The sequence below is a fragment of the Lycium barbarum genome, chromosome 4 (assembly GCF_019175385.1).
Source record: "Lycium barbarum isolate Lr01 chromosome 4, ASM1917538v2, whole genome shotgun sequence".
Classification (NCBI taxonomy): Eukaryota; Viridiplantae; Streptophyta; class Magnoliopsida; order Solanales; family Solanaceae; genus Lycium; species Lycium barbarum.
Window position 1 is genome coordinate 115807486 of NC_083340.1, and position 72089 is coordinate 115879574.

Below are 72089 nucleotides of genomic sequence, written 5' to 3' on the forward strand. Positions count from 1 at the left end.
TGCTCTCAAGTCAGCTACTGGCTCCTACGAGTCGGGATCAATATCACCTCCCTGTCTACCTGTGGGTATGAAAACAGCGTCCAAAGAAAACGGACGTCAGTACGAACATTGTACTGAGTATGAGAGGCATAAATAATGAAGATACGTCAATGAGATAAAGAAAGCATCAGTAAGGAGCAACTGTATATGACTGTCACTTATAAAAGAAATAACACATGCTGTCTTACTCATAATCATCATCATTTCATATATGCATAAATGTATAAGCTGCTCGTCCAAACCGGATCGGTGTGATAATCATTAGCCTGGGTCCAGGCCTCCCGCGTCCGGGGTATCATCTCATGCCGCCCACTAGTGGTGTCTGCCCATGTCACCTGGACATGGTGTATACATATAGCTGCCCGCCTTAGCGGTGTCTGCCCGACCATATAGGCGTGGTGTAATATCATCAACATGTACTCATCATAATGCATGCATAGAGACTCAAGATAGCTATACTTTATCGAGGTGACTTAAGGTCGTGAACCCCCGATTCCTTTATGGAACATTTATAAACATTCTGCCTCACCTTGAAGGAAATAGTAAATAAGGTGAGTGTATACAACAAACGACATCATTAACTTTATAGAAACATCATGTCATAAACTCTAGAATCTTTAGACTCAAGCTCATCATCATCATTATTGGGCTCATAACGTATCTCTTATCTCATATAGCTATTCATGAACATAAACTTATAGCTTTCCGGAATGTATGAGAATCATAAAGAGGAAAGAAAAGTCATGCTATAGGATTCATGCCATAGAAAGAAAGGACTAGCCGCACATACCTTTTACGCTTAACTAATCTATCGCTTGATCGTTCTCCTTCGATGCTCGCGTTTCTACCTTCAAGAGGATTCGCATTAACATTAGTTAATCGGCTAAAAGAACGTTTTGCTATTTCTAGGGAAAATTGGGCAGCATTTCCTTTGTTTCTACTACTTTTCCCACATTCTATATCAACTCCCAAACTTTCATAACAATATTCACAATATCGCAAACAATAATCATCAATCATCTACATTTCCCACAATTCACCATATTCCTTCAATTTCTCCACAATTATGGTTATAGCTCACTATCGCGTTTTCTCATATATAATACTTATTCCGAGGTCTAAATGTCATTAATAACATATTTACAATCACAGCATATCGATAATCATGACTCAATCCAAACCTCTACCCAACAATGTCACTATTCCCATATTTATGACCCATTTTTCTATATCTTTCTACAATCCACGGGTTTTTTAACTTTCAACACCTTAAACAATCAAGAATGATCATAAAACTCACCTTATATGATGGATAAACTACACTTGAGTGGAACTTCTCTTCTTGCACCAAAACCCTAACTCACTTCCCTTGAGTTTTATTAGTGAAGATGAACTTTTACTAGGTCTCATACACTTGATTTCACGAATTGGGTGTAGTTGATCATGGTTTTCCCTTAGTTTCTTGTGGATGAATAATGAAGAAAGTTCTAGAGGCTTCTTGGTGTGTGGAGAAGTGCAAATAAAATGAATAAAATGAGAGAAGGGTCCTCATATAAAATCTTGAAATCAGTCCCGACCGAGATATACGGTACGATCGACGAAGCGTCGATCGGATCGACGGGGCGTCGATCTGATCGTTGAAGTCGTTAAATTTCCAGTGAGCAACCTTTCGTTTCCTTTCATTCTACGGTGAGAAGGACGGTCCGTCGAACTGACCGACGGAGCGTCGATCTGATCTGTCGAATGGTCTTCGCGCTAACTCAATTCTACGTCACAATCGACGAATCATCAGCCCGTCCGACGGTACAAAGAACGACCGTCGAACCCCCCTTTCGCAGAACTGCAGTGAAGTTTCATTTGACGAACTTTTCTCCCTTGCCTCTAACTTCTTTGGAATCTTAATTAGAATCATTTAGCATCCCTTCTTACTTGTAGGGACATCATGTACACCTTAACTTACGTTAGTCCCTTCACCGCTCAGCAAACCAAAGTTCCGATGTGTAACAGTATGTGTAAAACATGGAGTAACCTACAACGCAATGAATCATCCTCATCTCATTGCTAACCTGGACGACGTCAATGTCAGCACCCAAATTATAGTCGTCTCGAACCTTAGGGATAGTGGCGGCGTCGACAAAAGATTCAAAGTTCTCGATGGACTCGAGAAATTTGGAAGCCCTACAATCATCTTGATACTTTAAGCTAGTAGGAAGAATGTTAGCAGCAAGAAACTCGAGTTCTTCTTTGGAACTAGAAGCAGCCATTGGGGATTGTGGTGAAGAAGGAGATGACGATGCGGGATTAGCAGGAGATTAAGTTAGCAGGGGAATAGAAGACATTGTTGAAAAGGGTTTGGATGAAAGAGATTTCAAAAGCTCTGACGTAGGGTCTTTCTGTAGGGTTTTTGCTGTATAAGGAAAATAAGTGCACGGCTAAATATGAATGAAGCACTTACCTTTTATACACAAAAGGTTGGAAGTCCTGATGTCAAACGGTTTCCAAGGCTGATCGTTACATTGGTGTAATAATGAGCAATTAACATCGTCAAGAATGCAGAACTAAAGAATGTCTTTTCAGGCGGCGGAGCTGGACCTTCGGTATTGCTACCATGGATCGGTTTCGTTTTTGGTTCAAATCCATTCCCCGGAGTCAATGCTTTCCACCGGTAAATGGAGGGACTATCTGCATATGGTATAAATCGGGGTAAAATGTTTGGGTTCATCGATGGAAGATCGGAGCAAGATATGAGAGTTGGCTTTGAGATGTAACGCCGGTTCAGGTTCAACCAGTCGGATATAATAAAGCCTGAGGGGTTATAAATCAGAGCGACGCTAGTTAACAATGCAAGAAATCCGACCTGTAACGGATTTCTCGCCGCCCGATGCGTCGGCCATCACATTATCAACCGTTGAGGTGCCCGAGATCGCCGGGATCACTATCTCCTTAACAGATTTAGTTACCATTTATAACTCTAACTCTTGTGCTATATATAGAGGGGAATCCTCTCATTAGGGCATCTAATTCTCATTACTCTTACATTCTTACTTTGTAACCACTCAAGTGCTTAAGTTATTGATAAGTTTTGGCTCGGGCGTCAAGCCCATTGCTCCGAACTAGACCAATTCATGGTGTCCGTCAATTGACGATTAAGGCTATTCCTTTTTTTGTTCATTACATATCCTTGGTTGTCATTACATATTGCATTATTTGATTAACAGGTTGCACCACATATCCTTTAACCGCTTATAAATTCAATTGTTACCTTTTTAAGGGGTAAACAACTATCCCTGAATATAGATCCATCTCTCTCCCTTTTTAATGTCGACTACTCATCTTCTCAATTTCTCCGATGATGTAATGGGGGCTTAATAAGACGAGCATAGACTTTTTCAAAATTTTGAGTCAGAAATATCTAATAAAAGTAATTTATCATGCATTCACGTACCCCATCAAAATATGTCATAATCCGAATAAACCTACTACTCCCTCCACCCATAATAAGGGTCACTTTAGCCAAAAAAACAAATTGTCTCGTAATAAGTGTCACCTAAGAAAATCAAGACATAAATTAGCTAATTTTTTCCAACTCTACCCTTAGCCAAAAACTGGCAAGTTTCTGTTTTCAAGAAACATTTACATTGGGCCAGAAGAAAATATCTAAATGAAGATTGAAAAAGCCACATAGTAACTTGGTATTGTTGGATTGTCAATAAAAGGATTACTACTAGTGCATGCTCTAATCAAGAGGGAAAAGTCATTTATTTTTATTATATAGGGGTAGTTTAGTAAACTTTATATTGCATTATTAGTTTCTTAATATCTACTCCCTCCATCCCATAATAAGTGTCACCTTAGCCAAAAAAAATTGTCCCATAATAAGTATCACCTTAGGAAACAAAGATATAAATTGGCTAGTTTTTTTTCAATTTTAGCCTTAGACAAAAAGACATGTTAAAGTAGCATCTAAATGATAATTGAAAAAGCCACATGATAACTTGGTATTGTTGGATTCCCAATGTCAAAAGGTTCACTACTTGTGCATGCTCTAATCAAGAGGAAAAGTAATTTATTTTTATTAAATAGGAGTAATTTGGTAAATATCACATTGCATTATTGGTTTCTTAATATGCGTGTTTTTGGCTAAGGTGACACTTATTATTGGACGGAAGGAGTATGTTTTTTACTAAGGTGGGACAGAGGGAGTAGCAAATTTTGAAAAAGCCAAGAAAGTATAAGCAAATTGGTAATGATGAGATGCTCCACTCGATAAAAGTATGAAAATGCAAGTTTTGACTTGTCATTGCAGCGTCACTATTGGATTAAGAAATTAACTCAGCCTTATAGCAGCTAAGCCTATCAACATCATCATGGATACCTCGTAGTCAGCATTGTCCCTCAACCATGAAGCACGCAGCATTCTCTCACTTCCTCTGATTCAGCATGCCTCTCAATGCTTTGCCAATCATATACACACATAAATATCTCTTGTTGGCCATATGATATGATTTTTGCTTGGGGCTTTAGGCATATCTCTTAAAAAATCCACTCACCATAAAAAGTAAAGGTGCTTTCACTAAATAATTTTTAATATAATTTATTGGTTATGTGAAAATTTACTTATTTAAATAAATTTGAAAGAAAAGTTTTAATACCTTCTTGATTATGTCAAATATCATTTATTCTGAACTAAATGTAAAAGCTAAAAACACCATATAGTATGAATCGGAGAAAATATACACCTATAGTTGATATTGCCGCACTAGAATATTTCTCCACGAGCTCATTACAAATCAAGGCAAATTTCCTTTTGTTATTTCCATACTTTTCAAAATCCTTAAAACATCCACAAAACAAATCCTTAAACTCGTAACACTTACTACATAAGTAAACTCACTTATAACTATATAATTGTAGCTTGGTAAGCACTGTCATTTATTGTCTTTTCATGATTGTAGAGGCGCATACTCAACTTCAAAATTAATTGTAGACATAGTTGCCACATAAACTTGTGGGAGATTCTTCCACACCATATGCAACATTACTAGCCATTACTGACTGAACTACAGAACATGTTGTTCTTTGTCCCGTGCGAAGTTTGCTAGTTTGGCTACAAGAACCAGTTCTTATGGATAGTAAACAACAACATCATTAGATCCGGCAAGTAACTAAAGGGAATTCCAGGAAGGCTAAGGTATTGAGCATATTGACTGAAGCCATCTATTTTGTCTGGACTGAGAAGAATGCTCGAGTATTTGAGAAAGTTGAAAGAGAATTTACTGCATTGGCTAGAGATATAGCATGTGTACCTGCAGAACTTAGTTTTTAATGAGGATACCTTCCATGGGAGGTAAGCCTCTTTATTTTAGCAGGTTGTGTTAGATTTGCTTTGTGCTTATGTTATTTGGTTGAGAAACAGCAAGCTGTGATGTAGCTATGTTGTGATTTGTAAAGCTCATTTTGGTGATTAATAAAATTCAGTTAGTTACCAAAAAAAAAAAGAAGGGAAAACATCCTAATATGCCCCACTCCCCTTTATAAGTAATGATGTCTAAAACATATTCATAACCAAGACTCTCCGAGATACTGCTCCTTGACTCACAGGACTCTAAAACATAAGCTCTGATACCAAGCTTGTCATAACCCAAAGCCGACAGGAACCCAAAGAGAGACTACCCGATAGGCGAATGCTTAACTGATTAAACCATTTTAAGAAAACATGTAAATCATAAAAAGATCTGAAATGTCTAATTATCTCTAATACGACCTCCAATAGCCTCACTCTACACAAAATATCAATTAACGATGTCAATTATACAAGTGGGGATCATTTTCATATTTTTAGGTCAAATCCAATGCAAAATCAATCAAAAAGTCAACCCTCGAAATAATTTATAGAACCGAATTATCCATCACCTCACGATTTTATGTCTATAATTAAGTTCCAATCTTGATTTCATATACTAGGTCAAATCCCTAATTTTCTATTGTAGGAATTAGGCCCAAAATCTCCAATTTAATCACTTGATTCTATGATTAAAATCCAGCCAAAATTTAATATAATCATCCAAGTGTGTCACAGAATTAGTTACCACAATGATTCAGATTGAAATCAACACTTACGAGTCCTCTTTGCCAAAAATGGTGAAAGCTAGATCCATTTTTGTCACTATTCAAATTTATACCCAAATATGTCCTTCATCGTGATCGTGATACCAAGCCTTGTGACTGAGGAGCACAACTTATTCTGGCCATCACGGTTGCAGAAATCGTCTCTCATTTGCAAATAGCATTGGCCCGAGGTTAACTATTCGGTTACCCTTCCCAACCATAATCCTTCTTTCGCGTTGGCGCGGTGAGTCAATAATGTTGACTTTCGCATTCGTAGTTGATAGATCGCGATCGTGGAGAATATTTCTCCTTGATCAGTCGACCCATGTGATTATCTCTGTGTCTTGTCTTGCGATCACGATGCACCAGAGACTAGTAAAAATTTACAATCTTACGTTTGATTCCAAGTATGTTTTAATACCCCCAAGCTCTTGGGTTTCAACCCCAATCATACCAACAAGTCTCAAATGGTTATTCAAACTTATCCAAAGGTTTAAAACACAATTCTAATCACATGTGCGAAATTTTAGGGTCTGGTTATTATATTTTTTTTATTGTTCTCTTTCTAGGAAATAACGGACCAACTAGAACTTAAGACAAGACATTGGTTAAAATTAGTTCAAAGACCCTCAATTGCCACACGCATTCCGAAGGTACCAAAAAAAAAAAAAAAAAAAAAAAAACGAGACGAACGGAAACAAAAAGGGAAAACAAGCGGGAAGCAAAACTGGGAACTATTCTTTCGCCTTTTATTTGAAGAAAATACCATGCGCTCACCACAATTTATGGCTTTGTCCAATTATAAGCATGTCATACCCCCCAATTAACAGAAAAAAAGAAAGAAAGAAAAGGGGTTGTATACGTAGTAGTAGAGGAATTGAAACACACACTATCATCATCATCATCTTCTAAAACAAGGAACATTTAAGGTTTCTTCCATCACTTCGTAAAAATGGTGAGTTCTGATTGTTTCCTTCCAGGTTCTTGTTTCATTACACAACCTTTTCAGTTTATGATAGTTTGACAATTAGAGGTTGTGTTTGAAAAATATTTTCCTTAGAATTCTCTTGAAAAATAATTGGTTTCTTTACTTATTTTCTAGTGTTGGGTAAGTAAGTGAAAGAATATTATCTCAAAAGTATTTAAATATAGTCTAGCAAAACACTATGGGATTAGGATGAGGAGGGGTGTTGGGAAGGTCAAGGGGTGGGGGTTGGGGATTAGGGGTGTTGGGTGGGTGGTGGGGATTGGGAGTGTTGGGTGGGTGGGGAGGAGACAATGAACTTGGAATATCAACTTGTTTTCCTAGAGAAAATGTTTTTCAAAAAATTTGACCAACCGAACATTGGAAAATTGGAAACATTTTCTGGAAAATATTTGCCTCCATACTGAACACACCTCTAGTAGTATGCTAATTCCAAGTTTCTGATTGATTCTACATGCCAATTTTTTTTTTTTAAATAGTTTCCAGCTAATTGTAGTTTGCTTACTTTTTCATTGCAGAACAAGCTGGGGTTTGCGCGCAAGGAGAAAGTTCAGCAATTCATGTCTGTAACTGGGGCAAGGTACTTTTGTTGTGTAACACTAAATCTCACTGAATTTCGATTTCGTTCTTGTTTTATATGTGTCAGTTCCACGGGCTTTTGTATGCTTTCCTTTGGGTATACTGTGAGGGTTGATTTCTCAGATGATCACTTAACTAAATAGTTATTATCTCAGAAAGTCACATTTCTTCTTGATTCCAATTGACTTTCTGAGATAATTACTATTAGTTGAGTGACTGTCTGAGAAATCAACTCTATACTGTGAGGATACCAAGATGGTAAAATCATGAACAAGTAATTAAATAGGCGAATTCAGGATTTAAACTTGATGGGTTCAACTTTTAAAGTTCTTAGCACTTGCTCATAGTATCTTTGAAATTATGGGTTCAGAATCTAATATTTGTAAAATATTTATGGTTTTTCACATATATAGAAGTATCTATCTTCCATGTCAATAATATCAGGTTCGGTTGAACCGAGCCAAATCGTACACCGCCAAACGTCTAAATTTCTCCTAAATGTCACTTAATCTGAAAACTCTTAGTATGTAAATCTTAATAAACTCATTTAGGCACAAAAAAAGGAAAGGAGTACCTTGTGTTGAATAAGACCTCATCCCAAAAAAAAAAAATCATAATTAGAGTTCTGGGGATTGTAGTATCTTGGATGCAAATTTTCATATCAAGTTATCAGTTTTTTGTTAGTGAGAGTTAAATTTAATTTGGATACGTTCAATTTCCCATATTTTGTCTTTGATAATCGAGAAATTCCTGAGGGACGATGGTGCTCTGTTTGAGACTTGGTAGATAATCGACGCACCCCTATACCTTGTCTTCTCCACTTAATTACCAGGCTTTTGTCTACATTAGAGTTTGAACCTGTGACGTGTATCCAATCCACACATCATGTGCGACACTCTTACCGCTAAAAAAAAAGCCTTGGAGGCAACATTGCATTTCCTATATTCTGAAAACATTGAACTGTATTAGATTGAATCTCCTGTTGTTCCATTAAGGTTATTGTGTTTAGGTGGTCGTTTTTCGATTTCTAGTGGACTGAAAATTAAATTTGCTGATGTAAGCATGCTTTGTTACTTTATGGTTATGTCCGAGTTTTCTTTGTATCTCCCCCTGCCGGGAGCTATGGTCATAACCAATGATTGTATAGTAGATAATGTAATGAGTTAGTTGAAGATATTGCATTTGGAATTAAAGAAATATAGTGTGAGACGTTCTTGCTACTTCTTTGGGAAAATGCTAACCCCATTTGTTGATGTGTAGGCATCCATTTAATCATTTAATCGCATAATGGGAGTCATTTAGTTTCTTAGAGTTATCATAATTGATTCTGGTGTGAGGTTGTGTTGAGAAATGCATTACTTGTCTGTACCAGTTTTAGTGTTTGTAGACCTAAAACTCAACAAGTCAACATGGTACTTTATACTCCCTCTGCCCCATATGCGATACACTTTGGAGTTTCACAAGCTAATTAACAGTGTATGCTTCTCTAATGTCTCTATACCATATATTGTTATGAGAGATGCATGCACCAGGAGAGTAACAGAAAAATGTTTTGGTTATTTAGGAAGAGTTGCATAAAAGAATATGGATGCCATGGTTCCTTTCCTAACTTTCTTCCACCTATTGATGACCTCTCTGTTGTTGAAGATAGTGGATCTTTTTCTTTATACAGTAACTTGAGTAATATGGCGATGTGAACTTTAAATCTGATATACATAACACCATCAACTCCAAAAATGATGGAGAGGAAAACATATGTTGTAGCCAGAGAATGGTCTGTTGAACTAATCAAGCTACACGACGATTTGCCTGTTTTTGGTACGAGTTTATTGAGAGAAGAAGAAACCTTTTCAGTAGAATCATGGATTAACCTCATCAAAGCAGCAGATACAAGATTCTGTATTAGTGGGAAGGACATTTGTTAGGGTTGTTTTCTTGTGAAGAGTTGTTTTGTCCTCTCTTCAATAGCGCCAGTAATTGGAGTTGATAGCGGCTTCTTGACTTTTCATGCTTTAGGGGAAGTTTGTAGTCAACTTTTTAATTCGAATTAGCAAAAACAATGTCTCTATTCTTCGTAAGAGATTGTAGAGTCTCTTTCATGGATAACGACCAAAAATTTGATGTCAGCTCCGAGTCCAGTGAGGATTTTGACTAAAATCACGTTGGTACTCTGTTTATAACTTTTCCGTTATGCAATAGAAGGGGGGTCTTGCGCTTGAATTGAAGTAGTGTCTTTAGAATATGAGTAGTGCTCCTAAATGGCGCGTTCGTGGAGGCAAACTGAAGGAAGAGCAAAAGGAAATTTGGGTGCTTGTGGGGCGAGGCCCACTGCATGGGTTATCCAATTCGTCACTCAGTTGATAGAGGACAGAAAGGGTGGAAGTATTATCAAATAAGTCGGTTATAAATGGTCCTGTTAAAATGCATTTCCACCTTCTAAAATGGATTGCGCTTTTGAGGCATGAATATCTTTAAAGTACTATTCCATGTCTCAGAGGTCTTCGAGCCTTGGAATTTTGAATCCCGTTCAATTGTTGTGGTTCCTTGACTCAAGTCTGGAGTCGCCAGGTGAGACATATACTGAGCTACTGAGAAACAACAGGAGATTCAATCTAATACAGTTCAATTCTCGTTCTCAACCCGTGATGAGTATGAGCTTGAAACTTCTTTCGTAACTCCCAGAACTTCGTAGTAGGTTCTCCAGTTGATGGTACTATCTAAACGAGACTGTCGTGTCGTCCAGGGCACTTGACTACGAAAATCGATCCGTTAAATCAATGCATTCTGGTCAACTGACCAACCATTGAGAATGGAACAAATAGGGGAGAGTGAATTCTTCTCTCCTGTCTTTCATGGAGTAGTTGATCTGATGTCACGTGCGGGCGGAAAAAATTACCTATAGATGAGGTAGGCGAGGGTAGCTTGCCGGGAAAAGGCGTGTATGGTAGTGTTTTGGATGATTCTTCTTTAGACATTGGAGCTTTGATAGTGGCAAGTTCACCACATAGAGATTGAACTTGGGGGAGAGAATCAGCAACAGGAAGGCTATTTGGAGAGATGAGCTGTATGATCACGCATACTAAGGATTCTCGCATACGCAGTACTGCAAAGCATCCCAGGCACCCTTGGTAGTAACTGGATCGGCAACAGTAACAACAAGTGTTAGATCAACTGACACTAAGATAGTATTTTGGATTACCTGACCTTGGCGATACCATGTAACGAACTTAGGATTTTTGATATCTTGACTGTTTTGAGACACTATGCGAGTAGGGGCAGGTGAGGGTCATCAAGATGGCCATAAAGGTTGTGACCACACATAAGCATGGTAACTTGAGCTTACCAAGGGTAGAACTGTGGCTGCTAGCTAATTTGATGGCACCTGGGTTAGAACTAAATTAAACGGCAGTTGTGTTGTGGCATCATAATTGAGGACGGAGATGTTTGAAGACATTCAATGGAAAGGGTGGGAGGACTGTCAGAGAAAAAAAAGCTGGACTCGTGAGAGTTAAAATGGCTCTTGATACCATATGAAGTATATGACTCATGACAGAATGGTTGGAGAGAGTTTATCTTTATTGACTCTATGCTGAGTATGTAAAGAATTTATACTACACAGAATTTAAGCTGGACTCCATTTCTGTGCTTTTTTTTTTCTTTTTTTTTTAGGAAAAAACAACAACACAGAAACGGATAAGAACTATCCAAACAAGACTAAATAGAAGGAGAAAGTTACAACAAAATCCTAAAAACTAGGAACAAAAATGTAAAACTCTAAATTATAGGAATAGGATAATTAATAAGGCAATCATTTGCTATCACTGTTTAAATTTGATGCTACCTTTCAGTGCCTAGGGTGTTCATTTACTGCATAAATCCATCATAAGAATAAATTGGGTAAAACATAATATTAAACAATGTCACTTGTCTAGATGCGAGAGGCGAGACTGAGATGGTTCAGACATGTCTAGCAGAGAGACGCAGATGCCCCGGTGAGGAGATGTGAGAGTTGTCAATGGAGGGCTGGAGGAGGGGTAGAGGTAGGTCGAAGAAGTATTGGGGAGAGGTGATCAGGCAGGACATGGCAAGTCTTCAGCTTACAGAGAACATGACCCTAGATAGCAGGGTGTGGAGATCGAGGATCAGGATAGAAGGCTAGTGGTAGGACTAGTAGTAATTTCCTTCCCAGTAGGTTAAGTATTATTTTCGTCATTCTACTTAGTATTCTTAGTTTTTCCCTATAGTTTCTTGTCCTTGATTTTCTGCTACTATCTGTTATTTCTTGTACTTCGAGTATTTTATTTATCTATTCTTTTTTTCAGATTGTTTATCATGGTCTTCGATCTTGCTCTATTTCATTTTCATACTGCTTTGAATTACTTATCCTTATCTGACCTTTTTTTTGTCATGCTTTCTTCTTGAGCCGAGGGTCTTTTGGAAACAGCCTCTCTACATTGTAGGGGTAAGGTCTGCGTACACTTTACCCTCCCCAGACCCTACATTGTGGAATTTCACTGGTACGTTGTAATGTCACTTGTCTCTTTGAACATATAAGCATTGATTACAATTATATGGACATCAATATAGAGCCGAATGTTGAAATTCAGCAGCCTTTAGCACATCTTAAATATAAGGCAAAATGAGCATCTATTTACCGGTTTTTTTTTTTTTATGCTATTATTTTCTCTGACATGTCTAAGTATCACAGTGATTCATATTTCCTGGTTATTAAACATAAGTTTAGGTTGTTGTTGGTTCTTTATTAGGTGGAACCATGACTTTTGATATATGTCACAAGGGGATTCAAAGTAGCCCAACTGGGCAGCTACCTGAACTTCCAGTTTGCTCATAGGGATTCGATTCCCCACCTTGTAATCCTCTCCCCCTATGTATAATACATTTTTTTTTTTTTTGTGTATGTGTGTGTGTATACATGCATACATACTCCCTCCGTCCCAAAGTAAGTGTCACCTTAGCAAAAAGAATTGTCCCAAAATAAGTGTCACCTTAGAAATTCAAGACAAAAATGGCATGTGTTTCCAACTATGCCCTCCTTTAGCATTAAAGAACTAGTCCTCTTTAATATTGCTCAATTGTCGAAAAACATCTACTAATAAATAGGGGTAGTTTAGTAAACCCCACATTGTATCTATTGATTTCTTACTAGGCGTGATTTTTGCTAAGGTGACACTTATTTTGGGACGGAGGTACACACACACACACACACATATATACACACACTTCACAGTCGGTTAAGATCCTGACTCCCAATGATTACTTCACAGTCGGTTAAGATCCTGAATTGGGATAAAGCGGAAACATTTTAAATTCAAGTTTCAGAGAAATTACCAACATGGTGTTCATTGACCTGGAAAAGGCATACGATAAAGTCCTAGGGAGGTCCTTTGGAGTCTAAAGGTGTACCTATGGCTTACATTAGGGCAATTAAGGCCATGTACGATGAAGCCAAGACCCGGGTTAGAACAGTGGGGGTTGACTCTGAACACTTCCCGCCATGATAGGGTAGCACCAAGGATCAGCCTTTAGCCCGTTCCTATTTGCCTTAGTGATGGATAAATTGACACGGCATATTCAAGGGGATGTGCCATGGTGGATGCTATTCGTAGATGACACAATACTGATTAACGAGTCGTACAATGGAGTTAACGCTAGACTGGAAGTTTAGTGGCGGACCCCCAAGTCTAAGGGTTTCAGGTTAAGCAGGACTAAAACAGAGTATCTAGAGTGCAAGTTCAGTGACATGACGCATGAGGCGGAGGTGGAAGTGAAGATCAATGCACAAGTCCTACCCAAGAAAGATAGTTTCAAGTATCTTGGGTCCATAATCCAAGGAGACGAGGAGATTGATGATGATGTCGCACATCGTATTGGAGAGGGGTTGGTGAAATAGAGGATCGCATTCGGGGTACTGTGCTATAAGAATGTTTCGCCGAGGCTTAAAGGTAAATTTTACAGATTGGTGGTTAGATCGACTTTATTGTATGGAGCGGCGTGTTGTCCAATCAAGAATGCCTACGTTCAGAAGATGAGTGTAGCGGAGATAAGGATGCCCAGATGGATGTGTGGGTTTATTAGGAGGGATATGATTAAGAACGAAGTTATACGGGGCAAGGTGGAAGTGGCACTCGTGGTGGACAAGATGAGGGAAGCGATATTGATATGGTTCGAGCATGTGAAGAGGAGGTGTGTGGATGCTTCAGTAAGCAGGTGTGAGATGTTAGCTATGACATGAGTTAGGAGAGGTAGAGGTACGCCAAAGAAGAACAGGGGAGGTGATTAGACAAGACATGGCACATCTTCAGCTTACTGAGGACATGATCCTAGGTAGGAAGGCGTAGAGGTCGAGGATTAGGATAGAAAGTTTATAGGTAACAGAGTATTCTCCTTAGTAGTAGTAGTTAGTAATGCCGTAGATTATTTTCTTCAAGCTGTATTACTATCTGTTGCTTTATTTGCCACAAATGTACGGATAAGGCCTGCGTACATGCTACCCTCCCTAGACCCCACTTGTGGGACTATACTGGGTATGTTGTTGTTGTTTTCATATTCTACAAAACTTTTTCTAACTCGCGAGGGCGGCTCAGTTGGTTGAGCATGGGGCTTTCATAATGCAGGTCTCAGGTTCGAAACCCCTTGCCTACGAAAGTAGGGGATTTGCCTTCTGGGTCGAGCTCGTCGCACATGGCTTGCCTAGTGCAGGTCACCTCTCCTGTGTGGTTTGAGGGCTATTGCACAGGAGCGGGGTTTACCCTGTGCGCACCTAAAGGGTAGCGGCTGCGGGTTCCCTTTTCATTAAAAAAAAAAAAAAAAGAAAAAAAAAAGCTTTTTCTGTGAAGTAAATTGCTTTAGACCCTCTGTGCCTACAATTGGATGAGAAGTCACTTATTGTTTTGTCGCAGGATCCTCTAAGAGGACATTAATGTTTACTTGAGTGTTTTAAAATGTCTGCTCAAAAATTCTGTGGATTAGTTTGAGAGGCCTTATTTTCATAGCTTACCTCCCTTGATCCTTATATTTTATACACAGTGAGAAAGTCGCTATTCAGACTCTGAAGACCAACGATTGGCATCTTGAAGGAGCATTAGAAGCATTCTACAGCCAGGACCATATTAAGGCAGCTACAGAGAAAAACCGATGGGAGGGGCTTTTCAAGAAATACAAAGGTTAGGACTGTCTCCTAAAACTTTGCAAACTAAATACTACTTATATTTTTGACAGTTAACTTATTTACTCCTTGCTTATAATGCTTTTCTATATATAATAGTCTATATATGCTCTGACAACCAACAAAAGCGTCTGACTGAACTTGGTTTACTTTCTCTTTTATTCTTCGATATTTTATTTGGGTTTATCCTCGGAATCAGCCAATGGCACCAGTGAGAATGATGCTTATTTCTTGATCCTGAAAGAAGCTGAGATGAAAAAGAATAAAGAATAAACATACTTAGCACCCTCCTAACGGAAGCTTCTGTAGATGGGTTTCTTCAAATTGAAGCTCCCAGTAACACAACCTAAGTTGGAGTGATCATATTAAAATTTAAAGCATTCGAGGCCAATTGGGTTTACCATGAATTACTGCTTGCCTATTTTCTTGGTTCTGTTAGACTTGAACATCAGCAAAGATTGACTAGTTATATGTGGAGCACTGTCTGTTTGAGTCTACAATGCTTTGACCTGAACTTGCAGAAGACTAATTAAAAGTTGGTGTCACAATGTCAAGTTACATTGTTCTGTACAATCTAGCTTTATCCAGACTTAAAGGCATGTTGCAACTTGTGAAGCCGCCATGCAATGCACTATTAACTTTGTTATTTAATTTATCAATGAAATTTTGATGGGATATCAACTCCTTCACACTCACTAAAGGTTAGATGTCTTCTATGGTTATCTAATTGGCATAACTAAGCACCTTTAATTGCCCTATCAACTTTTTGGACTTTGTCAGCTCCTTAACCTTAGACTAGTTTCTTTTGTTTCTAGGGCTGAATCTGTCTTTAGGTACTCTTCTTTTCTACTACTTGCATCTTCTTAAACTGTTACCTTCTCAAAAAAAAACTACTTGCATCTTCTTAATGCCTCAATGAAATTCCCTCACATCATTAAGAAAAGGTGATCAATGAAATTTTACTGGAACTTAATTCTGCTTAGTGTATATATCTTTTTGAGGACATAAGTTTGAAATATTCACTAATTTCATCCATGTTTTAGGGTAAGTGATCCAATGGCTAATTATAGAGCTTTATCAACTTTTACTAAAATTTGTGACCTGACTCTGAACTGATTTAAAATTTTCACATTGTAGTAGGGTTATCTTTTCCCGTTCACCTGGTTTGCCTTTAGAGTGGTCCTACCATTAGTACTTTTTGAAAGAAAATCTATCATTAGTAAAATAGTTAGATGCCAAGTACATTCTTTTTTTCCCTTATAACAAATTTTCCCCGTAGAAGTCACTAAAACGGTGAACTCTCCATCAGATGTTCCTTCATCCTTTTGAAACCTTGCCCATGCAACCATCCCAACAATTACCAACTCCTCGGATCTCTCATATCTATTGGGCAGCCCCCTTCTCAGGTTAATTCCTTTCCTCCAAGAATGGGAGAGGAGTTGGTTCTGGAAGAAGGAATAGTGTGCTTATTTTGTATTCTTTTCCAAATCAATGGAGGAGATCTTTTATCATCATAAATACTGATTAACTAATTAGCCAATTACCTTTAGCAGACAATTGGAAACACATGTGGTAGATGAGGGACCTCATTTGCTTGATATTACGGTAAACAGTTGTGAAGGGGAAAAGCTCAGAGTTGTTACCCTTTTAGTAAAAGCTAAAGTAGCTCTTCGCATTCAAAGGCATCTTTATTGAGATGACACTATCGAGCATCTACTTTCTTAGCAAACTTGCATTATCTTATTAGATCTCTTTTATATGGCAGTATCTATATGTGTGTGTGTGTAAACCAATATAATTTTCTTTTCCATTTTGCAGAGCCGAATGTTGACATGATTATGGCTGATGGTATCAGCAACCTCTGCAATGATCTTCAGGTGCTTTACCTAATTGACTGCTCTGATGAGTCAAGCATTACTACGTTCCATGATTAGAATTTCAAGAGTGGTGTTGTTAGGTGTTGTGTATCATACACTCTGTTTTATAGTTTGTCCTTCCAATCTTGATTTAAAAATCAGTAGTATCACATACTGTTGTATATTGTATACTTCATTTTGTCTTCTTCCTAGCTTCCTGATAATTTCATGGTGTTCATGCCTGAGTAACGTAAAATCTTTTGTTTTCTTGTCAGGTTGATCCAGGAGATATAGTTATGGTATGTGCAATTACTCTCTCGTCTACTTTTCTATTTATCCCTCTACCTCTTTCAGAGACTTTTTGAAGGTGGGGGGAAAAGGAGCAGGATTGATGCAAAAAGGATTCAATTGATTGTATTTGTCTTGGGAAAAGTAATTTAAAACAAACGTCCATTTAACTTTTACAATTAATCTGGATAGCCTTTCCTGAGCTCTGAGTAATTACAGACAAAATGAAACCTATGTCACGGTAAAATGTAAGCCATACCAATGAAGTGGATGTAAACCTTGGAGACCAGGGTTCAAATCCCAACAGTGATAGAAAACACTAGGTAATTTTTTCTCATCTACCTAAGCCTTGGTTGGCAGAATTACCCGGTGTCTGTGCTGGTGGGAGGTAGCAAGTACCTGGTGGAATAGTCGAGGTGTACCCACGTAATAAGTTTTTAATATTCAACAAGTTGGCCCAGACAACACTCAACAAAAACAATTGAGCCATACAACCTGGTTGATTTTTTGCTTGCAAAAAAATGAGTTTTCACTTGAAAGATAATTATTTCAAGGGTTAATGTCAGAGACCTCCCTCAAGGCTTGGCTTCGTAACACTAACCTCCCTCGTGGTTTGCGGTATTACGCTTACCTCCTTTGTTTTGATTGTTTTCAATTCTTTTAACCTATTTATCATTATGAATATAAGAAATTCTAATCTAACTAAATAGCTCTTTCTAATATGCTCTTTTGTTTAATCAATTTGGTAATCATCTCTTTTTTAAAAAAAAAATCTTTAAAATAAAAGCTCGTCTTTAACAACAGTAAATAATGAAAAACTAGAAATTTAATCTCGCAGTCTCTATGATCTTTCACTCCAGCAATGCCATATTACAGGAGAACCTTGATAGAACCATTTACACGAATAAAATAATAATGAAAAAACTGAGAATAAAAACCCCGCAATTCTCCTTACTAGATCTGCATAAAAAATCATTCTTTGAGTGAGACCCCTTTGATCAGCCACTTGAAGATCCAAAAACCTTTCCTTTATTTACATTTTCACACAAAGAATAGTGGACTCTTCAGAGCAACATTTTAACAGAAAATAGATATTCTGACCATCTTCCTTATTCTCTTTGTTTTTAAGCTTTAGATTCTTGATCTTTCTTTTCATCTTTCTTACCAGACTTCCTCTGAATGATTTTCGACATGTTTTAGTTGTTTCAAGCTTAAGTTTTTTAAAACAATATGTACAAAATTAATTAACTTAAAGATATATTAGAAAGGGCAACAAAGTTGCATCATTTTTTTTAACATTAATAATAATTAGGTTGAAAGAATTGTTACAAAAAAACAAACAAGGAACGTAAGCTTAATATCGCAAACCATAAAGGAGGTTAGTGTTACCAAGCTAAATCTGGAGAGAGGTCTCTGAAATTAACCCTGTTTCTAATTTTTGTTTTCTTCATACTTGATAGCCTACAAGTTCAACCTGTAAGTGTTGGAAGGTCTCAGCTGAACAACAGACTCTTTAGCCTAAACCTAGATTGTTACAGAAGCTTGTAACTCTGAGAATTGCTTTTGATTATAAGTTGATCATTTCTCAGCATCTACTTTGCATGTGTTGTCAATTCATGGATTCCTGTAATGTTTTTGCTAGAATTCTCCCTCGAAATAATATAGGACTTGTTACGTTTCCGTGATCTTTGATTCACTTAAAATTGCATTCAATTGCAGTTGGTACTTTCATGGAAAATGAAGGCTGAAAACATGTGTGAATTCTCCAAGCAGGAGTTCATTGGTGGAGTACAGTCTCTTGAGTAAGCCTAGATTAAGGCCTTTTCCCCTCTATAGTTGAATTTCTTTACTGTGGCAACTAGAATTTTAGATGTCTAATGTCAAAGTCATGAAGCTGTATCCTGAATGGCAGAATAGATTCATTGGAGAAGTTCAAGAAAAAAATCCCAGTTTTGCGATCTCAGCTGAAAGATGAAGGTATGTTCTGGAATTCCCCGTTGTTGGTCAAAGAAGTTCCATCGTTATTCAATCATTTCATTTTTGAAATTTGAACATTGATATCACATCTTTCTTTAACTGTTAATTTTACCTTACTGCATGAAGAAACTCCTTACCTATACTTTCATTTTACCGTGTTCCAGATACTTTCCGTGACATTTACAACTTTACTTTTGAGTGGGCAAAGGAGAAGGTGGGTACTTAATTACTGATCCCTCAATACTCTCTTTCTTTCAATAATTCTAAGGCTGCCTTCAGTTTGCATTTTTTATTTATTTAATTTATTCTAAAGGACTGCTTTTTATTTTACGCTTTAATGCTTCTTCATTTGTTTGGATCTTGTCTTGCATGTATTCATTTGACTTGTCAGATACTTGCATGTTGAGAATCCGTCTAAGAAGCAACAAGTCACCAAAAAGGATTCTCCTTCTGCGCCAACAACCCCCCCCCCCCCCCCCCCCACACACACACACACACAAACACACAACCACCACCAGATAAGCCACTGATGTATTCCAAAGCTATCCCGTGTTTACTATTTAGTCTATCAGGATAGATCATACATCAGAAACTACTTAGCTTGTACCAAGAACCTTAAAAACTGGGTTTTCGATGCAGGTTCATTGGTAGAAGACAATCTAAAGCCAAATGAACCACCTTTCATTGGGATGTTGCAGTAAATTATTGAAGTTCAATAGTTTTGAACAGCAAAGGAGACTTTTAATTAATCACAACAAGTTATTAGTTATAAGCACCTATATTCAAAAGAAAAAAGAGGACAAGGTTTCTATTGTGTGGACAGTACCTCAGAAACTGTCTGCAGCAGCTCACTACAAAGTAACACGAGACACAGCAAGGGAGAAATGTTTGATTTTTGGGTTTAATCTTAAAGTGAGGAAACCAAGATACTGTAAAAATAGTTTCTTACTCAGGCAGTAACCTCTAGAATTCACAAAAGACCTCAAAAAAGGGGTGGAATTCATTAGACAGCGGCAGCCAGTTGTCTTTGTCTATGTTATCTGAAGTTAGAAAGTGGAGCCCTGGATGTATTATCCAGGACTGCCTTTGTGGTGTTCGTGCAGGAGAAGTTGGAGGTGTCGGAGGTTTAGACAATGCAGTGACGCTTTGTTAAAGCTCATTTTAGTACTCTTTAGTAATTACATTGTGGAGGAGTTTATGCTACTACATTTCTTTTTTTTCATTATTTGTTGGGATTTGAGAATTGCAAAGAGGTGAGTACATCCCAATGAGATCTGCAGGTAGTCTAGAAGGGTTAGTGTTGCATGTTAACGAATATTTTCTCTTTCCCACTAAGCGATTTATATGAATCATTAATTTTCCTTTCATGGAGTTTCTCCCTTATTCATATAATTCCGTATTTCAAAAAAAAAGTTTTAATTTTAAGTAAAATAACTGGCCCAAGTGCTATTTTTACCCAAGGCTTTGCTACTTCAGGTATTTTAACTGAAATACACCAATCTGGAATATTAGTACCTGCTCTTCAATCCGAGTGGTTAATAATGCACGTAAGTATGATGATATTGGGCTATGCAGCCCTTTTATGTGGATCGTTATTATCAGTAGCAGTGTAGCACTTCTAGTGAAACAATGGTAAAGGGGAAAAAAAGGAAGGAACAGTGCTTTAGGCTGTTCGAATTGGGAAAAAAGAGAATACCTATATTTTGGACAAAGAATTACTTAGAAGAAAAGCAGATGAACTACCATAGCGGTTGAGGCACTGGAGTAACAACCAGGAGATCCCATGTTCGAGGTCCAATTAGAACACCTAAAACACTTTTCTCCTCCACCCCCCCCCCCCCCCCCCCCCCCAAAACCATACCATTGTTGAAGTCCTGTATATCAAATAACACTTGGTGTGAGCCCATTACCTTGGTAACTTGTGTTTGTGCGCTGTATAAGCTTCTCGGTACATTACTTGAGGTGCACACACTTTGGAAACTGAAGGGAAAAATCTTGTATCAACCCCTTGGACATTTTTAACCAGTTTGGAGAGAAAAGAGTAGTAGGAACTTTTGAAGATATTGAAAATCCGCTGTTCAAGGTTATTAGTTGGTGTTTTATTTATATTTTGGTGTTACAGGAGTATGCTAGTTTGCATCTATAGTTTGGCTTGATTTTATGGGATGATTGTCTTATATATTACTAAATGATACGTGTATATTTGCACTACTACTGCTTCATGTGATATCAATAGATTACCTTCAAACCATCAAAAGAAAAAGTTTCCTGTCTTACCAGAATGAAGAGAATTCTACAGTATTGAGTGAACACTAATGAGCAGCAAATCCTTATGTTCTTTTTGCCACTTTGTTGGCTTGTATTAGTTCTGCATGTTTTACTTACATTTTGCTGTTAGTTGCTTCTTGAAACCTGGAAGAGCTAAAGAGTATGGCTTGGATAGTAATACATTTTTACCCTTATGCTTGGATATTAAATAACATTCTAGGATGATAAATGCATGCATGTAGTTTCAGCTGTATATGTCTATCTTACATCATTATATTAGGTAATGATTGTTTGTATATAGATCTCTAGTAAACATGCTCATGAAGATTTCCATATGTTTATCATTACACATGGGTGCAAAATGGATACTCTCTCTGAGCTTCCTCTACTGCACTACAGATAACGATATCCACTTAATTTTCAGGGTCAGAAATCTTTGGCCTTGGAAACAGGAATTGCATTGTGGCAGTTGCTGTTTGCAGAATTGGAGTGGCCATTGATTGATCAATGGTGTCAGTTTATCCAGGTAATTGAACGGAAAATCCTTGGGTAGCCGCAGCTGAAGAAGTTTGTTAGATTTGAAATTTGGTTTATCTGCTTAATGAAGATCACAACGTGTTGTCATAAAAAATATAAATAAAAGATCACAACTCGCCGTATTTTGCTGGATGATCATTGGTTTCTGTTTACTTGATGTAATCTCATGCTAGACAATGCTCAACCCCTTTTGATTTGTATCTATTTTAATGTGCACATGATTCTGGATTCACTCGGTTCTTATTTCCACATAACAATTAATGTGTTATTACAAGTGCTTTTGTGGTGGTTGAGGATGCTATAACTCACCCCTGTACTTTCTTTCTTCTTGTGGTATACTTCTGCTGCCACCTGATTCAGGAACGGCATAACAAGCCTATCTCGCGTGATGTTTGGTGTCAGCTACTGGAATTTGCAAAGGTAAATTATGACTCGTCACTTTAGCGTATTAGTTTCTGAACACACTCTCTATACCCTTGACTTGCATTTTATTTTTTGACTTTCTGTGCTTAGTCTACAATCTAAAATCATGTCAAAAGATTCCTGGAGTTTTTGTAGTGATAAAGAATAGTAAAAAGTTGCCTGAATGTTTGCACATCATTATATATTACTTTCAGATTATATTTCAAAAGTAGTACATACTTGCATCTATGACCTCTTACGCAGACTGTGGACTCTACATTATCAAACTATGATGCTGAAGGAGCCTGGCCTTGTCTTCTTGATGAATTTGTTGAATTCTTGATTGAAACTGGGGCTTGCACGAAAAAGTCGGATGAGTGATTGGAGCCAAAGATACACATGGAGTGCTGCAGTCACTTTCTATGATATGCAATGTTCTTTTTTTACTTTTAGCTTAGTATGAGTGGTAAAAAAATTCCAACTTTCAAGAACACCTTGTACAAAATAAGTGAGGCAAAAAACCACTTGGAGTTGTAGATGAGTCTTGCGTGTTCGTTTAGTCCTCACTGTTGATTTCGAAGGATGAACGTTAGCATTTGTTGTTTGGATTTCTTCCATTAATTAACGAGTCATTCTTTGGACCTAAACGTGTGAACTCAAAAGAGCAAAAAAATAGGGAAAGTACACTAACTTCTAACAGTTGATCTGACAATGGAAAAGAACTTAGATATTCAGTTTCATCTTTCAGCATTGTCTTCTGTGGTTGATGCAACCCGGGTCTGATGGTTCTCTGGCATTTCTCAGAGCTGAGTGTGTTTAAATTGAAAAAGACAATGGGAAATTTCACTTGGATGTCGTGTTTGACTTCCAAAGGCTAGTAAAATATTGAAATAATAATATTCCTGTATTTTGGGTTTGGGAGGAGGTGAGAAATTGGTCTTTTGACTAACTAGCCATAATTAAATACAATCTAATTAGTATAATTTCTTGATTTTACATTAAAATTCACCTATCTAAATATGGTTAAATTTGGAAGAGAACAATCAATTCCTTCTTGATTATTAAGTGGATACTTATTTTGAACCAAAATAAAAAAGCTAACTGAACACTTAATATGAACCGGAGGGAGTATTATTTTTATTCGGATGTCACCGAAGGGACAGCAATAGAATACTATTGCCTGTGGTTTCGTTGTAGTCCTATTGGCTTAAAGTAGCAGAATATAGTGAAGGTAAGTATTTTCAATTGTGTAGTTAGTAAAGATCCAAAAATTGAGGTGCAAAAGCTCCACGAGTGAGGTAAAAATGCTTGGCCAGTATACAAGAAATTTTGGTTAGAAGAGGGTGATTATATAAATAGCAGAGAAAGACTGAAAAGAAAGCGATTAATGTAGTTGATGAATGAGTAAACGATTTATTCAGTCCAGAGAAGTTAAAACAATAGTTAGCAGACACAAATTTAGCCATATAACGATGCATGGAAAAAACCATCCTTTATAAGAAACCACCGTCTGTTTTCTTTTCGTTTTTTCCTGTTCATCAATTTCAGGTAAATACCCAAATGCTTGCAGTAAGTAGGCACAAATACAACAACCCAGTGAAATCCCACATCGTGGGGTCTGGGAAGGGTAGAGTGTACGCAGACCTTACTCCTACCAAGGTAGGACGGCTGTTTCCGAAAGACCCTCGGCTCAATAAAAGCATAAAAAGAAGTCAAATAAAGTTAAGAGAATCAAAGCGATATGAAATGAAATAATGCAAGCGACACAAATAACACAGGATAATCAAAGCACAGGAAATAACAGATAATAGCAGAAATCTGAGCAAAAGAAATTATATTGCGATAATGCGACTACTAATAAGAACGGAAAACGAGACTATCTACTAGTCTTCTACCCTAATTTGGGTCCTCCAAACCCTTCTATCTAAGGTCATGTCCTCGGTAAGCTGTAGTTGCGTCATGTCGTGTCTAATTACCTCTCTCCAATACTTGGTCTACCCCTACCTCGTCTGAAACCATCCATGGCCAACCTCTCACACCTCCGCACTGGGGCATCTGTGTCTCTCCTCTTCACATGCCCAAACCATCTCAATCTCGCTTCTCGCATCTTATCTTCCACCGAGGCCACCCCCACCTTATCCCGAATATGCTCATTCCTAATCCTGTCATTCCTGGTGTAGCCACACATCCATCTTAACATTCTCATCTCGGCAACTTTCATCTTTTGAACATGAGAGATCTTAACCGGCCAACACTCCGCCCCATACAACATAGTCGGTCTAACCACCACTTTGTAGAACTTGCCCTTAAGTTTTGGTGGCACCTTCTTGTCACATAGCACTCCGGAAACAAGTCTCCATTTCATCCACCCTGCCCCAATACGATGTGTGACATCATCGTCAATCTCCCCGCAGCTTTGCAGAATATACCCAAGGTACTTGAAACTACTTTTCTTCTGGATGACCTGGATACCAAATCTCACTTCCAAGCCAGCCTCCTGAGGTGCTTCACTGAACTTACACTCCAAGTACTCTGTCTTGGTCCTACTCAACTTAAACCCTCTAGACTCCAGAGTATGTCTCCAACTCTCCAGCTTAGCGTTAACTCCGCTACGAGTCTCGTCGATCAGGGCTATGTCGTCCGCGAACAACATACACCATGGCACCTCACCTTGAATTTGCCGTGTCAATTCATCCATCACCAAGGCAAATAAAAACGGACTAAGAGTTAATCCTTGATGCAATCCCATCACAACTGGAAAGTGCTCTGAGTCTCCTCCTACTGTTCTTACCCTGGTTTTGGCTCCCTCATACATGTCCTTGATCACCCTAATGTACGCCACAGGTACACTTTTAGCCTCCAAGCATTTCCATAGGATCTGTCTTGGAACTTTGTCATAAGCCTTTTCTAGGTCGATGAATACCATGTGTAAGTCCTTCTTCCTCTCCCTATACTGCTCCACCAACCTTCTCACAAGATGGATGGCTTCTATAGTTGAGCGTCCCGGCATGAATCCGAACTGGTTCTCTGAAATAGACACACCTCTCCTCACCCTCATCTCCACCACCCTTTCCCACACTTTCATAGTATGGCTTAGCAGCTTGATACCTCTATAGTTGTTGCAACTCTAGATATCTCCCTTATTCTTGTATAGAGGGATCATTACACTCGCCCTCTATTCTTCGGGCATCAATGCCATCTTAAAGATGACATTAAACAACCTAGTCAGCCACTCCAAACCTGCCGGGCCCACGCTCTTCCAGAATTCCCCAGGAATCTCGTCAGGTCCGGTCGCTCTTCCCCTGCGCATCCTACGAACAGCACCCTTAACCTCGTCAACCTTAATACTCCTGCAATACCCAAAATCGTGACGCCTTCCTGTATGTTCTAATTCTCCCAGCACAATGTCTCTGTCCCCTTCTTCATTCAAGAGTTTGCAGAAGTATGACTGCCATCTCCGTCTAATGAGAGTCTCCTCTACCAATACTTTATCATGCTCGTCCTTGATGCACTTTACTTGATCCACATCACGTGCCTTTCTCTCCCTCACCTTGACTAGCCTGAACAATTTCTGGTCCCCTTCTTTCTGTTCTAGTTCAGCATACATGCGTTCAAAAGCTGTCGTTTTTGCCGTCGAAACCGCCAACTTCGCCTCTTTCCTCGCCATCTTATAAAGTTCTGTATTCGTCCACTTCTCCACCTCATCCTTGCTTTCTATCAACTTCGCATACGCCACCTTCTTTGCTTCCACCTTCCCTTGAACTTCTCCATTTCACCACCAGTCCCCTCGATGCTGACCACGACTACCTGTCGAGACCCCCAACACTTCCCTTGCTACCACCCTAATGCAACTAGCCGTCTTATCCCACATACTGGTCGCATCCCCACTACTATCCCAGGCCCCCATATCCTTCAATTTCTCTCCCATCTCCAGGGCACTGATCGTGGTCAAATTCCCCCATCTGATCCTAGGTCGGTCCTCCACGACCCTCTTCTTCCTCGTCATCTTGATCGCTAAATCCATCACCAAGAGCTTATGTCGGGTTGTAAGATATTCGCTCGGAATGACCTTACAATCTTTGCACAGACCTTTATCCTCCTTCCTAAGGAATAAAAAGTCTATCTGAGTCTTAGCCACCGAACTACGGAAGGTTACCAAGTGTTCCTCCTTCTTTGGGAAACTCGAATTGGCTATCACCAACCCAGAAGCTCTTGCAAAATCCAAAAGTGAGACTCCTCCTCCATTCCTGTCCCCGAAGCCAAAGCCTCCATGCACATCATCATAACCTCCCGAAATAGGCCCGATGTGTCCATTGAAATCACCTCCCAGAAATAGCTTCTCAGTAGGCGGTATGCCTCTCACTAATTCGTCCAAATCCTCCCAAAAGCGCCTCTTCTCCTCGTCGCCTAAACCCGTTTGCGGCGCATATGCACTAATAATGTTCACAGTGAGTCCTTCAACGACCACCTTAATTGACATCATCCTATCAGTGGCTCTCCTAACCTCTACCACCTGATCCCTTAATTCACCATCTACTAAAATGCCCACCCCATTTCTATACTTCGACCTACCAGAGAACCACAGCTTATACCCGTCTACCTCCTTAGCTTTAGGACCTACCCATTTGGTCTCTTGGATACAAGCTATATTAATCTTCCTCTTCTTAAGAATCTTAACTAGCTCTATGGACTTCCTCGTTAACGTCCCAATGTTCCAAGATCCTACTCTCAATCTAGACGCTCCTCTAACCCACTTACCCCTCCTAACCCTCGCCCCCGTCCCCGAACGAGAACATGACCCTAGTCTACCATCACTAAGCAAAGCCACGAAAATGAGTATGAACTAATAAATTATTCAAAAGTCTAAAGTTAGCAAAATGTAACTACAAGTGTATGGACAAATAATGGATGTGGCTACCGGAGGTACCAACTCCAGTTGAACTGAACCTGGTCGCCGCCGGAAAACACTGTTCACACTATTCACTGTTGAGTTGCTGTTTACTGCCGAAATTCTGCTCACAGAGACCTGAAACGGGAGAAGAGAGAGAGAGGGGGGGGGGGGGGAAGAAAAAAAAAAGAACAACAAAAGAAAAGGAAAAAAGGAGAGGGAGAGAGAGAGGGCTGGCCGGAAAATGGTGCCGGAAAAAGTCTTCGGCGATGACGCAGCTGCGTTTTGGCAGCGGCAGAAGCAGCTAAAAAAAGGAAAAAAGGAGAAGAGAAGAAGAACAGGAGAAGAAGAAAAGGAAAGAGAAAAAAGTAGATCTGGCCGGAAAAGTGGCCGGCGTTACCTGGTCGCCGGAGTTACCTGAACAGTGATGCGGTCTGGTCGCCTGACGGGGTGGCGGGTGGGGTGGAGAGTTGGAGGGCAGAGGAGAGAGAAAACAAGCTAGAATTATTATCAGTTTGTATAGTAAGTAGGCACAAATATTGTAAATATTTGTCAACACCCTCACATCATTACAACTCTTGCTGAACATTCTTGTACAAAGTTTCTCTATATAGAGCATGAAATAAATCAAGAAAAACGAAAAGAGAACAAAGAAAGGAAAGAAAAAAGATCGCGCCCAAAAAGAAAAATTGAATGCCTGAGATGAGAAAAGAAACAATTGCAGGGGCCTACGCAACCTAACTATCTATTAGCAGCCTTTCTGTTGGTATGCATTAAGAAACTTCGCAAAGGTATTGGTGAGATTTGATGTGAAAAAGGACATTATCTCTGCACCTCAACTTTCTTTACTTGGCGACTTCCGATGCTTTCTTTTTAAACCAGCAAAGAGCAAAATGAAGGATTCGATTGGATCGAGGGATTCAGATGCTAGTCTGACCACAAAATTCATACAGCCACCATTGATTTTAACATCTGTGCAGGGGCGCGGGATAAATGTCAAGCGGTTGATGACTCAAACGGTCATTATGAGGCAATGGTCCTTCCTGCAAATTTAACACATTTTATAGGCACAGTATAACTGGAGAAATCAAAACTACATAACTTGATGAAAATCCGCATGATAGCATGAGATTGCAAGCTAAAATATTCACAAGGAAGAAGGTAGGCCCTCACTGAATTATTAAGCAAAAGCACAACATAGTAACGGCACATAAGGCTTGGTAGAGTCTATTTTGAGAACCCAATTCCCCGTCATGGAAAGCAGAAAAGATGCTTTAAACAAAATAACAGCAGACTTGAAATCAGGGTGCATTGTACACATTCTATATGATACCTATCTTCATGTTTCTAAGGCAGTCAAAATATTAGTCTTATTGCTGTTAAGGAGAACGGCATTGATATAAAGACTTCACATAATAACTGGGAAGTAAATATGAAGATTGAGAATCTGCAAATGTTATATTACCTCCTCCATGTTTATTTGGAGAGGCTTCACAAAATCTTCGAACAGGGCAGGGCGTAACCCTCTCATTTTGTCCTCTACTTCCTGAAGAAGAATAAGCAGTGGGTATCAACAGAAACAAGGATGCAAACAAAAGACGCGGACAAAACAAACTGAGAGTACACTTCAAGATTTTGATGAAAAATATAGGATTTCTCATCTAAAGAAACGTACAAGTTTATGTCTAAAGGCACCTACAAGTTTGACCAGTTTTAGCATGCAAGACAAGAAGCTCTATCTCAAAATATATCGCATGGACAATTCGACAAAAAGGCACTAACATAAAAATTAAAGAAACTATATGAACCATTCAGACAGTACTCCCAAATAATGCAGCCAGAGGGTAAGAATTAAATGTCCAATATTCTCCTTGGAAAAACTACCAGTTTCCTGAATGAGTCAATCCAACTAGGAATCTTGGAAATGTGGAAAAAAATGAGAAGGTGCTTTTGAAATAGTTTATTGTGGCTTAACTATTTGAAATTAGTACATAAATAGGGTGTTTATCCACTTCTGCAGAAGTACTAAGTGCTAATTAAAGGAAGTCTGCAAGTCATTTTAAATGTCCCGTCCAAATTTCAAATTTATTATCCATCTTGACCACTGTCTGACAGAGCTCGAGGAGCAACGCCGGGAAAAATTAAATTAGCATGTGTGGTTAAAGTCTCTACCACAGTAAGCTCATTTTGTCTCATAACGTCCTCTTCTTTCTACCTAGAAGATCCTCTTTAGTACTATTAATAATCTTCTACCACTTGACCTCTCCTACTTTTAGCAAGATATAAAGGAACTATCTCTTTTGTCATTCCAAGTATATCTTTCCGAACCAAATAAGTTCACGATCCCTTGAAAGTTGGTTTTGCAGTGGCCATGTAGTGTATACATATATCTCTTATTTTGTCAGGCATATTAGGCATTAAATAGATTCTTCATTCAGCTAGTTCAATTATAACCAACCTTGCTATCTCATATACTGTTCTAATTACAGTCTTTCCAAGAATTTCTATGTGAGATTTCCTTTGTCAAAATGAAGTTTGATAGTTTATAATAGGATTTTTTTTTCTAAGCCTGAAAGAACGATACAAAGTTGAGCAAATTGTTCTTAAGACCAGCAATAATCCACAAATTGTCTCCCCAAATTACCACGGGTGAGAGAGTCGACTAAGACTTTATCATGAGGTGACGTGAAATACATTTTCTTCTACTTCTAAATGCACTTCGAAATCCCATCAAATTTTCGTGTCTCAAGTAGGAAATCAATTTAATTGCCAAATATTTCCATCCTCTAATCTAATATTTCAATTTTGAAAGCCACTATCACATCATAAACCACTCGAACCACAACGAAAGCTATGGTTAGAGATTTCAGCATCAAAATATACCTTCTAGTTGTTGGACTACTCATACTAGTACAAAGATTATTTAGGCAGAATACATAGACAGCCTCCTGAACGTGCCAAATATTTTTATTTACACACCTCAACTAAGTGTGTAACCTATTGTGCAAAATATGTCCAGTGAACACAACATTAACAGTCGCACAAAAAAAAAAAAAAAACTTAACTGATATTCAGTCTCAGTGACCCCCCCCCCCCCCCCCCAACACCCCGCCAAAAAAAAAAAGGACAAAAAGACAGACATTCTTCTCCTTCCCAAAAGAAAAAAACAAGAGAATAAGCTAAATCTCCCAATCCCACCCCAAATCGTTCTTTCCCTTCCCCTAATCATTCTTCACCCACCATTTGGCCAACACCATGCATACTCGTTTTGCCATTATTCCACCACCGAGGAACCTCATCCCCACAGCACCAATAGAAATGGACAAGCTCACAGATTCCTCCATAAATCACCATTACATATACACAGAGATTCCCTCATTGTTGCTTCGTCCTCTTTAATCTCATAGAGCAAGCAGTGTTTCAAAAAGCGTTTTCGGGTTGAGCCCAGGGGCGGGGCGCACCAAAAATGCCTCGAGGCGAAGGTGGGAGGTGAAAGTCTCAAAAGGCATATGCCCAACAATTCAGGGCATACACCTTGGTGTGTGGGGCGAGTGTTTTTTTTTTTTTTTTGGTTGGTTGGGACGTAAGCCTAGAAAACTTCTTCAAATTAAAACGAAATTTGTTAAATAAGTCCTCAATATAATGCCCCAATTCTCAAAAGTCAACTTGTAATTACTCAAATGTTTTACAAAAGGAACAGAAATATTAAATATAAAAGTCATGAACTTTTTTATTGCTAGATGCCTAATTTATGTCTTTCCTAGTTCTTTATCTTTTCTTCTACTATCTCAAAAAAAGTAACGAACAATCACTTGTGCTTGTAAGTAGTGTATAATAGATGGTTCTGATTAGTTATTTGTGAGGATGGATCACATCTATATATATTTTTCACTTATTTATAGTTTTATTCAATTTTTACTTATTTAAAAATATTTATTGTAATTATATTATTTTATGAAATACTAAAAATTAAATACCCGTGAGGCTTACACCCCGTGCCTTGGGGCTTAAGCCTCGCTGAGGCATACGTAAAACGCCTCACCTTATGCCCCCGCCTTTTAAAACACTGGCTGCAAGTCATTTCAACAAGAGGAACATTGTGTTTAGATTTACTGAGAGAATGAAAATTTCGCCAAAAACAATGCCAGAGAATTCCGTCATCAATTCTTGTGCACCACCACCATCTCATATCGCTTTCGGACTACTATCTTGAGTTACGAATGATGACGTCCTTATGAAGTTTCTCAAAAACTCATTTAAAGTCCCAGACAATCCTTTTTTTTATCAAGTAAATGTGTTTCACTTCACAAACAAGGCCATAAAACAGTCGCATACAAGTGGTATACCAAAAGGTCAAGCATCTACAAACTCCACCAATCGTCTATACAATAGGGAACTTTCTGAGTACACCAAAAGCAAATAAGGGAACGAAAGCTACTCCTTAACTGGGGAAGCTCGATTCTACTCCACTCATAGATATTCACAGAGAACACACCATTATTTCCCAATCTCCACCACCATGCATCAGGCTTATCAACCAAGTTGATAAGTCTAGCAATCTTTGGAGCTGAACTATGTAATAAGTAGCAATCTTTGGAGCTCAACTACTTCCCAATTGTTAAACTCCTTTCTAAAGCTCAAATCCCAAAGTCTCTCCACCTTGTGTGCCCCTAATTTGTTGGACTGCCAACTCTCTCTGGCAAGAAATTTTGTACACTCTGTAATTCATTTTCAATGTAAAGTCCCGCACCATCTATGACCCTAAATATTAATCCTAACCCGTCTCTGACATTGAATGAGATGTTTCCCCAAAACACATCCCATCCCTTCAATATATTCCTACACAAACCACACCCAAAACGCAAAGTGATGTCTCTAGTTCTCCACCCACCTCCCATACTCCCAAGAAAAGATCCACTCACAATCATGAAAGCTTAATTTTTAGTCATTGCGTCCTTAAACAATGGCTCGAACTCAAATATTCTAGATTTAGTCAAGAGAATTGGGTGCTTTAAGGTGGTTAACCATGTAATTTCAAGGGATCTCATCAAGATAGTTTTTTCCTTTAGAGACAAATTTTTTGGGATTTCACGGGAAGAAACGGCAATATTTATAAGGTAGTCAGAAAAGTCATATGGATTTAAAAGGGAAAAAGGCTTTTCTTCTATTGAAAAACAACTCGACAAGGAATGGCCAAAAACGGTGCACTTGATAGGGAATGAAGATGGTGGGAGAGAGACAAAGATGTTGGTCGTTATTTTAGCCATGTCAGGAGAAATTGCAATCTCACGTGCTTTAGCTTAGGTGAGGATCACTTGTAGTACCCAGTGTTTTAAAAGGCGGGGCCGTAAGGCGGGGCGTTTTACATACGCCTCGACGAGGCGTAAGCCTCGAGGCACGAGGCGTAAGCCCATGGGTATTTAATTTGTAGTATTTCTTAAAATAATATAATTACAATAAATATTTTTAAATAGGTAAAATTACATAAAACAATAAAAGAAAACTGTAAATAAAAATTACATAAAACAATAAATGAAAACTCTGTGTGTGTGTGTGTGTGTGAGAGAGAGAGAGAGAGAGAGAGCGCGCGCGCTTGATCCTCACAAAAAAAATGATCAAAACCCATTATACACCGCTTATAACTTATAATTATATATAACATAATTTTACAAGTATAAACAATACAATGAAATAAAAGCTATTATGAAATGCAAAACAATTCTAACATTTTAACTTTCAAACACGGAAAAAAACACAGTTTCTTAAAACACTAGTACTATCATACTATTCATTTTATCTCCCTATAAGCAAATAATCAATAAAATTTATCAATATTACAATTAAAACATAACTTCTTCATGAACAAAAACTAAAATTATATGATAATTCTGATACATAGGACTTATGACCAATGACAAGTGAAAATGTACAATTCCGCTATGTGCTTTTTTAAAAAAAAATAAGTGATATTCACCCTCACGACGTTCTCAAATAGTAAATATCCAATACTACGACTTGTTATTTGAGTTACACCCAATCTTCTATTTCTATAGATGAAAAACTATTAAGTATCATTATTTTGTTAAACAATTATGAGGGTGAATGATTTTAATTAAGGAATTTAAAATATAATTTGTGTAAGAACTGTTAGGCGAGCCCTGGGCGTTGGGCGTTAGGCGTGTTTAAGGCATACGGTTGGGCGCTTAGGGCGTAAGCCTCATAGGAACTAAGCCCCGCACGTTAGCCCCTGGGCGTTTTGCCACTGCCCTGCCCCGAGGCGAGCCCCGAGGCGAGTCCTGACACTGCCTTTTAAAGCAATGGTAGTACCCCCTCAACATGTTGTGTCTAATAAGCACATAGGTGAAGTGTTCCATAATGACAAGGGAACCTACAGCCGCTACCCTTTGGGTGCACACAGGGTAAACTCCACTCCTGTACAATAGCTCGCAAACCACACAGGAGGGAAAACCCGCACTAGGCAAGCCCGGTGCGATTACCTCGATCCAAAAGGCAAATCACCTGCTGTCGTAGGCAAAGGGTTTCGAACCTGAGACCTCCATTACGAAAGCCCCATGCTCAACCAACTAAGCAACCCTTGCGGGTATAGATCACTCTTAGTTAAGGTGATCAAATGAAATTTTTTGGCAAGTTCATGGGCATGCCTGTGTATTCTGCCTATAATTTACTATGAGCTTTCAATGCAATTGTACAAGTCATTTCTAACCAATACTTCTCATACTTGGATACACGACCATACTTTTGATTTCCATGCTATGAGCATCTTATAGTGCTCCAATGATCTATTAATTTTCACAAAGTACTCTCATTCTGGGCATGTCATACCATCTTATAAATAACTACACCTCAATCCCAAGCAAGTTGGGTCAGGTATATGAATGCTAACTGACCATGCCGCTTCATTTAATCTCATCATAGATCCAAGTTGTGCAAATCATCATAAAAATAAAAGTACTTGAAGTCATTTCTACTGGCATATAAATGTACTAACATGACTAAAACCTAGTCCCGACTAATTAGGTGTCATTTACATAGATCGTTTTCTTAAATTGTACCCTATGTTCCACTAGATCTGTGTGGATTCCAAGAGATTGTAGGTCTTTCAAGACAACTTCATTCCATATGATTTTAGGTCGACGTCATTCTTCTTAACACCTTTCTTTTTTTAGAGAATGGTATATTATATTCATCAACACAAAGTTTGTGATGGTAGCTGCATCTACAAATTACATCACCAACTTGTACATTTTACAGGACTTCCAGAAATGGTAAAATAGCTTCAATATCTTCTACGCACATTTCTTTACACCAAAAAAATAGAAATTTAAAATACAGTGCATCTTAACTTTGTGGATGGAGTTACACTTGTCTTTAAAACATTTATTATTTCTTTCCTTCTAGATAGTCCACCAAATATAAGTTGGGACAGCTTTTACCTTTATAACACCTTTATTCACCATGGTCTTGCACCTATAAACTAGTGCAATGGAAGGTCAACACGGGACATGACCAAACCATCTCGAGCGAACCTTTTTTCACCACTTGCACTGTTGCACCTTTTGCTGAATGTGACGATTTCTATTTTATTTTATTTTTTTCAAATCTTATATGACTGCACATCCATCTTGCAACACGCATCTTGTGCATATGTTAGACTTTAGCGGCCCAACACTCACTCTTATACAACATTGTTAGTCTTATAACTGTTCTATAGAACTACCTTTCACTTTTGTAGGTATCCTTTTGTCGCATAACACCCCAGTAGCACTTCTCCATTTCATTTTTTATCCTAGTTGTTGTGATTTCATGTCCAATCTGCTTACTGGCTCACATAAAATTTGTAACACCATTTCAATATTCTCTTTGCTTATTTTGAGAACTATTCCTGAAATGATACTTTAAAGCTCGGGTATATCAATAATTTCAGTAACTGTTTAAAGAAAACCCTCAAATATTCACAAAATAAGATGACATGTAACAACTCATACAATTGAATTGGTGGTGAAACGGGTACAGAACAAGCAATAGTTACTCTGTATGATGCATAATAATGAATAGTAGGCAAAACAAGCGCACTTGGTATGAAGAACATTGATTGTTGTGAGGAGATTAAAAGTTGATTTGCAAAAAGCGGGTGAATATATATGTTTCCATTTCTAATCAGATATATCCGTAACAAAGTAGAGAATACAAATGCAGGTTTATCATACCAATCCAGTTATTCTCGAGTTTTCCAGAAGCTCATTGGAAATCAAATCCAGTATATGCCTGTTGGCCATCAATCCCCTCATTGCAAGTTCTTCTGTCTCATTGATATACTGTAATATAAATTAAGTTAGATTATCTTTTATATTGCAAAAGAGTAGAACAAGAACTGCTTGTAACAGATGGATAACTCAAAAGTTGCATCGTGGAACTAAACAAGCTAGCAATCTTCCTTCTGAATTTGTGGTGTTCTCCAGTATTCAAATCTTTTGTGGAAGTTAAAAGTACTTTGATGATAACAGAGTGAAACTAAAGTCGGACCTACAGCCTTGGATTGCAGGATACAAATCAGCCTTAAAGCAAAAACAAACCCAAAAGTAAAGAAGGAAAAGGGAATCAGATTAAATTATGTAAAAGAAGTACCACATTTATTAACCACTTGAGATAACCTTTCCACAAGTTGTTACCAAAGAACATAGGAAGGAGGCTCATGGCACTTAAAATTTTTAGAACTTGCATGTATTATCAAGAAGCTTTGATTGATTCTTGTTTGTCTTTTTTTTTTTTTTTTTTTTTTTTTTTTTTGACTTCGCAGATTGGCTTGGAGAGTTAACTGGCCCAGACACCACAGTTATTATAAAAAAATAAAAAAATAAAAAGGTATGGAGAGGCTAGAGTGGTGGCTGGTTACATAGACCTAGACAATTTTAAAGTGCTGATGCATTTAACAAGTGGAACATGTAGTATAACCACAAGCAAATATTCATTTTTATTATCACGTAAGCGCAAGCAAATATTCATGTATTGAAAGATTAGAAATGTGGAAATATAATCGCTTCTCCTGTCCGGAATAACCAAATATAACCACAAGGGAAAGGATAATTTGAGTTACCCTTGTCAATTCACGAGTAAATAGCTCAGAAACTTCAACTGTCATCTCAGCAGGAAATATATGAGGATCATCCCACTGAATCATCACAAGGACGTGAACAAGTTAGTGAATCCAGAATATGCTGTGAAAAATAAAATCAAGCATTAAACCAAGTCAATCATGTTCCACAAAGGAATTACCTTATATTTTATAATCTCACCATCAGGACTGTCAGGCTGATCACCCAATCCTATTCTTTTTGTCAAAGCAGTAAGGCCCAACCTAGAGTTTCTAGGACTTATCACCATTTCCCGAGCAATCTGGCATTGACGTAGTAAAAGTTTGAGTTGACAGCAATCACATACTCAAAGATTGTCCCCTTTTAACCTCCCCCACGACTAATGCTAGCAAAAGCAAAATTAGCAAATCTAGCATATATAAAAGCAGAGTAGCTTGAATGCAAGTACTGACACACGTACACACACAAAGAAAAAAAAGATATACGCACATATTTGTACTAACACAGAGATATCCAGGTAAGTGTATATATGTATGTAAAAGGCCAGCAAAGATTTTGTTAATAATCTCCTCCGTTTACAGATGTTGTAATTGCCCAAGACCATATAAAGAGACCAAGTCCCCCATCCTACCACCCAACACCCCCTGATGCCTAGACCTGCCAACTGGAGGGTGAACAATATGATATAGGGGCTCAACATCGGGTAAAACAAGAATTGTGATGTGTCTAGCTCTGATACCATGATAAGAAATGTAACTTGGGCCTAAGTCAATCCAAAAGCTAGTTCAAGAGGTGAGGATTGCCCAAGACCAGTTCCCCACCCACAATAGATGTGGGACTCAACAACATTTGTGTCACAATAAAACTCTACTACTCTACGACCCTATAGTTATTGTTCCCACCACAACCAAAAAGAAGAAAAGACAGTAAAATCAAGAGTACTTGCTCCATCATTGCTTGAATGTTGCAACATTTGAAGAAATTTGGTCTACCTTTGTGATCTTTTCTAGATCATCAATTCCTCCATCAGTAATGTCATCACCAAATACAATACGTTCGGCACACCGTCCGCCATGAGCTACTACCATTTGCATTTTCATGTAGCCAAAGGTTGTATAACCTTGATCAACCACGTCTTCTCTGGGGTAGAAAACTGATACCGCTGTTTCCTGCTCAGCCAAATGAGAAACAGTTGAGTCAACAAAAGCCGGATTAAATATAATATAATCCATGTTCACGTAAAATATAAAACCTTTCCACCAGGTAGAAGCTGAGAAAAAGCATGCCAATCAAACTGAGGGAACAAGTGCGCCAAGACAATGTGACCAGCTTCATGTACTGCCAACAATCGTCTTTTTTCACGGGATACCTATTACAAGATTTTAAATCAATCATAACTACAAACTGATACATCTTTTTGTTTTAGGAGAAACAGGGGAAGATTGCATACACTTTGCTCACACTTCTGCTGCTCTTCCTCTGTCAAGAGCACACCCATACCCTCAAGCAATTGCTTGTCCAAAACATCAACGATATCCTGCTGGAGGATCTTAGAATGTCCTTTCCTTACCTGCATGAAAAATGCGAATACTTAGCTAACACTCTCAAGAAAATGGAAAACAAGAAAACATGATTGTCCTTGAGGAAAACATTTTCCCACATACCAATGACACCCTATTGCAACTTGGATTGACCGAGCCTTAATCCTATAATAGTGTTTCCTAATGATGACAACAGTTAGCATTTTTTTTTTTGAGACTTACAACAGTTAGCATATATCATGCAATTTTTTTTAGTTTTAATTAGTTTAATCTGTTGTCAAAGTTTGGAGACTTCGGTGTGTACTGTTTGACATTGATATGTGATGGAGGAGTTAAGGTGGAGACCAGGCCATGCATGCACTTAAGTTATAAGGGTGCCTGAAAAGATGTTTTAATCAATTTTGTGGTTTGTGTTTTTCCCTGTTATAGATAAATTGATCATTAAGAAAGGTGATTCCTAAAAGCACCTGTTTGCTTGTTTACTGTCACCTGTGGTGACAGCTCTTGTACTTGACTTGTGATTTTCGTTGATTTTCCAGGAATCTGCTCCACCACTTTCAGTCAGAGCCACCTAAGTTTGCCATATTTACTCTTTTCTTAAAATATTATATGCTATCCTATGCACCATCTAATTTTTCTTTTTCCATAAAAATCATACAGTAAAGTCCATAACTACAGCAAAAAGCTAATTACATGGAGCCCGTTTGGATTGGCTTATAAGTTGCTTATAAGCTGTTTTCAGTTTTTTTGAGTGTTTGGCTGACCAGCTTAAAGTCATTTTGTGCTTAAAATAAGCTCAAAAAAATAATTGGGCCCATTTAACTTAGCTAATCTAAAGCAGCTTATAAGCTGAAAACAGCTTATAAGCCAAAAAAAAAAAGTTAGACTACCCCAACTTATTTTTTTTAGCTTATAAGCTGTTTGCAGCTTATAGGCATAAGCCCATCCAAACAGGCTCATGATCTCAAATATGCCATCTAATATACATTTTTACAAACAAACAAAAAAAAATGTATGTTGTGTTCTACAAGTCTCCATGTGAATAATGTGATTTTAGGTCAATTGCCAATAACTTACCAATCGTTTAAGAAAACAGAACTTGCTGAGGAAACAACATGTCAATTGATAGAAGCTCCAATAGTGATTACAGATGTTATATATCAATGGGAAATACAAAGAACAAACTTACAGACATTATTGCAGCTTCATTGACTAGATTTCTTATGTCTGCCCCAGAATATCCAACTGTACGAAAGACAAGCTGCAAAAGTGCAAGGAAAAACAATTCAACAACCAAATTCCTAAACCTGAGACTTAGATTAGGTGTTCCAACGGAGGGTTTCATCAGCATACAATTTAAAGTCATAAACCAAAAAAAACATCATTGTCTTCCCACAACTAGGTACAAGAAAAGGAACAACTGGTTTTTGGCCTGTGCAATAATAGGGTTGCTTCTAAGCCCTCGAAAAGAAGCTGCCGTATATAACGTGAAAGTAATTTTATGTTCAAGCAAATCAAGTGGAAGAGGATATTCCAAGCTAGCAATGAGAACTAATGAAGCAAGCAATTTACTTTCTCAAAGGCAACATCCTCTGAAAGCTGCTTCCCAGCACTGTGCACTCCAAAAATTTGCACTCGTTGCTTTGCATCTGGTAAACCAATATACACACGTCTGTCAATACGTCCAGTGCGGACAAATTCTAAGTCCAGTTCATCTGGCCGATTGGTTGCACAGATGAATATGACAGCTTGTCTTAGTGAAAACCTATCAACACCAGTTTTTTCTTTCCTGCACAAACAAATCCTATATTATCTTGTCTGCACAATGAAACAAGAATATTGGAGGGAAAAAGTGGCTTTGCCTTCAGTACTTCTCTATAATATAAGCGTAATCTGTTTTGGTATGTATATTACTGTAACCTTCTAGCTCTGGCAATGCACTTGATAAACAACATAAACCAAAGTTACATCACAGTAGTTTTGATGTTTGTAGTATGAGAAAATATTGCTAACTCGTAACAGAAGATGCAAGCAGCACATGTGCCATATCTTTCTGTTCTTTTAAACAACACTTAAAGGACATCATAAAGTGATGGCAGCATATTAATTAAACTGTTAGGTGCTTCAAGTTAGTCAACTGCCAAAAGACATTTCATCTCATATTTGTTCATAGTTTGACAAAAGAGAAAAGACTCCAAGTTCACTAGATTTTTCATTTATTAAATTAAAAAATGCATAATTCAACAGCAAAATATTTCACTGCCAAGAGATTGTAGACAGGGTAGGGAAGAAAGGAAAATGTTCTTGGAAAAGTCATATCAAGCAGACTCATCAAAAGCAGAATAAGATTCTAGAATCAGATCTCATCAAAAGCAGCAGCACTATAGTGCTCTCCGATATGAAATTTTCTTTGCAAAGAAGAGAATTATATCCATGCAGTGAAACTAAGATACTCACTCCCCATCAAGCTGAGCAATCAGAGCCTCAAATGTTGCCTTCCTGCGGGGATCCTTTTTTGCATGCCTTCCAGCAATAGCATCAACCTCATCTATAAATACAAAAGCTGGAGCCTACAAAGAGGACAACTGAACGTAAATTTTATCCCCTTGAATTAGCACAAGTCCATTGTTGAATATCAAGTAAATATGGGTCTAGATTCATACACATCTTGTTTCATTGTACTTAAAAAAAAGGCAGCCCGGTCATGAAGCATCCTGCATTCACGGGGGGTCGGGATAAGGGCCGCACCCAAGGAAAATCATTTAAAATATTTTATAAGATACCTTAGAATATCTTATATTTAATTTCTGATATTTATTTACCTTATTAGCATATAGATTGATTACCTATCTTACTATACATAACCTAAAACTCCTATATAAGGACCACCTCTTGTACCTTGTTAATCAAGTCAATGAGAAGCTTCTTTTCATTTTCACATGGTATCAGAACCTCTACGATCTTAATAGACGCAAATAGCTTCCACTAACGCAAGCGGTACCAGCCAGTATATGCGACCCGCCAGGCTTATGTTTTCGTATTTTGTGCTATCTTTCGGGGCTCGACGCTGCTCCTCTCTCCGATAACTGGTGCCCCTACTCTCCAGGTGTCTGTTCAGGCAGCGCTCTCACTCTCTATCGTTCAAGCACTGTTTATCTTTCCGATGAGCAGCACTGCTACTCTTTTATGCAGTCACCGTCGTCCTTTAAACCTTAACACTCTGGGCACTGTTCCGGCAATTCAACTTGCACTGATAAGGTTATGGAAATTCGCAAAATCATTATCTCTTTTTGGAGATTGAGAACAAATTTCTTTTCATGTGTAGTGCAAGAAGCATCCCACTTGTGAGAATAGATTGTGGTTGTTGTAATTTGTGTAGTGCAAGAAGCACTTTCTTTCGATATGCAGTTCCCAATGACCTTCCGAAGGAAAGAATTTCATCACAATTCTCTTTTTGGTGACTCTACATTATTCCAGCGAGATTTCGGCATAAACCTTCTATATTCTCGAAACAAGCAAACTCAAGTAGGTTTCCCCACTTTGAATTTGAGGGGGCATGTTAAAATATCAAGGAAATGTGTTTAGATGCACACACATCTAGATTCATTGTACTTGAATATTGAAATGTTTTTCCTTACTTTCTTTTCTGTCTTGTTTTGGAGGTGGCCAGCATACCCCCTTTAATGCTGAGGAATACAACAGTACCAGTTTCAAAAAAAAAAAAAAAATCTTAGGATATCATGTATTTAATTACAGAATATTTACTTTATTAGCATAGGAATTGGTTATCTACCATACTGTGCGTAGCCTAATACTCCTATAAAAGGAGCATCTCTTGGACATTGTTAATCAAGTCAATGACAAATTTCAGGGAAGTCGTTGGTACAGCACAATAAGATGGTTTTTGCACTACACTGGAAAGGAATCTATTCACAATCACCAAGCAGAGATGTGATGTTGCAAATCTCCAAAACATTACTAACTTAATTTGAATTGGCATGACAATGACAAGAAATCCAAGGATTATAGAAGAGCGTCGGTTGCATAAATATTAACCATCGTCGGAGAGTTGAATAGTGCTTGAATGATCATAGAGAGAGGACCAGCGTTTGAACGGTCTGGAGATAGGGGCAACCAGTTGCCACATAAATCACATCATTGACAATTCTCAAGAGAAGTGGCAGTACCTATTGGGCTATTACTTGTAGGTAAATAACATCAGAAAATGATATTTCATTAACACACAGCAATAGTGCATGATTTTGTTGATGATGGAGATTTTATCATCAGAATCAAAAGCCAGCAACATAGTATGCTAAAAATTCTGTTACATACTTCATCCACAGTAGTTACTCGGCATGCTCAAGACCTGGTAGTTCGTGTTTGGTTCAAAAAAGTGAAGCCAAGAGGTTAACATGCATTGAAAGGAGACTGACAGCTTTAAAGTAAACTATGCTTGACTGCATCATAAAGGCACACTTGATAAAAGGAGCTTTTTAGTTAGACCAAACATTCTGTTATTTTAGAAGATTCCTTGAAGATTACCCCTCCTCCCTCTATAACTTGTTTTTGACCGGTGATCTGGTGGCTGCTTTCGGTGCAGGAATTATAAGAGGCAAATTTGTTACTATGAGGAACATTCTTATCCATATATGTCAATATTGAAACTACAAGAAGTAGACTCACATTTCTCCTAGCAACAGAAAACATTTCATTGATTCGTGCAGCACCACTTTTTTCACTATCAGTAAACTCTGCACCAGAAGCAAATACAAAAGGCATCCCACTTTCCTTTGCAAGTGTCCGAGCGAACAGTGTTTTGCCTGTTCCAGGGGGACCAGACAGAAGGACACCCTACAGTGCATAAAATGAATCTAACTGAACAAGATTTTCATAATATACAGTTTTAGACTTTAGTAAGTCTTGAAAGGATAGTATGAGTTTACCCGCACAAATTTGACATCTTTCTCATAATATTGCATTGGATTTCCCATATAAATCATCAATTCATCCAAAAGATCCCAAACATCTCCTCCCAATACTATTTCTTTATACATCGATTTCGTCTCACCAGCTTCTCCAACTGGCTAAGTAGGCAAGGGAATAGGAGTTAAAAGGTGACTGGTAGATTGAAAATATTCAGAAAAAACAAAGGAGGCAGGTATTAGATCTACTTGAGATGAGAAGTTACCAAAATAAAATTTTCAGCATAAGCCATATCGAAAAGTTGATTATATTTCTTATAGAGGAGGCGCTTTGTTGTGATGTGCAGAAGCATCATAGATTCTCTTATAAACCACAATATCAGTATCCCAGGCAATAAAGCAAAAAGAACTTTGAAAAAGTAATGAATCTGCCGCTTCTGAAGTAGATCTACTTCAGCTCCAGAACTTGATATCATCTCCAATAAGAATGGATCTAGTGGAATATCAACCTGAAAGGAGGAGAATACATTAACCAGTATAAAGGTCAGGTTCAGGAACAGTAATGACTTTATTCGGGAAAGAGGATACATCTTACGCACAATATATTCAAGTGGTAATCCTTCTTTCATTGTGACAAACACTCTCTTCAGGTCCTCTGTGAAGACTATAGCAGACACCTGGTGAACATCAAGTCAGTAAATCTAGTAGAAAGTGAATCCATATCTGAGTAAAGATAATATAATAGTTTGATCCACATGAACAAGAGAATTTTAGTCTCCAGCTAGAGTTCAAGCAAAGGCAATTGTTTTGTTTGAGAAATCTAATTTTTGCTATTTGCCCTTATAACATCATTCAAAAGAAATGAAGAATGGGGTGGCATCATGTCATCCATGCTACAACTTGAACTCTTGAAGTACAATCCCCAAAATGTACCATGTATGCATTATACTTTAGACTTAGAAGCATCTACATTTAAGTCCACTTGGAAGCATTAAAACAAAAAGGGACCAACCATATCTGAGTATGATGACACACAGAAGACAGAAAGCGGAACATTTACCTCAGAAGAATCAAGTTTTTGAAGAAAATAGGTATAGGGAAGTTTAGGGCGATATCTCCACCATCTTTTGGAGATCCACAATGCCCTGGTTCCTTGGGTTTCTCTTGTCTTCTCGACCACATCTTTGCGAAGGCTGTTCTCAACTTCCTTCATGTCAAATTCAACCACATACTTAGCATTTACTGAATCTAATTGTTCTGCCATCTTCTCCTTCCTAATAATTTTGTGCCATGCTTGAAGCCTTTCACGCCATGTTCCTCCCATATCCAGATTTTCAGCTGCAAAAAAAAAAGGTGGGGGAAGAAATGCTTAAATCGAAAACTAAGATAATTTGGATTCACTGGGCGACTTAAAAAACAAAATCACTATAATTGGTCATTGAAGCCTCAGAATTAGGGCTTCCTGGGAACCTCAAGAATTTAATCAGATCAGTTCTAGCTTAATTGGTTCTCCTTAATACCTTTAAGCTAAAGTTCTGAGCTTAACTCGATTTACTACATCTCTGCCTGGAAAACTTATATACAAGTAGAGTGGTATCATGCAAAACATATAAAGAAACTTTTGGCACAATGTTATTTATGCATTTTACTACGAAGCATTAAATACGTTTTTAACCCGATATTAAATTAAATACGTATTTAAAAAAACTATGTTATATTAAAATTATTAGATTGACGTACAACTTTCTTTCTTCTTTTTTTTTTTTTTTTTGATAAGGTAAGATTTTATTAAAAGAGTACCAAGCTGGTACAAAAGAAAACAGGATTCATACAAAGACCAACCAGACAGGCTATTACTCTTTCCCTCCTAACAAATCCAGAAAATCCATGTTCTTTCTTCTAGTATTACTCTTTGTTTTTATTTATATTATCTCTTTTCTCTTTGGTTACTTTAGTTTATTATTTAAGTTTATAGAAATTTCTGTAAAGATATAGTAGATTTTTTTAAGTATGTTAAAGTTTCATAAATTATTAAATCTATTAAAATAAAAAAATTAAAGTTTGAAAATGTTTTGTTTTATTAGTGTAAATTTATTGAACTATTTATGTAATAGTTAATATAGAAGTTTAAAATTTCTAATTCGTGTTTTCTTAAACGGCGACCTCAAACAGTGTTCTTTTGTTTAACTGCTTTAAAGAAACAGAAAAAACATCCTCAAAATGATGCATGGTGTCGCCTTTACTTGTATTCTGACTCTGCAGTAGTTTTTCAACCAGCTTATGAGAAATCCTGGGTCTGCCACTGACCTCACTTTTTTTCGAATACTGTCAAAAAATACAATCCCCCACACCCCAAAAAAAAAAAAAAATCCACCAGTTTAAAAGTTTCACTATTATTTGGGGGAGCTGGTAAATTGAAAAAATGAGATTGTAGAGGGCAGCTAATTCATTTTGAAACAAAATCAAATTCAAAGATAAACATACTACTATACAATTCTGCTGCATCCTTTTTTTTTTAAAGATTGTGAAAAAGAAAAGATGCAGGAGAGATAATTAAGTACTTAAAACATTATGCAAGGTTAATAACAAAACTCACCTGAAATTCCAAGATTCTCTTTCAGAGTCTCTTTATCCTCTACTCTCAATCTAGCATCATGGTCTATCACCTCTCTCATACTATCACTGCCAGAGTCATCTTCCCAAGCATCTTCACCAACATAGGAACTGTCATGAACAAGAGTTCCATCCGCTGCTTCAATGAATTTCTTTAACTTTAGACCTTTGGGGGTAGTTTTCCTCCACAAACCTTTCTTGAATCTATAAGAATAAAGGTCCAAGAAAGGAGTTGAGATTACAAAATATCATAGAGCACCAATTGGAACAAGCAACAAGACATACTTGCATAAAGTAATACAGGTAAATGTGTCCTATTACATAAACTGCACTGATAAGATTTTATGGTAGTGGCCAGATCAAATTACAATCTAGATTGTTGGGTTTTGACCCCGTTTTTACAGAACTTCAATGGTCAAGTAGAAGTCTAATTAAATCTTGTAAACTATCAGAAAATCATTTGTCTCCATTGTGGGATTCGTCACGTGCTTCAGAAAAGGATTGTCTTTTGAAAAGGCTGCTGCTCCTCTTTAATTTCACCAATCCATCACAAGATATACAAGCTTTGGAGAAAAGGTCGGAAGTACATTGGATTGTGGATTCATCTCAAGTTTGAATTTCTTCCTCCTTTTCTTATAATTATTCATGTATTTGACTAGCATTTGGTTTGTAGCGTTTATTTCAATGAGTCGCTAGCTGTTTTCTTCTAGTATTGTCATGAACTTATGTGGATAATATGAGCTCAATTATACTTCTTGATTCATTTGCAATTGTGTATTCAATTATTTTCTTAATCATGTGCTCAATTCTGCTTATTAGTTGTTCAGCCAAAATTAATGGCATTTAGGAACCTTGTTGAATTGAAAAGGGGAAATTAAGGTTGTACAGAGGTTAGGAAATCTAGAATCTTGTTAGTTGTTATTTCTAGTGAGAGATTTTATGAATTTGGTGGACAAGCTAAAAGGCACCGTAGACATTCTTTTGTGGTTTAAGCTTAATCCAACCTGATTGAGTGATTACACATAGACATATGTTTCAGTTACTTGGTTAGGATAGACCTATAGACTGATCGAAAGATGGCATAGGTAATCTAATCTGATGATCAATAATGCTACCCAATAGTGATAGGCTTGGCAATACGGTAGCTTAAGGAGTCCATATGGGTGATTGGCCAGCCTAGACCTTACTAATTGTTAACTTTGTGCCTGATCATTTTCCTTGCTTTCATTTCAATTGCTTACTAGTAGAGTTGTAGTTGTTATTTTTTATCTTGATAAGTAATTGCTTACTTCTAGTGGTAGTTTGTAGTTAATAATCATTTTTCAAATCATATCCTCATGCTTGTGTAAAATTAGTCTAGTTTAATAGTTTCAAGTAACTCCAACCCATACGAATGATGTCTGCTTCACAATACTCATTTATTTGTTCTAGATCGTATTACATTTTTTATAAGGTTTCTAGATCATTTTACATTAATAGTATTACTGCAACAAACAATTACTACAGTTATCAATGGTGCTTCAGGACTTTTTCTCTTAACAAAGGGGTCTAAAGCAAGGGAATCCTTTGTTTCCTTTCTTGTTTATAATTGTCATGGAAGAACTATGTTGATGTTAAAAAGAGCAAAGTCATTGGAATGGCAAGTGAGGAATAGCCTAATGAAGAGGATCCTCCACTGAAAACCAAGAAGTACGGGTTCAGGTCACCATAGACTCCTGGACAGGGGGTGGAAGAGGAGGAGCTAGCGCAGTGCATATTTCCCACAATCCTGCAGTATGCTGATTGTCTTTGAAGCCATTTCTGGGCTCCACAAAAATCTGGCCAAGAGTTCACTTTTTCTTTTAAATGAAGTTTTCAGTGTAGAGGTGGCTGCAATCCTAGGCTGCAGTATTAAATATCTGACAACAAATTACTTGGGTATGCCTCTTGGAGCATATTCGGAATGGGATGTTTGAGAAAGTATAAAGGAACCTATCATGCAGATACTGTCTTTGGGAGGTAGACTTATCTTCATAAAAAGTGTTTGGATGCTTTACAAACTTATGTGATGCTAGTTCCCCACATGCCCTAGAAAGTAGAAAAGCCCTGGACAGTCGGAGAAAGCAATTCTTTTTTGGAAAGATGTAAGATAAGAAATCCTTCATCTGGTAAAATCGAATACAGTCACACTTAGCAAACAAGATGATAGTTTGGGCATAAGAAATCTAACATTGCACAACCAAAGTACTTTACAGGTGGCTGTCAAGATTCAGTGGGGAAGAGGGAGTCCACTGCAGGGAGGTGGTGATAGTAAAACAAGGACAGGAAGGTCCATGGTGCACAAAATGGTTTCAAGCTATTATGGACTGGGTGTTTGGAAGCACATCAAAAACCAATAGGAGGCCTTTAAAATAAGTATTAAATTCAATATGGGTGACGGGTAGAAGAATAAATTTTTGACAGGATACCTTAAAGGATTTGTTCCCATATCTCTCTGCACAGCTGCAAGTATAGCAGAGAGCGAAACAGACTATTGCTGTGACATTTGCTTTAGAAGACCGTAATCATTCGGAAACTGAGATGGTCAGCCAGCTACCAGAAGGTCTGGGAATTAATGAGTAGCCATCCATATTGTGGATGGGAGAACAGATACAGTGAATTCACTGGTCTCAATGTTACAAAGCTTTAGTGGCTTGTCTGCCACAAAGCACTGATGGCTTGTCAAGATAGTCCGGATAACTGGATGTCCATGCCTTTATGCATATATGGAATATATGCTCTAGAGGAACAGAAGATGCTTTGAGGGGAAGGAAGAGAATGCTTCAATTGTAAAAAAGAAAATAGATGTATTCAATGTTCAAATATGTGGTGCAATGCTATTTTTTTCTACTGGATTGATGTAATGCTGGAGTTTTTGGCATCCTTAAAGCTTTAAAGGATTCATACCTAGCAAGGTCCTCTTATTATGCCCCAGTACTGGCTTGGTCTATTAATAAATAACAATTATTCATGCAAAAACAAAAAGTAGGGATAACTGGTTCTGAAGAAGATTTGGGAAATCAAAAGCTTTATATATGGTTGCTTGATTTATTGGGAGGCTGCCCATGAAGCTGTTTAACACAGTTTAACGTGCAGAAAAGAGAATTTAAGTTGTGTAGCACATGCTTTATGTGTGAAAAGGAACTAGAAGATAGAAGGCATTTTTCCATCCACTGTTCAGTAGCCTCACAAAAATATATTATAAGTATTCAGTAGCTTCACAATTGGGGAAGGGGTCATGCTTGCTTCTATAAGGACTTAGAAAGGAGCAAAGACACTATCCCAGCTCGTCTTATGTGGATGTTATGTAAAGAAGAAATGGTAGGTGTAATAAAAGAAAAGCTGAAACCATCATAGATTGAGGTATAAATATTTAACCCTACTAGTTTTTTGGGGTAAATTGAAGGATGCTTACGAAATGACCTGATAATTTCCAAAGTCTCTGCAGGCAAAATCTGTTTCCTGTACTATATTCTTATGTTTCTCAAACACTTCCTTGGAACTGGTTTATTCTTTTATTCGTTTTAATTAATAAAAGCTTTATTATCAAAAGAAACTCTTGAGCCGAGGGTCTTGCGGAAACAACCTCCCTATCTTCCGAGATAGGAGTAAGGTCTGCATACACTTTACCCTCCCCAGACCCCACATTGTGGGATTTCACTGGGTATGTTGTTGTTGTTGTTGTTATTATCAAAAGAAAAGGTACAAAATTCAAGATGCACCTCAGACTGATCATAAAATGACATCCGATCAATTTATCTATAGGAAGATGAATCAACTAATAGAGCAACCAAATATTCACCAAGAACACAGTTAGTTCATTGGTAAAGTACTTAATGGGTGATCTGTTTTTTACCTTTTGACATTAACAGGAGTAGGTTCAGGAATCAATGCCTCCATGTATGCCTCGGTAAGTTCTTTTCTTTCCCTATTAATCATAGGACCTCGAATTGCCATATAGATTTTTTGACAAGAAAATACCGTCACTATAACATAGAGAATGAAGACACCAACTCTTTTGGAATCCCATTTCTTGGTGTCCTGAAGGATGGGAAAAAAAATAGCATAAGGCATAATGATAAGCACAAAGTTTTGCAAATAATTCAAACACTTGGGGTGTGTTTGGTATGACGGAAAATGTTTTCCTATTTTTCCTTGTTTGGTTGCACCAAGTATCTTGAAAAACGTTTTCCTCAAAATAGGAGAAAATGTTTTCCTTAAAATTTGAAGTATAACATTTTCTAGATCAATAAAAACACTCCAACTCATCCCCGCACCTCACTACCTGCCTACCCCTCCATACCCCACCTACCCCCACCATCAGAAGTTGCACTCCTAATTCAAAAACCTCATAGTGTTTTGCTTTGAGTATATGCAAATGCTCTTAAAATGACACTTTTGAACTTGCCAAACGCAAGAAAATAAGTAAAAAACCCACTAATTTTCCAAGAAAACATCTTCCTACATACCAGACACACCCTTGGACCCAAAAACAAGTGTGGAGAAATGTCAAAATTCACTTTCCAACACTCAGAATTTGTTCCGAGCTAAGAACTCAACAAGTAGGAAAAACAAGTTTCATAAGTGACATTCCAAGTTCATTGTCTCCTCCCCACCCACCCAACACCCCCAACCCCCACCCTTTGACCATCCTACCCCCGACCCCACACCCTACCCCCACCCCCGAACTCCACCCTATCCCACCCCGTATTATTTTGCTAGATTACGTATAAATGTTTTTTGGGATAATATTTTTTTGCTTACATACCAAACACAAGAAAATAAGAAAAGAAAGCATTTTCCTTCATACCAAACACACTCAAAAGTTTTGCAAATAATTCTAAATGCGAAAGTTCACCTTCCAAGACTCGAATTTGTTCCAATTCAAGAACTCAGGAAACAACTCAAACTGAAAACGTTGAAGCTCAATTTGTCCTCTCCCTGAAAATTCTTTCACTTTATTTTTAGCATCCTCAAAATCAAAACCCGTTTCTTTCTTTACAGAATCGCCCAATTGATTCAAAAAACGTTGCGAACCACGACGAATGGATTGTGATACCTGCAGCCAAGAAAAGCCTCCTTCAGGACTGTTATTATTAGTGTTGGAAGAAGAAGAAGAAGCCAGATATGTAGCTCTTTTTTTACGGCATTTGGATGATGGGAATGTGAGAAAAAGGGGTTTTGGAGATACTAAATGGATTGAATTCAAAGGGTGAGGAGTGGTGGTTAAATGCATTGAGAAGATAATGTCTGCTCTCTTCACTCGTCGGAGAAACTGAAATTGTCTCCGTGAGGGGTTTTGGGGGGGTTTATCTATCTGCAGTCCTTTGGTTTAAGTAGGCCTTTGGACACAAACCATACTATTTTTCACTTTATTTGAAATTTTTAGAGTTGAAGGTGAAATTGTGTTCCATTATACTCCCTTGTCCCAGTTTATATTAAACTCTCCTTTTTAGTCGGTCATGAGTTTCGGATTCAAATTTTTGCTAAGTCAAAAATTTTAAAAAAATTTGTAAGGCAGAGTTTGAATTTCGCTCTGTCCCATCCGGCAGACTTTGTATATATATTTTACTTTTCAAGGCAAACTTTTAGTAATGCCTTAAGGAAAAGTTTGGCCTTAAGGGCAGACTTTTAGTTAAGCCTTAACTAAAAGTGTGCCCCATAAGACATAACAAAAAGTATGCCCCATAAGGCGGAATTTTTCCTCAAGGCATAACTAAAAGTTTGTTTTATAAGGCAAAGTCTATGCTTTAAGGAAAAATTTTGTCTCATGGGGCATACTTTTGGTTATGCCTTAACTAAAAGTCCGTCCCATGAGGCATAACTAAACTATGCCTTAAGAAAAAGTTTTGTCTTATGAGGCAAACTTTTAGTTATGCCGGATCCGGCATAACTTTAGTTTTTCCTTAAGGATTGTATGCCGGATCCGGCATACACTCCCCCCAGCCCTGCCTTGCGAATTTATTTTTTTATTTTATGCCTGAGCGGGGGTTCGAACCCAGAACCTCAGGGATTCGCCCATCTTTCCAAGTGAAGGGCAAAACTTAAAGACCACAAATATGAGGGGTAAAATTTAAAGACCACAAATATGAGGAGCAAAATTTAAAGACCACCCCGAAAGAAGGGCAATCAGCGCAAAAAAATGTTTTTAGTCAGTCTAAAAAAGAATGACACATTTTTTTCTTTAACAATAATTTACTTTAAATTTTACTTTTATGTTTAACGAGATGATCTATAACCACAAAAATATCTTTGATTCTTTTTAGACCATAAGATTCAAAAGTATTTCTTTATCTCTTTAAAATTTGTGCTCAATCAAACTACATCATAGAAATTGGGACGGAGGAAGTAATCTTTTTCCAAAGAATATTTGGTTTTGAACTAAAGTGGAAAAAATGAAAATAAGGTTTAAGTATTTTTAAAGTTTCAAATAAAACTTGAAGTTCTATTCGAAATTTTCATGGTAAATGCTCATTTTCAAATAAAGTGAGCAAAAAAAAAAAAGGGAAAAAGTGAATAATTCTTATGACCAAACGAGTGTTTGGTAAGTAAGCAAAAAATATTATTTCAAGAGCATTTATATGTAATCTATTAAAATGGGGGTGGGACACAATGGGGGGTGAGGTATGGTCAAGGGAAAGTAAATGAGTCTTATACATCCCAAAAATCTGATCTAAACCTACAAGATATAAGGCTCGTAGGACGAAATGAAATTGTTTGTAGAATCAAACTGGAAATAATTAAGGAAGAGATATCAGGGGTCAGGGGCAGCCATGTAGCTCACCCTAAATGTCTCGAATTCCTGAGCTTAGGGATGGCAACCGGGCGGGGGTTTAAGCTTCTGCAGGGCGGTGCGAGTTTGGGTGAACGCAGGGCGGGGTGGGCGGGGTGGGGCGGCGCGGGGCGGGTTCAATTTTCTGTTTTAAAAATCTAGCGGTTGCGGGTTTGGGGTAAGTTTTGCAGAGACTTGTTTCGATATCTGTTCTGTTTACGCCTTTGAAACCAAAATCATAGCACCATTTCGAATCCCCAATACGTCCATAATAAAAGGGGAAAGAAGATCTGAAGCAAACTTATTTCATTTCAATGATAGATTTGTTTATCTCATGGGTTAAGGATTCATTTCACTAAAACAATCACTTAGTTTTTAAATTTAGTAATTCAAGATTCATCATACCAGTATTGTTGTTTATACTGACCTGCACTTTCGGCATTCTTTTGTGAATGCAGAATTCCAGGTGGGATTGACCTCTATTTCTCGTAGTTATAGTCGTTTCGAGAGTTGTTGTTTAGAGTCTACAGGGTAAGCACGAGGACATCCACCGCCTTGAAGATTCTTCTTTTATTCATGTCTTATTTTCTATTCCGAGACATATTTAGACTTCTGATGTATTATTGATAATTCCATACTTATATATTCTAGTTAGATGCTCTTGTATGATTAGACCAGATTCTGGGGTGTATTTTCCTTACTTTCGCATATTTTTGTATTATTATCGTCAGACTTACGTGATTTTGTCTCTTTCGCTTAATTACTTATTTATTCCTGTTTTTACTATTGTTGGGCTGAGGGTTCGCCTACCGAGGTGGGAAAGGTAGGTGCCCGTGCTACTTTGCTAAATTGGGTCGTGACAAGTTGGTATCAGAGCCTTAGGTTACCTGGTCTATAATACAAAAACGTGTCTAGTAGAGTCTTGTGGATCGGTATGATGAGCTCCGTTCTTATCTGCGAGAGGCTATAAGACATTTAGGAAACTTCCAATTCTTTCATTCTGTCATGCGACTTCATTCAAATTGGTATCTGGACTTTCTTATCTTGATCGCCCACGGAGGGTGGAAACTCGTCCTTAAATTCTTATGTGAATGGTTGATCTATGACGTGTTGTGGTATGGTACGAGATATGTTATTCTAATTTGGACACGTTATCAAGTTCAGTCTCTAGTATGGCCTAAGGATTCAATTGTGTGGAGTATTGATCAGGCTCGATTATTGTATGGAGTCGCGATTAGACTCGGTTGTTGTGTGGAGTCGCGATTAGACTCGTTTATTGTGGGAATTCATGGGAAATTGGAAAGATAGTTTAGAGGGTTACATGATCTCCATGTTTCAGCATTGGGTTGCTCGGAAGTGACAAAGTGTATTGATGGCTTAACAATAGTGGGTTGCTCGATGATATGATCGGTTTGGTAAAAACTTCAACATTGTCAAGGCCTTATGATGATGTGTGTGACACTAGTGTACCAATCGCGGGTCGATGTTTCAGCAGTGGTAGAGTATTAGACATTGGTATGTGAGAACAAGTGTAAGTTCGGTAATAACCATCGAATTTGGGCAAATGTATTGTGAGCGCGGGTAATAAAGAAAAGAAGTTGACAATAAGGACATAAACGTAGACTTTTATGGAAAGCGTGTAGTGGAGTGAGACTTCATAGAATATCTTAGACATGGGTACTTTTCATGAGATTGGGAAGGGAAAAATTGGTTACTAACATGGCTGTCAAGATAAGGTTGCGACTTGTGCTAAGGGTCATTCTTGTTATGGGATCGTTGGTGTTAAAGTACAGCTCGGCTATGAAGAGAATGTTATGGGCGCATCGATTGATCGGTAAACTTGACTGAGTTGTAGACTTCTGAGGAGCTAGTAGTCGACTGATAGAAATGACTTCAATTATGGACATATACGATGAGTTAATGACTTGGGAAGTTACTGGATGTTACACTTAGAACTGAGGAGAATTATTGATATTGGTTGTGGTTCGTTCGGCTTACAGAGATGATTAGTTTAGAGGATCGAGTGGATTTGAGTGTTTGTTGGTCTATAGTGATAAAAGAAATTTGAAATGAAATACGGGAACTAAAGGATTACAATGAGGCATCTTGTTATCGGGTTTAGGGGATTAAGGTTCGTAAGACTTGGGGTGAGGTAATATGGGTACTTGAGTGATGTCGGATTGCGGTGGCATTATATCATAACCTTCGGTACAAGGTGTGACCGATGAGGTTGATTGTTGTCTTCAAGGTTAAGGGCAGAAAGGAAATCGTTGAAGCAAGAATTAGTGATATGAGAGATTGGTTGCGATTGTTCAGTGTAGAGTGGGCTTGAGAGTTTAAGGATGAGTTGGAATTTTCAATTGTGTCGTGAGCTAAAAGGGCCAGTGATTGACTAATGGAACGATTATCAGTGTTAGGCCAGTTTAAGAGTTTAGTACTTAGGAGGGTTAATCAGGTGTTGCACCTAATGTTGGACTAAGGTTGGGGGCCTTGTATTCATTGTGTAAATTTGACTAGACCCCGCTAATAGTGGTGTTATTACTCGGCTTATATGATTGAATATAAGGGATAGTCCTGCGAGTGGTTAGAGGTGTTCAGATTCGATAAATTAGGTAAGAGGTGATTCTTCGAGGGCTAGCAACATTAAGGATTTTGAGTGGAGGTTAGTAAACAAGGATGCTTGAAATGGTAGATTAACGATGGGTTAATTGAGTTAAGTTTGGGATAACATTTTGGAGATTGAGTAGGACAATTCAGGCAAGGACGATTCAGTTGGATACATGAGGATATTGATAAGATTGTTATGTGATACGCTGGATTTAGAGAGTGTTCGATTTAAAGTTGTAAGTGTTAAGAAACTCTAATGTGCAGAGTGTGTGGTATGATCCTATCTCAAGTATTTATTCGGCTAGCTTGTAAAACTTATTATTATGCGGTATTTGATTGAGTGGATTCGAGGATTGATTATGGTATCGGTGATCGTGAATTTTTTAGAAATTGGAAAATTGACAAGTCGATAAAAGGTATAGTTGATCGAGAGTCGGCAAGAATGAGGGACATCTTGGGATTACTTGAGTCTATTTAGGTTGTGGCATCATTGTCTTACATATTAAGATGAGATGTGATTGTTGCATGAGCTTAAGGAAGACGTCTACAAAAATGGACTAAGTGATATGAGGAAAATTGTGTGAGGTTTAGAGCGGTAGTTGTAAGATTTGATACTTTCGAAATTGTTATGGGCATATCGAGGCGTTACATTAGGATATTCTATGTTAAAGGGTATATGAGGCTACGGGTTTTGCGTCGAAAGGTTTAGGGTTGTATCGGATTAGCGTATCGGGTAAAGGTTGAGAAACATGAAGATTGAAATCATAAGGTACAGTTTTTCGGTACTAAGTCGATAACTTGGATAGGACTCAACTTGAGGAGTCGAGAGTGATAGAAATGATTTGTTCTGCATGAGGAAAAGATTAGAATTGGCCGCCACATATGTGCGATAGGACTGTGATTGGTTTTGGAATTTCGGAGTCAGTTCAAATGACTATTGGTGATATATGAGAGTTGTGCATTCATTCAGGGTCAACATTGTTCGAGTTAAGCTTAATGGTCTATGGTTATATTTCAAGGAAGATATTTAAAGATTCGATGCATTTCGGCTCAGATTTGAGGTATGACAGATTTACCAATTTTTGTCAGGGCTTTCTAGTGGATTTGATGATATTCTCTAAGAGCAGTTATTTGGATGGAATAATGGTTTACAATGAGCTTAGTGCAGATTTGAGGAGGAACTGTTGTGCCAGATGTCTTAATAGTGACCAGTTGGGTTCTGATGGACTTTGCTTGGCGATATATTCAATGGTATGGTTCATGTATTGTGATTTGAAGGTTTAAGAAGACTTGGAACTAGCCAAGTTGGCTGTCAATAAGATCAATTTTGATGGAATTGCGTAAGAACTCGGATAAATCAAGGATTCTTTTTGGCGAGAGTAAGTCATGGTATCAGGTTTGTGGTGTGTGTGTTCAGGTGTTCTAAGAAATCGAGGTATGGGAAATGGCTTTAGCAAGTGCGAAGGAAAGATTAACGGAATCAGAATATCTTCCCGGTTAAGAATGACCTATAGTTTGTGGCCATGTTTAAAGGATTGTGTTTGTTTGGGAAAGTGTTTGTGGGGCCTATTGGTCGCGTTCAGAGTTGCAGTTTTATCAAATTAGAGAATTTGACCAAAAGCAATTCGTTTATTTGAGGATCAGTTGCGAGGGAAATTTGAATACAGAGATATGAAAATTGAAGCTTGAGCTAAGTTTAGAGAGTAGTGACTGGTAAAGTGAGCGATAAGGTTTTTCTGAATGTTACACCCAACAAGGGTGTCATGCGATGTGGAAAGGACGATAAGTGAGCCCGAGGTGTATTGTCCTGTTTGAGACTATCTGTTGTATTGATCCTGTGTGTTATGAGTTAGTTTTTCACCAGGCTGGTGAGGCGTTCATCTGGTCTTCCATGTTTCTATGCTGAACAAGTGTCATTCTGATGGTTCCTATATCATTCGTTGGGATTCATTTTTGTTCGATGAGAATCTTTCCTATTAGGAGAAGCCCGATATGTGTTCGAGATATCCCCAGTTATTGCGGGTTCAGGTATCTTTCCCCGTTCTCTTCCTTGTCGCTCGAGGACGAGCGATTGTTTAATTGGTATCTAATGCAACAACCCGTTCGGTCGTTATTGCGTTTTTGACCATTTTGCCCCGTTGACCCATCCCCGAGCCTTATTAGTACCATTTTGACTTGCGGGGATATGTGGCATGGTTCCCTAGCCATTAGAGTGAGTTTTGATGTGACTTTTAGAAAATTTGGCTTTGAAGTGAAAACCGCTTGACTCATAGTTGACTTTTGGGTAAACTGACCTTTTTCGAATATCCGTCGATTCCAAGAGGTCCGGATAGTAGTTTAGAACTTGTGTCTATATTCAGTTCGGTTCCCAATGCACTCGGGTGCATTTTGAGACTTGGGTTGGAAAGTTAGTATTGAGGTATCGGGGGTTGACTTGGTTAATGAGACCTCCGATAGGAATTTTGAGGCCATGAGTGAGTTTGTAAGGCATTTTTATGTATATTTGCGTATTTGGTTTGTGTCCGGGAGGTTTCGGGATGGTTCGGAGTATTGATTCCAAGTTTGGAAAACACCAAAAAAATTCTAGTGTCTGGCGACCGCAATAGCGGCCGACGGACAATTTTTAGATTTAAAAGCCTTTGGAAACCCTTATTCCCTTCCATTCCTTATATTACACTTCCTTAGTATCTTAGAGGCAATTTGAAGAGGGGTTGGATAGGTTTCTCTTGAGGGTAAGTTCTCTAATCTCAATCTCTTTCTTTACCTTTCCTAAGTAAGAATTCATGCTTGTAACGCCATAGAACTTGGAGAATAAGAGAGGGTTTTGGGTTTCTCTTTGGAATAAGTTGTTAATTGTAAAACCTTGATTTGTTTGTGGATTAAGCTTGATTCAGTATGGAATTGATGAATAGTAGCTACATAAACATGATTCCTTCACTATTATTGACCAATTTGTGAGAATTAAAGCTAGGGTTTATACCTAAAATTGGTGGTTTCACCGAGAATCCAAAATTGAGTAATTTATGAGTCCTTCTAGCTTGCTATTGATGGGAATTAATCACCTAGAGGTTTAGTTTCATGTTGGGACATTTAGATTCCTAATTTTACCCTTCTAGTTCATGAATCCAATTCTATAGGTTGGGGATTTGGGTCTTGAATAGAAGTAGGGTTTGTTTGATGTTCTTCTTGATTCTAATTCCATGATTCGAATGTGTTTAGACTTTTTTGCTCTCGAGGCTCAAAGGAAAGGACAGGCTAATGTGTGATTGTTGGTGATATTGCGGTTCGGCCTTCCAGGTAGGTTACGGTTTACCCCTGTGGTAAGACTTAGACTAGGGAAGTGTATATTTAGATTATATTGTCAGATATTTCATGTAAACCTTCGGGTATGAAGTTGTGCTGGATGTTGCCTTAAGGTTTGGTATTGCTTGCGACTTGTTTGATCGGGCTAATGGCTTGTAGACACCATAGGACCCTGTTTGGTACGTTGTGTATATATTGGTGGATTGTTTCTGAATTGGGAGTAAATTGGAAAAATGTAATTACTTGATATTGATATTAGTACTTAGTGTACGCCTCGTTATTGGTATAGCCATTTTGGGATAGTTGGCTCTTATTGTTATGGAAATTGAAGATTCATTATGATTACTGTGTGGATCACTTGTTGATGATATTGGTGCGTTGTGTGTGGCACAACTTGAACTTGATATTATTCATTGTTTGTACTTGCATCGTCCCAAATTCATTTCATATCATCTTATTATGTTGTGTGTCTGGCACTATTGATGGAAATGAGACGGAACATTGATGATTATGGAACATGGTAAGTCACATCTGAGCTGTGTGCGGAGGGGCTGATATGGAACACCAATATTACGAAACTTGTAGATAATTAGGTCTTCTGAGCTGTGTGCGGAGTGACGGTGCATGGATTTCGTAGGTCCCCCATGGGTTGTGCTGCCGAGACGTGGAGGTATTCTATTGTCGGAGTACAAGAGTATAGGCATTGCATTGCATGGTGTTCATATCTCATATTGCATTGCTTGATTATGCTTTGTGGTTGCTTATGATTTGGATACTGTGTTGGTCATATTCTTGGATTGTATTTGATATAAGCTACGTGTTGATCTGTCATGATGGGACTTGGTTTTCAGTATACTTGGATATTTGTTTCACTCGGGGCTAGTTGTTACATCAAGGCTTGATTACGTGAGTTGATTTCTTGGAAGCATGACTTTTAATCTATGGTTTGCTTGTTTTCTCTTACCTTATTGTCTTTATATAAAATGTCAACTAGTCTTAGTCGACTTATGATACCTACCAGTACTGTTGTTTGTACTGACCTGCACTTTCTGCATTCTTTTATGAATGCAGAATTCCAGGTGGGATTTGTCATGACCTAACCAGAGGTCCATGACGGGCACCCGGAGCTATCACACCGAGCACTTCTAAACAAACATCTCATAAACATTTCTGGGTGGACCATAAAGATAGCTCCTGGATATCATAATTTGTAAGGACATCTATCACAATATAACGACACATCTCTATATTGTCACGACCCGACTAGGGGCCGCGATGGGTACTCGGGGCTAACCACCGAGCACCCCTCAATCTACTGCTTATTGCTCTCATTTAAAGCTCTCTTATCAACATCAGACTCAGATTGTGAGAAAAACGTCTTTCATTCAGAAACATAAATACTTTTATATGCACAAGCCTTTTAGTCATTGAAATAATATATATATATATATATATATATATATATATATATATATACATGCACGTGGTAGCAACCTCGTGAGACCATACCACCCACACAGCGTATCTACGAGCCTCTACTAGAGTACTAGACATATGGACGGGACAGGACCCCGTCGTGCCCAAAACATACATGTACAAATATACACAAAAGAATAATCAAGCACCTCCGGAACAAAGGAGTGCTTTCAATCAGCTAACAGCCCCTACGAGTCTGGCTCAAGCTCGCCTCCCTGTCTACCTGTGGGCATGAAAACAGCGTCCAAAGAAAACGGACGTCAGTACGAACATTGTACTGAGTATGTAAGGCAAGAATGAAATAAATGTAATGGAGGGATCATAGGCCACAAAGTAAGGATATAACCTGTATGAGTATCGTAGACAAATACACTCCTTACATATATCATATTTTACTTAATTATAGCACGTATGTCATCATACCACATATATCATCACATCATAATCCTCATCGTTAACCCGCGTCCGGGTAACCATCATATGCCGCCCACTAGTGGTGATCATGCCCGACCCTCTAGGCTCGGTGTAACATCGCAGCCCACCTTAGCGGTGACATGCCCGACCATCTAGGCACGGTGGAACCATACGCAGCCCGCCTTAGCGGTGACATGCCCGACCATTCTGGCACGGTGGAATCCCATCATCACATAATCAATCATTACCCATCACCATCGCACATTTCATGAACGTATCATAATCTTATCATAATTTGGCATTTTCATACATAATATAGGCATATTATAAGCTAGCATTATTGATCGTCTTATAAACATACCATGACTTTACATCATTTCACATTTAACATTAGGAGCATACGCTGGACTTTGAAGACAACCATAGCTACGTCGGGGTGACGTAAGGTCGTGATCCCCGATTCCATTATGGAGCACTCATTAACATCCTGCCTCGCCTTGAAGGGAATAGTATATGAGGTGAGTGTAAGCAATAATGACATCATATCATGAATATTTAGAACTCCTATACTCTAACTCATTACCTTGTGTAGCAAATTAGGGGTATCAGCTCGTATTTCTCTTTCGGAACTTAAGAGATTCACGGAGAAGAAAGAGAGTCATATTATAGGATTCATGCCATAGAAGGAAAGGACTAGCCTCACATACCTTTGTCGTTTAACTATCTTATCTCTTGATCGTCCTCCTTCGATGCTCGCGTTTCAACCTTCGAGAGGAATCGCATTAACATTAGTTACTCGACTATAAGAACATTTCACTATTTCTAGGGAAAATTGGGCAGCACTTCTTTTGTTCCTACTACTTTTCCCACATTCTATATCAACTCCCAACGTTAATAACAACATCCACAATATGGCAACAACAATCATCATTTATCTACAATTACCACAATTCACCATTTCTCTTAGATTTCTCCACTACTATAGTCATAATTCATTATTGTACTTTTTCACAAATAATACTTATTCCATATTCTAGATGTCGTACATAACATATTTACGATCACAACATACCAATTATTCATCATCCACCCCAATCACTATTTAACAATGACACTACTCACACATTCATGACCCAATTTCTATGTCTTTCCACAATCCAAGTGTTTCAACTTTAACCACTCAAACCATATGAAAAGGGGTCATAAAACTCACCTTAGATGATGGATGAACAACCTTTGAGTGGACTTCTCTTCTTGCACCAAAACCCTAACTCACTTTTCTTGAGTTTTCTTGGCTTAGATGAACTTTTAATGCGTTTCATAAACTTGATTTCGTGGATTTGGTGTAGTTGACCATGGATTTCCTTTGATTTATTGTGGAGGAATGGTGGATAAGGTTCTAGAGAGTTCTTGGAGAGAAGAGAGTGGAAGATGAAATGAAATAAAGTGGAGGAGGGTTCTTATATTATTTCATGAAATCAGTCCCGACCGAGATGTACGGTGCGATCGACGGAGCGTCGATTGGATCGACGGGGCGTCGATCTGACCGTCGAAATCATTAAATTTCCAGTGAACAATCTGTCATTTCTCCTTGTTCGACGGTGAGAAGGACGGTTCGTCGAACTGATCGACGGAGCGTCGACCTGTTCGTCGATTGGTATTCGCTCCAGCTAAATTTTATGGTACAATCGACGGGGCGTCGACTTGTTCGACGGTACAAAGGACGACCGTCGAACCCCTTTTTCGCAGGACTGCGGTGAGTTTCATTTAACGGACTTTTCTCCCTTGCCTTTAACTTCTCTGAAAATTTACGTTAGTCCCTTCATCGCTTAGCAACCCAAAGTTCCAAGGTATAACATATATAATCTTCAATAATTATGTCAATCATCACCAGCCGACAAGGCTACTAAAATGTTATACAATGATATGAACCGGTAGGGTTATGAAATGTCCAACTATACACACATGTCTACCAGCCTCTACATAGAATACAAGCGACCTTAAGGACTAGTACCAAATAGACTGCAGCTCCGAAGTAAGTGGAGTGCTCCTGAGAATCCGCTGATAAAGCACCTATAGATCTGATCCGTCTCCCTGCCTACCTGCGGGCATGAGCGCAGCGTCCACAAGAAAAGGACGTCAGTACGAACAGTGTACTAAGTATGTAAGGCATGAATAACAACATAATAAGAAATATGGAACATAAGATGAGATAAAGATAACCAGTACATCCGATTGCCTCATAAGGCGGATACCATGTATGCTTAACATTATTTAAAAAAAAACATTTCTTATACATATATACCAAAATCATTAGCCGGCGCCCCGGGTTCCCGCGTCCGGGGTAATCATCTCATGCCGCCCACTAGTGGTGTCTGTCCGGCCAATTAGGCACGGTGTAATTATAAGCCGCCCACTACGCCTACCGTATTGGTGTCTGCCCGGCCAATTAGGCCCGGTGTAATCATACATAAAAATAAGCATGCATGAGAGCCCAATTAAAAGCTACAACTCTATCAGAGTGACGTAAGGTCGGTGACCTCCAATTTATATTATGGAACAATCATCGTCGCTATATCTCACCTTGAAGGAACAAATATTATAAGGTGAGATCAACAATAATGGATAAAATCAAGAAAATCATGAAATAAGCTCAACAATCTCATAATAGCATTAAAATCATAAGCTTGGGACTTTTAAACATAAAATCATGATCATCATTATAATCATCATAGAAACATTCTCATCTTTAACATCATAAGAAGCTTTAAGAATCATGAACTTCTAACTTTTGGAAGTAAGAAGGTTATGGAAACATATATGGAATCATAACATAGGAATCATGCCTTTTGAAAGAAAGGGACTAGCCTTAATATACCTTTTCGGTCGCCTTAACTTTAACTATTTAACGCTTATCCTCCCAAGCTCGTAAATCTACATCCAAGACAATTCATATTATTGTTAGGCTTGTCGTCATATGCTTGTCTTAAGCCCGAAAATTAATTCCTTTTAAAATTTGCCGAAATTCGGGCAGCATCTCCCCTGTTTATATCCCTAGCCCGAAATCACAATACCAATAAAACAACAACAATAGCAATACTAATATCAACAACATCATCATCAATACCAAAATATTCCATAAAACATCCCACACGATGTTTTTCAACATACAACAACAACATACACTTCTTTTCTTCCCAATCAAGGAGCATAATCTCATCAACACACCAAAAACATTAGATACCATCCATATGCATGTAAATCAGCCCAACCACATGGCCACAACACGCTCAAAATAGTCAATAAACACAACAACTACAACACAACACTTTATGACCTTTTCTCCATAACTATTTTCACTTTTAAGACTTGCTAAACCTCCAAATCAACTCAACATAAGAGATAGGATGAAGAAAATACCTTATACTTGAATAAATTTAGCCACACCAACTTTCTTCAAGGCCAAACTTACAACAATATCAAGTAGAAGCAAGAACAATCATCTTTCATGGACTAGTTTAGTGTAATCTTGTTAGATTCTTGATTTAATGGGCTATAAATGTTTGGGGGATATTTTAGGAGGTTTCTAGAACTCATGGGAGTGAAGAATGGTGAAAACATGGGGCTGATGGGGGTTTTTATACCCCTTAGAAGTCGGTGTAACCGACTTTCCCAAGTGGGACCTGCGGAAGCCATTTGGCAGTTTGAGGGGTTATCTTAAAATGGCCATAACTCCTTACTCCGATGTCGTTTTGATGAGCAGTTTGCGTTGGAAACTAGACTCGAAGAACTTCATTTTAGGTTTTTGAAACACCTTAAAACTCCTAATGTACCTGGAGATATACCCCTCCAAAGTTGACCCAAAATTCTGTCCAAAATTCTGCCAACATTTTTCCAAATTTTCGACAAACTTATTTTCTGCGATTGCTTGGTCCCGGAATCTTCCGAAACTCTCCATACATGATATTTATCATTAATAATACTTGATAATGGTCATGTAATTTGGTTCCAAGGTTGCTCTTCCCGGGTACTACTTACGAGATTATAATTCATCCTTTACTTCATTGTTCCGTACTTCCCATGGCTTGTACCTTCCAAAACTTCATGGAACATCTCCGATACTCCATTAATATGGTAAAGTATGTAGCATGCTCATGCTCTGAAAGTGTGAGGTGTAACATCGTTCCCCCCTTAGAAACATTCGTCCTCGAATGTTGTAGTTTGCGAGCTTACGATGCCATTATTAATTTCTTGAAATGGTTGTCCTCCTTTAGACCCTCATCTTCATATTTTTATAATGTGAGCTCATCGGTTTTTTTTTTTCATGTTCCCCTAACTCTCTGTCGAACTCATCCATCAGTTTCATATCCTCTTGGCCTTCTATATGTAACCAATAGTCAACTGATATTCAGTTATCTTCTTGTTCCCATTAAGGTGATCTCGGCTCATGATTGCTACGACTCCCTGCCGATCTTTAAGTACCCTTAATTGTTGTTCCCTTTTTACTTGCTCTTTATTTCTTTACTAGTAGACAAACTCTCTTGTTCAGATATGGTACCTTTCCTTGCTTGCTTCTCTGGTGTTATTTTAAATTATCCCTTTTTGTACTAGTAGACCTTATATACATACCATATCATCTCCTTTTAATTCCTTGGTCGGAGTCTTTAATTCCTTACAATATCATCATAGTTCCATCTATGTTAGCGCTCAAATGATTTGTAATAGCATTTCCTAGCTGATGACTTATTATTCTCAGTGATTATTTTACTTCAGATTGTCCATTCAGACATCCTTTCATAATCAATTCACAACAACAACATCAACATAATCCCGCATATACATGTATATAATACTTTCTCATCATCATTATTATCCCTCGTAGAGATTTATACTCATAACATACTAATAATACTAGTTCAAGCTAATTTACAACTCAAAATATTATCAAATTCATATTTGAAAATTTTCTCCAATTTCCTCTCCTCAGATCTTTACATAATTGCAATATAAACTCATAAACATAGGACTAAGATAAAATTTTACTTAATCACAACTTCCTTTCACTACGAGTATGCTTTCTTCTTAAGTCCTTGGCTCTCTTATACCGGTGATTAATTGAGACTTAAACTAACCTCCATTCTTCTTCGGCTCCTTATCGTCGTCCTTGCACCATTCTGTTAGCCATTTCATCATAGCGATTGTTTATATGGTTCTATGTCATACACTCTCACAATTGATATAACCAGCGGCTTGGAATTTCATGACTTACGAGGTACTCCCTAATCTCAGGCAGTATTGCTGTCTTGCTATCCATAGGCACACTATCTTCCTTTCCTTTGGAGATCATTGAACTTCCTATAATTATTCCTCTTGTTAAAACTTTCATCTCTTCTAGGGCTAAGATTTCCCTTTTTGTAATCCAGATTGTCCTTTATACTTACTGCCTGGTCAGCTTACAGACCCTTCTTACTCCTTTCGTTACCTCTCGGAGTACGTTAGTAGCATACTTAAATGTAACCAAAATTTCTCCGATACGAACGATTCGAACCATAGTCTGGAGACATAACATGTCGTATTGACGAAACTCATTCTCTTTGATTTCCCAGTCCCTTCATTATCTTGTCATGCTTCCTTTTCCACATTTGTCTCCGGATATACTTGCATTTAATTCATTTTCACTTTTCTTTAGCACATTCTTGACATATCGGTTCATCCCGAAATTTGACTCCTTCAATCCAATATATTTCCCAATTTTGAGCTTGGGCATATTGTAACTCACCTTAGAACTAAATTTGCTCTTCCCCCCTTTTAAAGGATGTTTTCATATACAAGTAGCCTTCAAGTATTAACTTCAATTCTCATCAATTACTTCATAGCGGCATAATCAACTGCTTATCCACAATCAAAACATTTAGGATTAGAATCAGGGACATCACATCCTATAATTTAGCTCTACGACACGATCTAAGATGAGAAAGAAAGGTCAATCATTCCTAAATGCCATGCAGCCTCTTGTTTATAAGTGTGGTGCGCTTTACACCCATAAACAAGACTCTACTGGACACGGCTCGTAGACACACCCTAGGACGAACTGCTCTGATACCACTTTGTCACGACCCAACCAGAGGGCTATGACGGGCACCCGTCACACCGAGCACCTCTAAACATACATCTCATAAATATTTCTGGGCGGACCATAAAGATAGCTCCTGGATATCATAATCTGTAAGGACATATATCACAATATAACAACACATCTCTTTATAATCTTCAACAATTATATCCATTATCACCAGCTGACAAGGCTACTAAAATTTTATACAATGATATGAACCGGTAGGGTTATGAAATGTCTAAGTATAAACACATGTCTACAAGCCTCTACAAAGAATACAAGCGACCATAAGGACCAATACCAAACAGACTGCAGCTCCGAAGTAAGTGGAATGCTCTTGAGAATCCGCTGATAAAGCACCTATAGATCTGATTCGTCTCCCTGCCTACCTGCGGGCATGAGCGCAGCGCCCACAAGAAACGGACGTCAGTTCGAACAATGTACTAAGTATGTAAGGCATGAATAACATCATAATAAGAAATATGAAACATAACATGAGATAAAGATAACAGTACATCCGATTGCCTCATCCTTGGTAATCATCTTATACCGCCCACTAGTGGTGTCTGCCCGACCAACTAGGCACGGTGTAATCATACATAAAAATAAGCATGCATGAGAGCCCAATTAAAAGATATAACTCTATCGGAGTGACGTAAGTTCGGTGACCTTCGATTTATGTTATGGAACAATCATCGTCGCTATATCTCACCTTGAAGGAACAATTATTATAAGGTGAGATCAACAATAATGGATAAAATCAAGAAAATCATGAAATAAGCTCAACAATCTCATAATAGCATTAAAATCATAAGCTTGGGACTTTTAAACATAAAATCATGATCATCATTATAATCATCATAGAAACATTCTCATCTTTAACATCATAAGAAGCTTTAAGAATCATGAACTTCTAACTTTTGGAAGTAAGAAGGTTATGGAAACATATATAGAATCATAACATAGGAATCATGCCTTTTGAAAGAAAGGGACTAGCCTTAACATACCTTTTCGGTCGCCTTAACTTTAACTATTTAACGCTTATCCTCCCAAGCTCGTAAATCTACATCCAAGACAATTCATATTATTGTTAGGCTTGTCGTCATATGCTTGTCTTAAGCCCAAAAATTAATTCCTTTTAAAATTTGCCGAAATTCGGGCAGCATCTCCCCTGTTTATATCCCTAGCCCGAAATCACAATACCAATAAAACAACAACAATAGCAATACTAATATCAACAACATCATCATCAATACCAAAATATTCCATAAAACATCCCACACGATGTTTTTCAACATACAACAACAACATACACTTCTTTTCTTCCCAATCAAGGAGCATAATCTCATCAACACACCAAAAACATTAGATACCATCCATATGCATGTAAATCAGCCCAACCACATGGCCACAACACGCTCAAAATAGTCAATAAACACAACAACTACAACACAACACTTTATGACCTTTTCTCCATAACTATTTTCACTTTTAAGACTTGCTAAACCTCCAAATCAACTCAACATAAGAGATAGGATGAAGAAAATACCTTATACTTGAATAAATTTAGCCACACCAACTTTCTTCAAGGCCAAACTTACAACAATATCAAGTAGAAGCAAGAACAATCATCTTTCATGGACTAGTTTAGTGTAATCTTGTTAGATTCTTGATTTAATGGGCTATAAATGTTTGGGGGATATTTTAGGAGGTTTCTAGAACTCATGGGAGTGAAGAATGGTGAAAACATGGGGCTGATGGGGGTTTTTATACCCCTTAGAAGTCGGTGTAACCGACTTTCCCAAGTGGGACCTGCGGAAGCCATTTGGCAGTTTGAGGGGTTATCTTAAAATGGCCATAACTCCTTACTCCGATGTCGTTTTGATGAGCAGTTTGCGTTGGAAACTAGACTCGAAGAACTTCATTTTAGGTTTTTGAAACACCTTAAAACTCCTAATGTACCTGGAGATATACCCCTCCAAAGTTGACCCAAAATTCTGTCCAAAATTCTGCCAACATTTTTCCAAATTTTCGACAAACTTATTTTCTGCGATTGCTTGGTCCCGGAATCTTCCGAAACTCTCCATACATGATATTTATCATTAATAATACTTGATAATGGTCATGTAATTTGGTTCCAAGGTTGCTCTTCCCGGGTACTACTTACGAGATTATAATTCATCCTTTACTTCATTGTTCCGTACTTCCCATGGCTTGTACCTTCCAAAACTTCATGGAACATCTCCGATACTCCATTAATATGGTAAAGTATGTAGCATGCTCATGCTCTGAAAGTGTGAGGTGTAACATCGTTCCCCCCTTAGAAACATTCGTCCTCGAATGTTGTAGTTTGCGAGCTTACGATGCCATTATTAATTTCTTGAAATGGTTGTCCTCCTTTAGACCCTCATCTTCATATTTTTATAATGTGAGCTCATCGGTTTTTTTTTTTCATGTTCCCCTAACTCTCTGTCGAACTCATCCATCAGTTTCATATCCTCTTGGCCTTCTATATGTAACCAATAGTCAACTGATATTCAGTTATCTTCTTGTTCCCATTAAGGTGATCTCGGCTCATGATTGCTACGACTCCCTGCCGATCTTTAAGTACCCTTAATTGTTGTTCCCTTTTTACTTGCTCTTTATTTCTTTACTAGTAGACAAACTCTCTTGTTCAGATATGGTACCTTTCCTTGCTTGCTTCTCTGGTGTTATTTTAAATTATCCCTTTTTGTACTAGTAGACCTTATATACATACCATATCATCTCCTTTTAATTCCTTGGTCGGAGTCTTTAATTCCTTACAATATCATCATAGTTCCATCTATGTTAGCGCTCAAATGATTTGTAATAGCATTTCCTAGCTGATGACTTATTATTCTCAGTGATTATTTTACTTCAGATTGTCCATTCAGACATCCTTTCATAATCAATTCACAACAACAACATCAACATAATCCCGCATATACATGTATATAATACTTTCTCATCATCATTATTATCCCTCGTAGAGATTTATACTCATAACATACTAATAATACTAGTTCAAGCTAATTTACAACTCAAAATATTATCAAATTCATATTTGAAAATTTTCTCCAATTTCCTCTCCTCAGATCTTTACATAATTGCAATATAAACTCATAAACATAGGACTAAGATAAAATTTTACTTAATCACAACTTCCTTTCACTACGAGTATGCTTTCTTCTTAAGTCCTTGGCTCTCTTATACCGGTGATTAATTGAGACTTAAACTAACCTCCATTCTTCTTCGGCTCCTTATCGTCGTCCTTGCACCATTCTGTTAGCCATTTCATCATAGCGATTGTTTATATGGTTCTATGTCATACACTCTCACAATTGATATAACCAGCGGCTTGGAATTTCATGACTTACGAGGTACTCCCTAATCTCAGGCAGTATTGCTGTCTTGCTATCCATAGGCACACTATCTTCCTTTCCTTTGGAGATCATTGAACTTCCTATAATTATTCCTCTTGTTAAAACTTTCATCTCTTCTAGGGCTAAGATTTCCCTTTTTGTAATCCAGATTGTCCTTTATACTTACTGCCTGGTCAGCTTACAGACCCTTCTTACTCCTTTCGTTACCTCTCGGAGTACGTTAGTAGCATACTTAAATGTAACCAAAATTTCTCCGATACGAACGATTCGAACCATAGTCTGGAGACATAACATGTCGTATTGACGAAACTCATTCTCTTTGATTTCCCAGTCCCTTCATTATCTTGTCATGCTTCCTTTTCCACATTTGTCTCCGGATATACTTGCATTTAATTCATTTTCACTTTTCTTTAGCACATTCTTGACATATCGGTTCATCCCGAAATTTGACTCCTTCAATCCAATATATTTCCCAATTTTGAGCTTGGGCATATTGTAACTCACCTTAGAACTAAATTTGCTCTTCCCCCCTTTTAAAGGATGTTTTCATATACAAGTAGCCTTCAAGTATTAACTTCAATTCTCATCAATTACTTCATAGCGGCATAATCAACTGCTTATCCACAATCAAAACATTTAGGATTAGAATCAGGGACATCACATCCTATAATTTAGCTCTACGACACGATCTAAGATGAGAAAGAAAGGTCAATCATTCCTAAATGCCATGCAGCCTCTTGTTTATAAGTGTGGTGCGCTTTACACCCATAAACAAGACTCTACTGGACACGGCTCGTAGACACACCCTAGGACGAACTGCTCTGATACCACTTTGTCACGACCCAACCAGAGGGCTATGACGGGCACCCGTCACACCGAGCACCTCTAAACATACATCTCATAAATATTTCTGGGCGGACCATAAAGATAGCTCCTGGATATCATAATCTGTAAGGACATATATCACAATATAACAACACATCTCTTTATAATCTTCAACAATTATATCTATTATCACCAGCTGACAAGGCTACTAAAATTTTATACAATGATATGAACCGGTAGGGTTATGAAATGTCTAAGTATAAACACATGTCTACAAGCCTCTACAAAGAATACAAGCGACCATAAGGACCAATACCAAACAGACTGCAGCTCCGAAGTAAGTGGAATGCTCTTGAGAATCCGCTGATAAAGCACCTATAGATCTGATTCGTCTCCCTGCCTACCTGCGGGCATGAGCGCAGCGCCCACAAGAAACGGACGTCAGTTCGAACAATGTACTAAGTATGTAAGGCATGAATAACATCATAATAAGAAATATGAAACATAACATGAGATAAAGATAACAGTACATCCGATTGCCTCATCCTTGGTAATCATCTTATACCGCCCACTAGTGGTGTCTGCCCGACCAACTAGGCACGGTGTAATCATACATAAAAATAAGCATGCATGAGAGCCCAATTAAAAGATATAACTCTATCGGAGTGACGTAAGTTCGGTGACCTTCGATTTATGTTATGGAACAATCATCGTCGCTATATCTCACCTTGAAGGAACAATTATTATAAGGTGAGATCAACAATAATGGATAAAATCAAGAAAATCATGAAATAAGCTCAACAATCTCATAATAGCATTAAAATCATAAGCTTGGGACTTTTAAACATAAAATCATGATCATCATTATAATCATCATAGAAACATTCTCATCTTTAACATCATAAGAAGCTTTAAGAATCATGAACTTCTAACTTTTGGAAGTAAGAAGGTTATGGAAACATATATAGAATCATAACATAGGAATCATGCCTTTTGAAAGAAAGGGACTAGCCTTAACATACCTTTTCGGTCGCCTTAACTTTAACTATTTAACGCTTATCCTCCCAAGCTCGTAAATCTACATCCAAGACAATTCATATTATTGTTAGGCTTGTCGTCATATGCTTGTCTTAAGCCCAAAAATTAATTCCTTTTAAAATTTGCCGAAATTCGGGCAGCATCTCCCCTGTTTATATCCCTAGCCCGAAATCACAATACCAATAAAACAACAACAATAGCAATACTAATATCAACAACATCATCATCAATACCAAAATATTCCATAAAACATCCCACACGATGTTTTTCAACATACAACAACAACATACACTTCTTTTCTTCCCAATCAAGGAGCATAATCTCATCAACACACCAAAAACATTAGATACCATCCATATGCATGTAAATCAGCCCAACCACATGGCCACAACACGCTCAAAATAGTCAATAAACACAACAACTACAACACAACACTTTATGACCTTTTCTCCATAACTATTTTCACTTTTAAGACTTGCTAAACCTCCAAATCAACTCAACATAAGAGATAGGATGAAGAAAATACCTTATACTTGAATAAATTTAGCCACATCAACTTTCTTCAAGGCCAAACTTACAACAATATCAAGTAGAAGCAAGAACAATCATCTTTCATGGACTAGTTTAGTGTAATCTTGTTAGATTCTTGATTTAATGGGCTATAAATGTTTGGGGGATATTTTAGGAGGTTTATAGAACTCATGGGAGTGAAGAATGGTGAAAACATGGGGCTGATGGGGTTTTTATACCCCTTAGAAGTCGGTGTAACCGACTTTCCCAAGTAGGACCCGCGGAAGCCATTTGGCAGTTTG

General features: G+C 37.9%; 2 protein-coding genes across 4 annotated transcripts; one reads left to right on the plus strand and one right to left on the minus strand.

The window, feature by feature from the left end:
- The first annotated feature begins 6770 nt into the window (after positions 1 to 6770).
- Positions 6771 to 22965, plus strand: LOC132636258 (uncharacterized). 2 transcript variants are annotated; one of them, XM_060353021.1, is made up of 11 exons: positions 6771 to 7102; positions 7651 to 7712; positions 14759 to 14895; positions 16716 to 16774; positions 17029 to 17052; positions 18761 to 18843; positions 18954 to 19018; positions 19183 to 19232; positions 21711 to 21812; positions 22184 to 22243; positions 22441 to 22557. In XM_060353021.1, the coding sequence occupies exons 1-11, from the start codon at positions 7100 to 7102 to the stop codon at positions 22456 to 22458; spliced, it is 663 nt and encodes a 220-aa protein (XP_060209004.1). In that variant the 5' UTR covers positions 6771 to 7099; the 3' UTR covers positions 22459 to 22557. The 2 variants fall into 2 exon arrangements, with proteins under 2 accessions (XP_060209004.1, XP_060209003.1); XM_060353020.1 differs by having other exon boundaries at positions 6775 to 7102; positions 22490 to 22965.
- A 4687-nt stretch (positions 22966 to 27652) lies between these two features.
- On the minus strand, positions 27653 to 50704 carry LOC132636259 (ATP-dependent zinc metalloprotease FTSH 12, chloroplastic). Of its 2 annotated transcripts, XM_060353022.1 has the most exons (19): positions 50182 to 50701; positions 49180 to 49364; positions 45289 to 45509; positions 43753 to 44030; positions 43292 to 43369; positions 42959 to 43201; positions 42714 to 42854; positions 42454 to 42621; positions 40225 to 40337; positions 39340 to 39556; positions 38957 to 39028; positions 37677 to 37796; positions 37479 to 37595; positions 37219 to 37395; positions 36408 to 36527; positions 36229 to 36303; positions 35342 to 35449; positions 28579 to 28659; positions 27653 to 28156 (listed from the first exon to the last, which is right to left on the minus strand). In XM_060353022.1, exons 1-19 carry the CDS (start codon positions 50557 to 50559, stop codon positions 28079 to 28081), a joined length of 2970 nt encoding a protein of 989 aa, XP_060209005.1. In that variant the 5' UTR covers positions 50560 to 50701; the 3' UTR covers positions 27653 to 28078. The 2 variants fall into 2 exon arrangements, with proteins under 2 accessions (XP_060209005.1, XP_060209006.1); XM_060353023.1 differs by lacking the exon at positions 42454 to 42621 and having other exon boundaries at positions 50182 to 50704.
- Positions 50705 to 72089: the final 21385 nt, after the last annotated feature.

Bases quoted from the DNA above. Each gene is read 5' to 3' on its own strand.
- LOC132636258 (XM_060353020.1), top strand. The intron at 7,713-14,758 runs GTACTTTTGTTG...TTTTATACACAG, and splicing joins ATGTCTGTAACTGGGGCAAG to TGAGAAAGTCGCTATTCAGA. The intron at 21,813-22,183 runs GTAATTGAACGG...CACCTGATTCAG, and splicing joins AATGGTGTCAGTTTATCCAG to GAACGGCATAACAAGCCTAT.
- LOC132636259 (XM_060353022.1), bottom strand. From the start codon at position 50,559: ATGCATTTAACCACCACTCCTCACCCTTTGAATTCAATCCATTTAGTA. The intron at 45,510-49,179 runs GTAAAAAACAGA...TTATTCTTATAG, and splicing joins ACTCCTGTTAATGTCAAAAG to ATTCAAGAAAGGTTTGTGGA. The intron at 44,031-45,288 runs GTGAGTTTTGTT...TTTTTTTTGCAG, and splicing joins AGAGAATCTTGGAATTTCAG to CTGAAAATCTGGATATGGGA.